Source organism: Juglans regia, chromosome 4 (genome assembly GCF_001411555.2).
Source record: "Juglans regia cultivar Chandler chromosome 4, Walnut 2.0, whole genome shotgun sequence".
In the NCBI taxonomy this organism is placed as follows: domain Eukaryota; kingdom Viridiplantae; phylum Streptophyta; class Magnoliopsida; order Fagales; family Juglandaceae; genus Juglans; species Juglans regia.
In genome coordinates this window covers 1683710-1755629 of record NC_049904.1, presented here as the reverse complement: position 1 = coordinate 1755629, position 71920 = coordinate 1683710, and the positions used below count along the sequence as shown (strand labels likewise).

Genomic DNA, 71920 nt, shown 5'->3' with positions numbered 1-71920 from the left:
TGAAGTGCAAGAGCAAGTGCAACGAGAGATGATGGTGCAAATGGAGCGTGTTATGTCGTTGCAACAGAATCCCCGTGGGCGAGGGAAAAAGAAGAAATAAATTTTATCAATATTTCTGACTAGTTTTAATATCTAATTTTGTACTTTTATAAGACATTGTTACTTCTTAATTGGGTATGTAATATGATACTATTGGTATTTTGTTTTTAAATTTTATGAAATTAGTATTTCTGATCTGTACGTTCGAATGTAAATAAAAATCGTTCGAACGTTGGTTCACACTGTACCAAACGTTCGAACGTAAATACAATTGAATCGTTCGAACGTTAAACCGACTAACGTTCGAACAAAGAACTTGCATTCGGACGCTCCTTCGTTTACATTCGAAATAACGTCCGAACATTAAACGCGCTACGTTTGAACATTTACGTTTACGTTCGAACAAATATTCGAACGTTTATTGTAATTAACGTTCGGACGCATTAACATGCGAACGTAAATATGATACGTTCGAACGATATACAACAAACGTCAACTTCTCTCATTCGAACGCCAATCGGGTCGGGTATAACGTCCGAACGTTTAATTGTACGTCCGAACGTGATTTTCTGTGACAGTTCATAACCGTCACAAAAAAGGAACGTTCGAACGTTGTACCGAACGGAACACTTCCAACCGTCACTAAAAATATTTTTTGTGACGGTTGAACAGTAAACCGTCACCAAATGTTTTCTGTGACGCACTTTACGTGACGGTTTCAAACCGTCACCAAATATGTTTAGTGACGGTTTGCCATTTTTTTGTGACAGTTTCTTCTGTCACAAAATACACATTCTGTTGTAGTGAAACTAGCTAGCCGGAAATTTATAAGCATTGAGATGGTCTTGCTTTTCTGCCAGGTGATGAGAAAGATTTGAAGTTCAAAGCCGATGGGCCTAGCTTGGAATTATTGTTCTTGGAGGCTTGACTTAACGTGCGATATTGATCGACTCGCCGACGCTGCATGCATAATACACGTGATCCTTAATTTTACCTAATTTTGTTTTGATCGAGCATTTTGTCTTTGCATGCATGCTTTTTTTCCTTTCTTTTTACTGTAATCCTCCTTTTTTAATGCAATATATTTTCATTCTTGACAAATTAAAGTCACGACTTGATCGAATATTGAGCCTTTTTTTTCCAGATAGATATGGTCGTTATGGAAATCTTTGAGCCAATGTCGTCACCAGCTTCCTCTTAATTAAACCGTGACGTCGAACTAATATCCGTCCTTATCTACTTCTGAGTTCCCAAGAAAAAATCGGTCTTTCTCCTTTAATTTTTTATAAAAAAAACCACTATACGTTTCTCAATTTCTCAAGTACCTGTACGTACTAAAGAAAAAGAAACTACCAAAGAAAAAGAAAGAAAATAGTGTACGTACAACAGAATATTTATCCAAAGAGGATCTTTTGAATACTTTTAAAATATCTTATAATGTCGGTAAAAAAATAGTGAATTGATTTATAAATAATAATAAAATAATTTGAATTAAGATGTTTTAAATGATTTAATGGCAAAGAGGGCGGCTCTGATCAAATATTAGGTCTTCTATGATAATCAAACAAATATAGTCCAATCGAATATCATCTTTGGTGATATGCTCTAAATAAATCATATTCGAGCAAATTATAAAATGAAATGGATCCATATTAAAAAAAAATTGTTTAATTATGACTAATTATTTTTTATTAAAATAAATTTATTTTGATCGTAAATAATCATTTTCGTAACAAATATTCTTTTTTTTTTTTTTTTTTTATATAGTGCCATAACTGCACCATATCTAGCTACTTTGAGTTTCAAATAAATCATTTCATACTATGATTTGATATGTTTCGATAAGATCAAATCTGATTTGGTTATGGAATTATTTGTTTGATTAAATGATTTGGAAGCCTGGAAGTGTTTCCAATTAATTAATAGAGATTTATGAAAGCGTATAGCGCATAGACGATTGGAGTAGGTGGAGAGCAAAGAGCGGATTTTTAGGACTCGATTGCATAAAATCTTATTGCAAACGAACTCACGTGCTAAAGCGTGTATCAATGTTGACATGTAAGATATCTGTTTAATAAAATAATTCGAATTAAAGTCAAAAATTATTTTTATACTGAAATAGAGAATCTTCTTCTTTTCTTAAAATTTTTCTTTTTTTACTTTTCTTTTCAATAAAAAAAAGTCTTATCATATGCGGTTTGGTGCGCCAAACCGCTTGTACCTAGCAAAGCTCGATTAAGAATGTCTGGAAATATCAATGAATGCTAGTAAAATATATAGTTTGTGAATAGCTAGCTAGTAGTGAAATAAAGTTATATTTTTCTTTGTATTTTGTTTAGAAGTTGTATTGTTTGTTGGGTTTTGTTTAAAAATTTGTAAAAATTGTAATGATTAGGTAATTATTAGTTAAATAAAAAAAATGAAGACTTGAATTTTTCTTAATTTATATTTTGTTTAGAAGTTGTATTGTTTGTTGGGTTTTGTTTGAAAATTTGAAAAAAATTGTAATGATTAAGTAATTATTAGCTGGATAAAAAAAATAAAGATTTAAAATTAAAAAACATTTTATATTTGAGTAATATTTAAATAAAAAATATTTAAAAATTTCTTAAAATACTTAAAAATAGTTATAACGTACTCTTTAAATACGCAGCACATTCAACAGAGATGGGGTGAAAAATAGCCACTTCACCTACCCTATAAGACGGGCAGGCAAGTGATCAGGGTGCTAATCCACAGTTCCATATATATGAAACTTGAATGATATGACAGTACTAGACATGATATATCCAGCGCATAGAAAAAAATATATTAATGTGAAATCATAAAATGTGCATAACGTAGTTTTGTGAAACTGAAGTTCAAATTAAAGCATATTATAATGTGCTAAAGTAGTAAAAGTTGATGGAAGTATGCCGTTAATGGCTGCATGCATAGGACTTTTATATATATAGATTTGACACCTTCTAGAACTTCTACCATTAAAATGTTTAAATTTAAATTTAGATGCAAATCACAAAAATCATTTTAATATATATTAATAATCATACTTCAAAAATAAAAAAAAATAATTTAGATATTTATATAAACTTATTCCTTTCTAGCTATAAATTTAGAGAAATTCTATATACAGTTCTTATTTAGAGACCATGCATGTGCAAACTCTTCATTAAATAAAAAAAAATACTATTTGATAAGGATATTATTATAATTTTAAAAAAATTTAAAGATAAAATTAATTAAACTTGTAATACAATTTTTATTTAAGAACTGTATGTAACATTGTTAATAAATATATAGATTGTGTATCAGACTTTCTCAAAATAAATCCGATTAGACAAACGATGTAGAATTTTGATCTTTTCCTAATGCCAGCTAGCTTAAATATAATTGGGAGTAGGTAATTAGAACTTATAAGGACGATTTAGAGGCTTCTAGACAGGTAGAAATTAAATGCTCATTAACCTAATCACCTCTCATTGGAAAAGTTCAACCTTGGATTTATTCATGCATGCTAATTTATTTTTAGACACACCACCGACCATAACTACTGATAATGCTTGGTAATTATATAGTTGAGTACACGACACAAACTGCATAATTACACTATATATATATATATATATGCATAAATCATAATTTCTACAAACATAGGTACGTATATAGTCGCTAGTTTTTGTGTTTTTCTTTTCTTCTTCTAATTTTAACAAAGATACAAATATAGAGAGATAGTTATTCTACTCATTATTCTCATACCATATATCTGTGTACGTAGTGTAGATCAACAGATGAAGATCTATAGAATTTTTTATACATATATATATATATATGTATGTATATACACATTGTGGCGTGTAGCATATGAATTAAGAGGAGAAAAAAAAATACAAGATTGGTTATAGAATATTGAAAAGAGAGATTTGGGTCAATGGCCATACATATATATATAACTTCATTAGACGTACGGTCAATCTAATTATCATTTAATATATTTTACGATCTTTACAAGTAATTTCAGCCAAATTAAAAAAGGAAAAATATATATTTATATTTTAATCTTTTATAATTATAATAAATGATGAATTTAGACAGTTTCGTCCGGGGCCAGCCCTACCAAAGCATGATCTGGGACCAGGGTGCACTTTGAATTCGGAATGACGAAAATGCCCTCTATTGCATGACGTGTCCAGTTCTTACTGGTGTACTTGGAGATATTTTAATTGGAATTAATTGTGTGGGGAGGACTATTGTGGAATCATAGGTGTGAACCAGAAGACTCGTGGTGGTGGGTCGGAAAGCTAGCTTTTCTCTTGCAATCTTTGCATGCATGCCACGTGACATCAAACAAGCGCGTAGGTGATTAGAAAATGAACGTACGGCTCAACGTTGATAAAAGAAAAGAATCTCGTCGACCTTTTTGTTTTGGAAAATCATGCAAACAAAACTCGGCAAAAGAAAGAAAAAGAAAAAAACGAAATACATGACTATGCCATGGCCTCTTGTTTCATTAAAAAAAAAAATATTGTAAAATTTGTTACAGTTTAAAGAAAATTAAAATATCAGTATTTTTCTTTTTATAAATTAATGGTGTTTTCTAAAAATAATATCTTGTTTGTAAATGAAGATATATATTTGAAACAAAATAAATAAATAAATAAATAAATAGAACATTTGAGTTTGGATATTATTAAGACATAAAATAAATTATAAAACTTACTTCTTTTTATCAGTTTAATTCTTTTGGACAAATGACGTTTTAACATGGTATCAGAGTAGAGTCTCGAATTTAAACGTTAACTTTATAATTTATCTTAATTGTGTTGTGTTGGACCTACATATTAATGGAGAGTTTAATCCATGTGAGATGAAATATTAAGATATAAAATAAATAATTAAATTACATATTTCTATCAGTTTGAATTTTTAGAACAAGTGATAATTTAACACATATATACATATAAACTGAATCATTCCTAAAACTATTTTGATTCATATGGTATTTTTATTAAAGTTTGTTAATAAAGTCATATTTAAAACTCATTAATTATAGATGTATGAATTATATTGAGTATGTAATTTTATATAATTCTTTCTTATTTAATTAGCACTGAACATCATATCATTCAAATTTTTGAAAAAATCGCTTATCGCTTGATGCCAAGAAATGTAACGATTCTCTACTAATTTTGAATTTGGTTAATTTTATGCTTCAAACGGAAATGATGGTGAAAAATAGAATAATTGTAAAGAGATTATATAAAAATAATTTTATAAATTAATGTATTTTATATAATTTGTTAAATTTATTTTATAATAAAAATAACTTTATAATTAAATAATCACGTAACGTTTAGATTTTTTTGTTAAAATATTTCTTAAAATAAATTGCGTAAAATGAAACCTTGCAGTGCAAGTTTGCGATGACTGGTCGCAGGGAATAAAGCCCCAGTCCTTGTGAGATTGCCACGTAAGCGTGACGACGCGGAAACGCAATGGGAACGATTGGGGTGTACACAAATGGGGATCATGTACACTCAAAAAAATGTGATTTGAATTTAAAGGTGAATTAAAATAAATTGAGATAAATTATAAATGATAATAAGATGAGTTATGAACGGTAATAAAATTTGTGAGTTAAAATTATTAAATAATAATGAAATAAATTAAAATTAACAGTAAATACAAACGAGGAGAGAGAGAGAGAGACATAGAGAGAGTTTACGCGTAGATAGATAGATGAGACTGGAGCGACCATAGAAAGACGAAAAGAAGCTGCAATCAGGAAAGACAGAATGAGGGAGCTTTCTTTGTTAAATCTGAACGAATAATTAAAAAAAAAAGGCTTTGTTTGACACCTAAGCAACAAGGAAATCTCTCTTCTTTCTTGACGATTCACACCTGCTGTTCAGGTGTTCACACCAACCTTATATATAAATCTCTCTCTCCTTTCTCTTTCCATCGATCTTTCTCTCTCCTCTAGAACATCTTTTTGCGCAAAATTAAATCTTGTACTAGCTTTTTCTGGATTTTTCGATTGTTATGGAAGGGCATAATCTCCATCATCCTCACCATCAACAGCAGCAGCATCACCATCATCAGATCAGTATTAACGTTGAAGCCGGTGATAGATTTCCTCAATGGAGTATTCAGGAGACGACGGAGTTCTTGAGGATCCGAGCAGAGCTGGATCGACCTTTCATGGAAACGAAGAGGAACAAGGTTCTCTGGGAAGTTATTGCAACAAAGATGAAAGAAAAGGGGTATAATCGCAGCGCTGAGCAGTGCAAGTGCAAATGGAAAAATCTCGTTACGCGTTATAAGGTACGATCTTAGTCAATACCCACCATAACCTACCCTTCTTATGTATATAATATTATTGCCTATGTATCGAATATTTTTGTTTTTGTTTTTTTCACCTTCCAGATTAGGGAAAGTCTTAGCAGTTTAGCTTCATGGCTTTTCTTTTTTTTTTTTTTGTTTTTTGACTTGGTGGGTTTTTAGGGGTGTGAGACAACGGAAGATGAAGCCATGCGGCAACAATTCCCGTTTTACAACGAACTTCAAGTGATTTTCGCTTCACGGATGCAGAGAATGCTTTGGGCTGAAACCGAAGGAGGATCGAGCTCGTCGAAAAAGAAGGCTGTCCAGCTGTCATCGGACGACGAGGAAGATAACGAGGACAGCGAGGAAGAGAAGGGTAGCACTCCGCGGAAGAAGATGAAAAAGGGGAAAAGTAATATTATAGGAAGTAGTGGCGGTGGGAGTGGAAATATTAAGCAGATATTGGATGAGTTTATGAAGCAACAGATGCAAATGGAGGCGCAATGGAGAGAAGCGTTCGATGCGAGAGAAAACGAAAGAAGGTTGAAGGAGATGGAGTGGAGGCAGACGATGGAAGCATTGGAAAACGAGAGGATAATGATGGAGCAGACGTGGAGAGAGAGGGAAGAGCAAAGGAGGATGAGAGAGGAGGCTAGGGCTGAGAAGAGGGACGCTCTTATTACAGCTCTGCTAAACAAGCTCAGGCGAGAGGATCGTATGTAGTCTTGCTTTCATTCGTTTTTCTTTGTATCATCCGAGAGGCGGAGCGAACAAGCAGCAGCTCTGAACTAGACAGCAGAGAGGTTTGTCTTGGAACTGTACTTCTCATGTTGGAGATGTTCTAGTTCTTACAGTTACATGGCTTATCGGCCTATTTTACAAATCTCCTTGATCTGTTTTTGCCCACCGTGGCTAATTTTGCTAGTGAAAAAAAAGAGGAAAAAAGCTGCTTCCAATCTCCTTCTGTTTCACTCTCCAAACTATGATTCAAAAGCACCTAGCTAGCTAAAAATATTATCTTTGACGTGATGACTACGAACATATACATGTATAGATTCCACCTAACGTTTGTGGTACGTTCTTGCTATCACCTTCACGATCTGTATTGTTGTAACTGGTTGATCGTTTAGCCATCAAAACCTAGAAAAAGTCATGAATTAAATTGTCCTCTATATACGTTGGCTAGCTGCTAGCTTACTAAGTCTAGTCATGAAGTTAAGAAGCTTTCATAACCCTTAATTTGATGGTGCAATTAAGAGATCATGCATTTTCGTTTCATAAGCATGCAGTACTATATAATATAAGTATTGGTGATCGATCGGTGATTAATTTGTTAGTGAAGAGTACTGCTTGACGGTTACATTCAAATATAGTCAGTTTAAAAGGCCGTCTTGATTCTTTATTATAAGTTCAGTACGTAGTACTACGTACTGATTATCGATATTATATATCACGCTAAAGTACACATCATGTAGTACTGCTAGCTGCTAAATATACTTAATTTCCACTGTGAGTTGTTCAAACCAGTCATGTTGGTTATGATCATGATCATCTGGATGTTGAAGCTGTCGCGTTGGATGAAATATTAACAATGAATGACAGGGTACGTACGTACGTTGAAGTACTGGCCAGCCGTGAGCTTATAAATTCGCAATATATCATGCATGAGTTGCGGATCATCAGATCGGGAGTTAAGCTTCGTTAAATATTATTGATCTAGGCCTTGTACGTATCATTTATTGGAGTTGTCATGAAAACCTTAATTGTATATATATGATTAAGTGAAGTAAATCTAGCCAGCCAGACATGATATATATCATGACATACAGCTAGCTCCTGTATGTATATACGTACGTATGTATGTGCGCGCCATATGTTTGTGAAAAATGATAATTTGTACCTACCGTTTTAAGATAAGAAAGTCTGGCATACTCTTTTTGAAAAAATAAATAAATTTAAGATCCACATAAAATTATTAAAAATTTTATTTTTTAATGATGAATTCTAATTTTTTTCAATAAGAGGGCGACATCTATATATAGCATTAGTAAACAAATCATGTTTGTATTTCAAAAAACATTCAGATATCATATATGTTCCGGTCTATATTCTTGAAGACTTTGAAGTTGAAGTAGTCAAGTGGTATATATGCATACGATCGAGGACTTACGTGTATTTAATTTTTTGTAAAAATTATTTGTTTTCTAATTTATATATGTAATTAATTTATGGCTCGTCATGATTATCAGCAAATTAATTTTAGCAGCTAATTAATAATTTTTTCTATCACTTATTATATATCGATCATGAACTGGCCGTATAATAGAGTTCTTTTCAACGTCGACCTAGCTAGCTAGCTTTTTTGCCAATCTTTTGAAGTTAAAAATATAAAAACTAGATAGTTAAGCTTTCAACTGTGCCGTTATAAGCAAGCTAGTAATTTATAATGTTAATTCAATCATGTCTCGTGAGAATGAAACTCTCTAGCCCGTTTGGATAGCGAGATGAAATGATTTTAGACGAGTTGAATAAAATATTATTTTTTAATATTATTATTATTTTGATATTTGAATAAAAGTTGAATTGATTATATTTTGTGTAGAAATTTAAGAAAATTGTAATATTGAGATGAGATTATTTGTGTGGAAATTTAGGAAACTTTGCATTAATACTTTATGGCCTAATTAGTTGAAGTTTCGCATTCATAAAATGAACACACTATATATTAATATATATGCTTAGTTATTTGAAATACCATATCTTAATCTGTGCATGCAGACGTTTTGCCCAGCTTCATTGCATTAATATATAGCTGGTGATCATGACTTCGTTTTGTAAATTATTTATTTTCGTTAATTTGAATGATATATAATACTAATATATATTATATATGGTTAATCTAAGAATTAATAGATCAAAGCTGCGATAAGTCTGCAAAGATTATATCATGTGCACCTACGTAAAACACAGAGTCAGCGTTCGTGCATCACGTGTCTTAGATTTTCTTCTTTTTTAATTAATTGCATCCCATGATCGACGTACATGGCACGAATAAGTTATTTTTTCAAAAAAAAAAAAAAGAAAAAAGAAATTGAAGCGTTTGAAGGCTAGCTAGCTTTAAAGATCAGACAACACCTGTTTAATTTATTCATTATTTAATTAATTTAATTTTGTGACAGTTCATCCGTATATATATATATATCAAGATTAATTAATTATACGTACGTGGAACATGAAAAAATATATATTTTCTTTGTCACACGATAATTTTGTTACAGTTATATCTCACAAAAGTAATTAATTTATAATTAATTAATCGATCGACGGATCCTACACGTACGGGAAAGGAAAAAAAAAAAAAAGGATCGATATATAAGAAAATAAGGATATATATATCTTGCTACGTACGTAGATGATTATGTGAGATCATGAATAGTAATTTACTTAGATTTTCTTGATACTTTGCCTCGAAGAAAGCTAGCTAGGCCCTGCAGATTGTCTCATGACCTTTCTTTTTCCTCTTTTTGTGATCTTTTGAGAGATGCACGAGCACATGATACATTCCATGCATCTTTTCTTTTGTGATTATTATTGGTAATAGATCAGCACGAGCTATACGCCTCTCTAACCGGCCAATCATTTCTTAGGAAACATTTGATGATCTCGGACGTCGTCGTTGAATCTAGAAGCTTTTGATCAATACTTCAGAAATTCGATTTATCATTATGAGGTCCAGCTAGCTATATATATAAGAGCTAGCTCTGCACGCAGACACATAAACGCGTTTCTGGCTAACGCTCCTTATAAAATGTTCACATGCATCCCCACCACGCGGCCGCCTGGCTGTAATTATGTTGCATATATATTCATGATCATCTGATATTAATCAATATGCATGTGGAGTACTATATATATATATACACACATATATATATATATATATACTTTCAACTTTAATTTGTTTTTACTCATAATATATATATATATATATATATATATATATATATATGCTTTTACTTTCGGGTCAAAGCTGTCTTCCTGATCCTCATCTGGTTTAAAAAATTACTTGCAGAAAAATTTTATTATTATTTTGGGTCCTATCTATATATATATAGAGTAGGGATACTGTTTGCATGTGTCCTAGAAAACCTGATTGGACCAGCCAGCTATATATATATAAATATATATATATATATATATATATTCTCGAGTACTAGCTAGCTAATTACAACCTTTTACTTTGTTTTTCTTAGGCCGGAGAAAAGAAAACTGTGGGGAACGATGTGTCAATTTCCGTGTCCAACAAAAGATGGTGGTGGCCAACTTGAGCAATAAATAATAAATAAATAAATAAAGTTAATAAATAAATAATATAAATCGTATAAATTGCTCGCAATAATGATGGCAGCCGTTCAGATATTTGTAACTCGTGATCGAAAGTGGATTCCATCATTTGGGGTAGTACTACTGTTCTTTCTCTACTGTTTCCAACCCGTCCTTGTGAATTACGCAAAACATGTCGGCATGTATGTATTAATTGTTGTTCCTCGTTAATGACATCCGTTTTTGTTTCGAAAACAAAGTAAGGCTGTCTATGATGTTGATTTGTCTATGAATTGAAATGACGGAATATATTTTATAGAATTTATTTAATATAAGTTTAGATGTATTTAGATATTAAAATGAGTTTATATACGTATATAAAAATTTGAAAAATGTTATAAATTCGGCGTGTAAAGAAGTGTTGAGTCGAAAAAGATTATGAGTCTCACATGTAAAGAAGATTTAAGTTGAGATGAGTTTAGTGGTTTGAGAGTTAAGTATTTGAATATTAGAGTCAATTTAAAATTAGACTGAACTGAATTAATCTCAATGTAGTCCAGCAACCAAACTGAATTAATCGAATGATTGTAAATATATCACATCTTACATAATGAAATGAAAGTATGATAAGAGTGTGATGTATAATATTACTTATTTTTTATATATTGTCTAGTAAAAAATTTCACTTTCATCTCACTATGTAAGATGTGACACATTTATCATCATTGGATGATCCTTTATTTGATGATTATTTATCATCAATTATCATCTAATAAATGATCATCCAATGGTGATAAAGGTGTCATATCTTACACAGTGAGATGAAAATAAAATGAGAGTATGGTGTTGTTAAGAATATAATACAAATAATTAAATCTACTTCTCATCCGTTTAAGTTTTTGGGACAAGTAATGATTTTACATAATATCAGAGTAAATATTTTGAGTTCGAACTCTAACTCTACACTCTATTATATTTAATTAAATATTTCACATATTGGACCACCTATTAAAGAGGAGTTTGGGCCACAGATGAGTAAAAGTATTAAGCATATATTACAAATGTCAATGCCTAGTCAAATTTTGGCTAAGTAGCTTAAAAATGATTTGCATTAGAGTAATTAAAACTCCACTTTTGAGCTACAGTAAATCCATCATTTTCTCCAAATTTGACTAGCCACTATTCATCTTCAAAATAATATTTTACTCTAATAATATTCTCAATAGTTATTATTGGATAATTAGTTTGAGGAAAAAAATAGTTGAGAAATAATAATTTTAAATAAAAATTAAATTATTAATTAATATATAAAGTGTATTTGTAAAATATATATAAAAGAAATTATATTACTATTTTAATTTTTGGATGAATAATCTAATGTGAATTAATCTCTCTAATAATTTTAATTTGAATAATTATAGTTTTACCACACTTCTATTATTTGTTTACTACTTTTTTTAATTTTTAATTTTTCTTAATAGTTAAAAAAAGTGACTATTAATAAAATTATATATTTTTTTAATTTTTTTTTATTGATTCTCCACTAAAATTAATAAAGTAATGGTAAAAAGATTATAAGTTTATTATTACCCTATTGATTTTAACAAAAAGCTAAAATTTAGTTAAATTTTAGATCAGAATGACTAGATGCTCTAATAAAGACAGTCCCGATGGCGGTGAGGCGGGCGAATAAAGTCGGCTGTCTAATCTCCATTACTATTCGGTTTGGTGGACCCCATGGCCCATTGGAATGGGAAGGGGTCCTTAAATTTTAATGCACAACGGATCCGCTGACTTTTGAGATATAATAGGGCTGAGATGTCAGCTCTTGAGTCTTGCTCATTCTCTAGATTATTCTTTTAACAGGACCACGCCAAACATCTATTCAATTTAAAATTCTCTTCAACTTTCTTGCATTTTGATCCAATGGAGACTTGCTCATTGGTCAAAGAGTGAAATAATCACATCACATGGATTACGTTTTTATATAATTTAAGTTCCAATTCTCTATTTAGCAAGGAAAACGATTCTTTAATTATTTGTATGAATTTTACTACAAATCAACAACTGTTCATATCATACAGTTCACATATGATGTGGAAATTAGGTTTATGTTTTTTTTTTTTTGCATAGGGTGTGTGAATGTTTTTTATAAGGTGTGAAAGTATTTTTTATAGGGTGTGTGGTGTGGGGTGATGAATAGTGACTGATGAGAAATAATTTTTATATTTGTATAAATGAGATCATCTCATCTTACTATTCAAATGAGTTCTATAATATAACATTTTTTTACGATTATTTATACAACTATATTTTAATTTAGTGATATTTTTACAAAATAATTTATAAAAATAATATTATTTTATTGAAATGCACTTAATTTAAAATATAGAATTGCACGTCTATCATTACTCATTTAAGAATAATGACTATTAAACATCTCTTGATCAATAAACCACATTTTAGAATTCCAATAATTAATATTGAAAATTCATAATAATTCCGAAAACACACCTGTTTTTTTTCCCCCCCTTCCAATTTGTAGAAAGAGAGTATCTCTTTTACTGATTATTTTTTTTCCCACTCCAAGAGGGTTTAATCGTGGTTCATTTTTTTATTCAATATGACTTATATAAATTGAACTTAATTTGAGGCACATTGAAAAATGAAGGTGAAGATGCTTGAGTTCTTAATTTGTGGAGCTGTCTATGGTTTTTTGAGTAGTTGTTAGGTGATTGATTGGTAGAAAGTTCAAGTACTACAATATAAGTGCCTGTTTGCCATCATCTTACTTCATCCTTCTCCTCTCTACTTTTGATTCATAGAGAAATTGAATTGGTCATGGCTCCACCATTGAAGATCGGACCCACAGAGTTTTGAGTCGTACGTACGTGCTTTCTTTGCAATGGAAAAACATTAATTTATTGCTTTCTAATAATTCAAAAAGGTTGCACTAATTAATTAATCTACTTTTAAGTTAATGGTCCCATTATCATTCAAATCCAATATTATTAATCATGCCATGTTGTTGTTATTAACATCGGAGACTAGACAACCACTTTCTTATTATTATAATTGAGAAATATTTATTATGGATAATTATAGACCTTTGGGGTGAATTCCAACTCAATCAAGTCGGAATTTCTTGAATTTGACTCCGACTCTTATTTATTGACAGAGTCGGTGTGAGTAAGACATACACACCCACATATATATATATATATATATATATATATATACACATTTTAGACACGCATATATCTCACCTAAAACCAACCATATTTTGAACAATAAACAAATCCGAATGAATCCAACTCCATTGCCTAAAACTAATAAATAACACACAAATCAGAGAGGACATAGATGACATGCCGACAACGATCAATTGGATGAGGAGGATCAGACGGCTAGGGGCAGTGGTGGCCGATGATTGAAAGAGAGAGGGTTTAGGGCGATGGAAAAAAGAAATGAAGGAGGGAGGGAGAGAGAGAGAGAGAGGGGGGATCTCAAGTGACTGAAGAGGTTAGGGAGTGACTGAGGAGGTTAGAGTTAGAAATAGGGGTTCAAAATAAAGCCGTTTGGGAAGGGAAAAACGACGCCGTTTTAATTAATAGGCTGCCATACTAAACTTACAACCTATATGGCCAAACGGCACCGTTTCTGTTGAAATGGGTTGGAGTGCTTTTTGGGCTTCGGCTGATTGTGTAGTTTGGAATTTTTTTTTTTTTTAAACCTTGTTTCCTAAACCCTAAAATTAATTTTTCTTTAAACTCTAATTTTTTTTGTTTTTAACAAACACATTTTTTCTAGTTCTTTTAAACACTAATTTAATTGTTTGTATCGAATCATAAAAATGAACAATTACTAATTTAATAGTATTAAGTTATATGTAATTTATAAGTTATAACTATTAACAATTATTCTATATATACAATTACACACCATTATTTTTCTGGTTACATACTACTATATTAGAATCTAGATAATAAATTAATAGTCTTACAATATATACATTAAGTGATACATGACTCACTAGGGCTGTAAACGAATCGAGTCGAGTAGAATTCGAACAAGGGTACTCAAGCTCGATTAACATGTTTGATCGCTCGAACTCGATTATATATATATATATAGAGAGAGAGATAGAGAGAGAGAGAGAGAAACTATATTCCAAATCTTAAAAATATCATTACAAGCCTTAAAAACATAATAAAAAGTGAAGAGATTGAAAGAGTATACTCGAAAGCTTTATCAAAGTGAATATAATAAAAATAAAAAATCTTCACAACCTCCTAACACTCCACACTCCACATTATCTTTAATTTTTATTATTTTTTTCTTTTATTAAATATTTATTATATGAATAATGAATAAAAAATTTGAAATAATTTAAAAAGAATAAACTCAAAAAAAAATTAAAAAAAATATTAAAAAATTAAAAAATTTAAAAAAGTGTGGAGTGTGGAGTGTGGTGGAGGTTGTGTAGCAATGCTCCAGTATATCTGTAAATAGTAGTGAAATAGTTTGAGTTAAAATATTTTATTGAGTTTTGTGAAAAGAGAAAGAAAAAGTTAAATAAAAATACTCTAAAGTTAAAAAACTGTTTGAATATAATAATTTTAATATTATTAATGTTTTGAAATTTGAAAAAGTTGTATTTTTTTTTTTAAATTTAGAAAAGTTGTAATGATTAGCCGATAATATTTAGATGAAAAAGTTTAAAGTTTAAAATTTGAAATTGAAAAGTATTTTGTATTTGATTGATATTTGTGAAGTAAATATAATTTGAAAACACTTAAAAAGTGTGGATAGACAACCCTTATATTTAGAGAATTAGAATGACCATCTGGTCTACGCGCGAGGATCTACTTGTATTCTTGGGTTGAGGAGAGTGAAATCTGAATGTGCTTCTAGCATGTGCCTATGGAAGAGGATCTGTCGAGTAACTTGAACCACAAGGAAGATGGTGATAGATATTAACACGAGAGAGAGAGAGAGAGAGCAAAATGATCTAGCGGTAACAAATGGGAGGCATTGTAGCACGACCTTTCTTTCTTTTTATCTAAAATATACATGATGTGGTAGTCCGTTGTGAATGGATTGTAAAGCAGCGGGCGATCATTATTCATACTATATTTATATATATATATATATTGGATATGAATTTTTTCAGAGTTTCTCTAAAGTATATATAAAAATTGGATCTGAATTTTTCAGATCAGTTTCTCTCAAGCTCCTTCTCCAGCTTCTATCTTTTATTTAATATTTCTAGCTAGTTATACCCTCGCATATCCATTTGCTTAGGCCTCTCTTGGGACTCGTTGTTTGGATCCGGAATTTTACTATTTACGTTACACTTATCTATTTTAAGCTCAAGTTGTAACATAAATGGTGTTTGGGATAGACGTTGATAAAACTTAAGGTCTCGTTTGGATATAGAAACAGTTTTATCTTATCTAATTTTATCATTACAATATTATCAAATTTTCATATAAAATATAATAAACAAATTAACTTTTTCATATCTTAAAATAATAATAATATTAAAAAATAATATTATAATAATATTTTATTCAACACATCTAAAATCATCTTATCTCATCTCATCTTACTATCTAAACATTATTTAATCTTAGGGAATAGCTTCTTTGCCCACCTAGTTTGACCGTCCTAGTTGACCGCTGGTCAATTTTTATTTATTTATTTAGTGATTAAGGAAGTGATTTTAAAAGTATTGATGTATTTTTTTTATTTTTTAAAAATATTTAATATATATTAAAAAAATATGAAAAGAAAAATTAAAAAAAAAAAAGAGAAAAATACACATTTTGCCTATCGGCCAAGTTGAGCAGACTACTCAACTCTTAATCTTAACTATCTTTTTAAAAATAAACTAGATTTCAAAATACACTTCGAGATACTGCCTAGTCAAAAATTATAAAATTGGACTAATTTGCAGTGAAAAAAGGGTTCACATTGCATAGAGTTCTTCTATTATACACTCTCCAATATTAATTGATGATATTTTAAAAAAAATATCTAAACCTTTTTTAAAAATAAAATTTTATCATGCACATAATATATATGTGTGTGGTTTACATAAATTTGTAAGAATAGTGGTACATAACATCCTATCTATAATTTATCTATTATTTCTTTATAAAATATAAATTTTTCAAATTTTAAATACATCAAATCAAAATCAAAATGTAAAATCAAATTAAAAAAAAATATTATTTTATTTAATAGTAATTTAAGAATAATAAATTAGTTAGTAGTCTGTCATTTCTCAATTTATAATATAGTTTTTGTACGTCACAAATGGTGTCAATCAGTTGGTGGCTCGATCTTTCAAAGTTGTACCCGACTGTGTCCTTCGTCAATCACTTTGACCGCGACTGAAAGGAATGCCAAAAATCCAACTAACGGGAACTGGCTCCGTTGTATGAGTCACGGGGTCATGAGGTACTTATAACCCTACTTGTCTGTCAAGGTACTCTCAATTTCTCCATTGTTTTTCTTTCAAGTTTGAGTAAACGTCAATATTCAAGCTTGATTCTTTACTAGTTTTTGCATTGCATGATATATGCAACAAAGTCTCAAAATCACAATTAGAATTTTTCTAGTGTCGTGTTGTTTAGTGTGATTTTCTTGGAGCTCATTCATTTCTTTTTCTAACTAATGTTATCTTGACCTTACTTTATTAAAAACTAATAAGAATTTTACCCAGTTGGTAAAATTAGGGGTGTAAACCGGTCAGTCCGGTCCGGTCCGGTGGTCCATCATAAGACCGGACAAGACCGGACCGGACCGGACCGCCGGTCGGTCCATTCGGTCCGGCATTTTTTTTTTAAATCAATTAATAAAAAATTTTTATTTAAAATACTAAATTAAATTAAGTGACTTATTAATATGGATTAGGTAACAAACTCAATAAAAAAATATTTTATATGGTCAATGATAATAAATTAAATGAAAATTATATTATTAATTTATATAATTACTATATAATTAACTAATTGATATTATATATTAGTTAATTCATAGAATATTAACAAGTGTTAATAACATATTTAAAATTTTATATTGTTAATAGTGATAGGTTAGATTAAGATATATATAAAATATTGTTAATTTATAGAATATTAACAATTATTAATAACATATTTAAAATTTTATATTGTTAATTGTTAATTATTATATAAATAATATATATATTTTTTTATTCGGTCGGTCCGGTCCGAGAAATCTTCACCCCAAGACTGGACCGAAGACCGAAACATTCTTAGTTATTGGACCGAAACCGACCATGCATTTGGTCGGTCCGGTCTGGCCCGGACCGACCGGTTTACACCCCTAGGTAAAATGATAAAAATATTAGTATAATATTATATAAGAATAATAATATATTTTTTAAAAATCTAAAAAACATATATATTTTTATTTTATATTTATTTCTTCAATCTAATAAATATGTATTTTTATTTGTGTATAGAGTACTTGCACTGGGGCGAGTAACATCTCAGGGCAAGCATCTTAAAGAGTAATGATGCTCATGCTAAGGTGAGCACTATGGGAGAAGTGTGAAACTCGCCCTTTAGAAAGAAAATATCACGCCCAAGGGCACCTGAAGTGAGGAAAGAGTACTTGCATCGGGTGAGCGATGAGTGCTCGTGACCCGAGAGAGAAGAAATTCAGGCTCAAGGCAAGCATAAGTGCTGGCATACGTGCCTACGTCTCTAAACAATCAACATGGCGGGCATTCCGCCCGACCCATCATGGGCAAGGAATGAAGCTCGTTCCAAGCAAAGGTTATCTTGATCATTGTTTTGTTTGGATTGGCATGGTTTGGTGATCACAAGCAAGGGTTATTTCCTTACTCTGCTTGGTTATCTCGAGCAATGATTTGATCGGACTGACATGCTGGTTATCTTGAGTAAGAGTTATTTTCTTGCGTTTCTGGGTTATCCCAAAAAATATAATGATCGGACTCGCATTGTTCAATGATCTTGGCAAGGGTTGTTTTCTTGCTTTACTTGGTTATTCCTAGCACTATGTTAGTTGGACTGTCCTTACTTGGTGATCCCAAGCACGACTTATTTTCTTGAGCTTCTTGGTTCTATCGAGTATTGAGTCGGCAGAACTAGCCTTACTCGGTGATCTTGAGCATTGTCACGAAGATATGATTTGATATGATTATTGTATTTTAGTAACATTTTCCTTTCTAGTTCGATACTTTCCTTTCTAGCTAGATATACACGTAATCGTGCAAATACTTATCTTGTATAGATACTTACCTTGTAAATTTTCTTCTATATAATGAAAGCAATCCCTATGGAAAGGGTATTCAGACCAACTTTGACATGGTACCAGAGCCCCTACTCTAATATTCATCTATGGTCTTAATCACTCGTGTGTGCAACGGGAAGATTTGTTTTCTTCTCCGTTTTTTGCAAGTTTTCCTTGCTTTTTGGTTGTTCTCAGAGTTGTCTGTGGTGTTTCACCATGTGGGTTTGTTGTTTGGTGTCTGTCGACATCTTCTGTGGCCGTCGGAGTTGTATGTGGGTGGCTGTGTGGCTGTCGGTGTCTTCTGTGGGTGTTCTCAGTTCGGCACATTCATTGTTCTATGTTGCGGGCTCGTCTATCGGTGGCTTTTCGTGGTGGTTGTGCCTCTGAGTCTCTTGGCAGTTTCTGGTGATGATTGTGTGGTGGTCAACCACTTCTAGGGTGGCTGACGACGATGCTGGATTTGAAGTTCCCTCTGTGTGCTATCGGGGCACGTTGGTCTGCTGAATACTTTCTGGTTAGGTATCATACATTGGGCTTATTATTATGGGCTGTTTAGTTTGATGTTGATTGGGCCGTCTATTAATTTTTTGGGATGTTTATTATTGTGGGCTTATTATTGCTTAGGCCATCTATTTGTTTCTGTCGTGCCTACTTTGGTTTTTCTGTTGTTATTTGGGCTATTTGCTACTATTTCACTACGTGCCCTTCATTATGTCTATTGAGAATATTATTATTCGTTTTACTGGGAAGAATTTTCGTACTTGGAAATTTCAGTTTAAAATGTTTTTGAAAGGCAAAGAACTATCACATCATATTGATAGTTCTACTAAAGTTCCCACTGATGAAAATGAATTTGCCCAATGGGAGGTCAATGATGCTAAGGTGATCTTTTGGCTATTGGGAATGATTGAGCCCAATCTTGTCACCAATCTTTGGTGTTTCACTACAGCTAACGCTATGTGAGCCTATATGCATCGTATTTATCACCAAGACCATAGCACTCGAAAATTTCAATTGGAATTGAAAATTAGTAATTACAGTCAAGGTAATTTAACTATTGAGCAATTTTATTATGATTTTATTAATCTTTGGAGCAAGTATTTTGCTATTTTTCATGCTAAGATTCCCACCGCGGCACTCGTGGCTTTTCAAGCGGTTCATGTTGAGAGTCAACGCGATCAGTTTTTGATGAAGCTTCGACCAGAATTTGAGCATGTTCGAGCCGGTTTATTGAACCGTAATCCGATTCCTTCCATAGATATTTGCTTAGGAGATTTATTGCTTGAAGAATATCGGTTATCCACTCAGATGGGTATGATTTCTAAAAAGGTCTTTTCTGAAGGTGTGAATGTAGCCTATGCTGCATAAGGGAGAGGGAGGAACAAGTTGTAATGTTTCAATTGCAAGGAGTTTGGTCATATTGCTCGCGACTGTCCAGAGAAAGTTTGTAACTACTACAAGAAAGAGGGTCATCTCATCAAAGACTGTTGGGTGTGGCCTTAGAATCGCCAATCCCAAGCCTTTCAAGCTACTGTTCAATCCTCGTCTTCTTTTGCGCCCCCCACTGTAAGCTCTGACTGATCTGCTCTCACACCTGCCATGGTTCAACAGATGATTGTGTCTGCTTTTACGTCTTTAGGCCTGCAAGGTATGGATCTTAGTTTCACTTCTTATTGGATTGTTGATTCAGGTGCCTCTAATCATATGACTGGTAGTACAACGGGTCTCTATGGTGTTCGTAAGTATGGAGACACTCAAACTATTCACATTGCTAGTGGCAGTACACTTCCTATTACTGCTGTTGGTACTTTGGGCTCTTCATTTCGAAATATTTTTGTTTCTCCTGGATTATCTACCAATTTGATTTATGTTAGCCAATTGGTGGATAATAATTGTTATGTTCATTTCTCTCGTGGTGGTTGTCTTGTGCAGAATTAGGTGTCGGGGACGGTGATCGCGAAGGGGCTTAAAGTGAGACTTCTATTTCCTTTACAGTTTTCTATTGAGTCATCTTTTGAAACATGGTTTTTTGGGCAATAAAGATTCATTTTCTTCTTCTCCTGTATCTTTTGATTGTGCTACTTGTCTTCTTGGTAAAAGTAAAACTTTACCTTTTCTAGCGCATGGTAGTCGTTCGTACTTTGTTGATTGATTCTTTTGTACCTTCTAAGTTCTAGGTAGAAACTTTATCTACTGTTGTTTATTTGATCAATCGATTGCCTACTGCCACTCTAAATTATGATTCTTCATATTTATTTGGCATATCTCTTGTGTATCAATCGTTTCATACTTTTGAGTGTGTTTGTTTTGTTCATTTGCCACTTGTTGATCGTCACAAGTTTGTTGCCCAGTTTGTCACATGTGCTTTTATGAGATATAGCCCTACTCATAAATGATTTGTTTGTTATGATGTTCATGCAAACAAATTCCAGATCTCCCGGAATGTGATTTTCTTTTGAAAATCAATATTTCTTTCAGTCTCAGGTTATTTCTGATTCTCCTATTACTCTTCTACCCACTTTTGATGATGTGCCTTCTTCTATTGAGTGATTTAAACCAGGTGTAGTGTATCATAGACGTCCTCCTTCAACGCCTCTTCCAGATACTGATCCGTCATCTGATTTTGTGGATCCTATACCTCGTTGCTCCACCCGGGTTACACATCTACTAGATAGGTATGGTTTTTCTCATACCTTGCTTACTGCCACTCTCGACACTGTTTTTGTTCCTCACTCTTATACTCAGGCAGCCACCCAAGCATGTTGGCAGCAGGCCATGCAAGAAGAAATCCAAGCTCTTCAAAACAATCACACTTGGGATCTTGTAACTTGTCCCTCTGATGTCAAACCTATTGATTGTAAATGGGTGTACTCAATGAAGTTTCGGTCTGATGGCTCACTGGATAGATATAAGGCCCGTCTCGTGGTTCTTGGGAACTGACAGGAATATGATATTGATTATGAAGAGACATTTGTACCTGTCGCCAAAATGACTACTGTACGGACTATCCTAGCACTTGTTGCATCGCATGGGTGGTCTCTCTAGCAGATGGACATGAAGAATACTTTTCTACATGGAGATTTGAAGGAAGAAATCTATGTCTCCACCTCCCGGCATGTTTGCTACACCCTCCTCAGAGGTTTGTCAGTTATGTCGATCCTTGTATGGACTAAAACAGGCTTCACGAGCATGGTTTGATAAATTTCGCTATGCTCTGCTTGCTTTTCACTTTACTTAAAGTCGGTTTGATTCCTCTCTGTTTCTTCGCAAGACTTCTGCAGAAATTGTATTGCTTTTAGTATATGTTGACGACATTGTGATTATTGGCTCTGACACTGAGTTAATTAAGCAATTACAATAGCATCTCAATACCTCTTTTCACATGAAAGATCTCAGTCCCTTGCAGTACTTTCTTGGTCTTGAGGTGCAGATTACTTCGATTGATACATTGTTACACCAGCACAAATACATGTAAGAAGTGATTTCATTGGCTGGTCTCCAATCGAGTAATCATGTTCTTACTCCCTTGGAGGTAAATCTTAAGTTTCGTTAGGAGGAAGGCGAGCTCCTATCAGATCCATCCTTTTATCGGTAACTCATTGGGAGTTTGAACTATTTGACGATTACTGGTCCTGACATTTCTTTTGCTGTGCAGTAGGTCAGTCAATTTATGTAGGCCCCTTGACACCTTCACTTAGTTGCCTCGATGCATTATCCGATATTTGAAGGGCATCACTACATGCAGGTTGTTCTTTCGTAAGGAATATTCCTTACAGTTGGTGGGGTATAATGACTCTGATTAGGTCGGAAGTGCAGATACTTGTCGCTCTGTTACTGGACGGTGCATGTTTTTAGGCAGTGCACTCATTTCTTGGAAGAGTAAGAAGCAAGACAGAGTTTCCAAGTCCTCCACTGACTCTGAGTATCGAGCTATGTCTTTCGCTTACTCTGAGATCACATGGTTTTGTGGGTTAATGGGTGAACTTAGTTTTCCTCAGCTTCATTCCACTCATCTTCATGCTGATAATATCAGTACTATTCAGATCGCTGCTAATCCTGTTTTCCATGAGTATACGAAACATATCGAAGTCAATTGTTATTCCATACATGAATCCTTTGACAGACATGTGATTACAGTTCCTCACATTTCTACCGAACATCAAACTGCAGACATATTCACTAAAGCTCTTTCTTGGCACCGACATCAGTTCTTGGTTAAAAAATTGATGCTTCTTGATCTACCAGCATCAATTTGAGGGGGGATGTCACAGAGATATGATTTTATATGATTATTGTATTTTAGTAATATTTTCCTTTCTAGTTCGATACTTTCCTTTCTAGCCAGATATACACGCAATCGTGTAAATACTTACCTTGTAAATTTCCTTCTATATAATGAAAGCAATCCTTATGGAAAGGGTATTCAGACCAACTTTGACAAGCATGCACTGTTCAGTTATCCCGAGTAGCGTTTTAACGTGACTGGCATTGCTCGGTGATCCTGAACAAGGGTTATTTCCTTGTGATGCTCGGCTATCTCGAGCAGTACTTTGGTCGAGCTGGCATGCTCGGTGATATTGAGTAAGACATATTTTTTTGCTTTGCTCATTTATCTTGAGTAGTGTGTAAAGGCTGGTCTTGCTTACCAAGCAAGGGTTATTTTCTTGCACTACTCGATTATCCTGAGCAGTGTTTTGATTGGACTGGCATGCTCGGTGATCTCAAGCAAGTCATATTTTCTTGTCCTGCTCGATTATCCCAAGCAGTGTGTTGGTCAGACTGCCTTGCTTGGTGATGGCTATTTTCTTGCGTTGCTCGGTTATCTCGAGCAGTGTGTTGGTCGGACTGGCTTTGTTTGGTGATCCCGAGAAAGGGTTATTTTCTTCTGCTACTCGATTATCTCGAGCAGTGTTTTGCCCGTATTGACCTTGCTCATTGATCTCGAGCAATGGTTATTTTCTTATACTGCTCATGATAACTAAGCAGAGCAAGAGAATAACTGTTAAGCTTGTTTGGCATAGTAAGCACACACGACTTAAAGCAACTTAAAATCTTTCAATCTTGCTTCATAAGAGAAATCAACAACAAAGTTTTGGAGAAGGAGACTACCGTAGTCTCTTGAGGAGGAAACCCTTTATGTGGATTTAATGACACCAATGAAAGGCGAAAGTAGAAGATTTAAGAGAAAAATGAATCTAACTCTTCGTTGTGGAGACGATGAGACATGAATTACTGGCCTAGTTTGAATAGTGAGATGAGATGAATGAAATGATCTGTGAATAGTAGTGAAATGGTTTGAGTTGAGATGTATTATGGAGTTTTGGACAATGAGAGAGAAAAAATTGAATACAAATATTATAACGTTAAAATATTATTAGAATATAAAATTTTAATATTATTTTTGTTTTGGGATTTAAAAAAGTTGAATTATTTTTATGTTTTATTTAAAAATTTAGAAAAGTTGTAATAATTAAGTGATAATTAGATGAAAAAACTAAAATTTGAAATTAAAAAATATTTATATTTATAGTATTTGAATATTTAAATAAGATGAAATGAGATGAGATCGAAGCTCTTGCTATTCAAACTAAGCCTAAATGATAACAAGAGCATAAATCAATACATGGATCGAGTTAGATGGGTTCTCTGCACCAAAAAAGACTTCTTCTCAAATGATGGTACGATTCTCTAGAAACCTACACCCTTACAACTGATATTGATTAGACAGACTCTTTGCATCGTAAGCAACTTGCATGATTCCTTAGAAATTATTGTGCCATTACATACTGAACTTTCAAACTCAAGATTAATTACAGTACTTAGTTACATCCTAACTTTTCTACCTTGAGACGAAAAAACCAAGCATCACGCTAATTATTTGGATATTGAGATAAGATAGAATGAGATGAGATTGAAGCGAGCATTAACAAGAATCTAGGTTGAGAGAAAAATTTAAAAACCCATATAATCTTGAAGTGTACGAAGAACAAATCATGCACCTGCCATAAAACCAGAAACTATGTGGATTGGTGAAACCCCTCCCCCCAGCTTTCCTTCCTTCTCCCAACAGTCAACAACATTGGGAGGAAGACGATCAGGATCTAATGTGCGGCAGATGTCGAAATAGAGGTATTTACCTAGAGAAAAAGGAAACTCACTAGTGAAAGGGGAGAGAGAAAAGACCAATTAGAGGCCTTGGGGCTAGAATGCGGTAGGTGCTTCAAGGCTTCAAGCCCAATGCTTGATTGCCGAGATTCAGTACCACCACCGTAACAACACCACAACTTGAGGTGTTACACTCCCCTAAACTACGGTGGAGTGGCGTGCGGTGTTGCGACAGCTATATTTTCTCTCCCTAGTTCTCTCCTTTTCATTTCCAGCCCTTTCCCGATTTGTATCTCCATTTTCCTCTATTTTTGTTTCTTTTCTTCTATCGCTGTTTCTTTTGTCTTTAAAGCTCTCTTCAAGCCGCACACCTTGGTTTATGTGCTTGGCCATATCTCGCAGCATCGAAAATGTTGAGGATATCTCTCCTCAATCCACGTCTTCCCATATGTGCCATAGTTGACCCGTAATTGTAGGAGATTGTTCTCATTTGAATATTGCATATTCTTTCCATTTCTATTGTAATCACCATTCATATGTATTCAATCTATACAATATGTAAATTATATAAATGAAACATATTCACCACTCTAGTGGTGTGGTGGTTTTTATCAAGCATTCTCATGGTATCACGAGCCTACTTGGGTTAACATCCCTCGATCCCGATGGCTTCAGATTCCTCTCCCACCCTTCTTCCCTTCAACACCATGATTCACATGGTAATTGTTGATGTCGTGTTTTGCCCACCTTTAAACCAGAATCCAACAACTTAGGTCTTCACAATGAGCCTTGCAAAGAGAGGAATGTATGCAACTTTAAGAGGGCGGTCTGGGGGCTGGGGGAGCCTTCGATGCCAAAGTCAATAAATATTTTTGGAGTGTAGTAAATAAATAAGAAAGCTTAAAAGCCAGAGAAAATATCCTCGTACCTGGGATTAGCTATTTATACTAGAAACTTGATGAGTAGATCAAGGCTGTCGCTATGGGATCTGGAGTCCTTATACTGTTCATTTTGTCAGAATCTTTAAATGTGACGTGGTCCTGCAACGATTCCATTAATATGGTGTGCCGCCTGGGTGGCAGAGCCATTAAATGCGGTGTGGTTCTCCAGCTTTCTCCCTTCGGTCTGCTTTTTCCTTGGTCCATTTATGCTTTCTTTGTCAGCAGATCAACAATCCTTCGCACGTTGCACTTGCTATGTGGGCGGGCACTTGATGACTGGATATTATCCGAGGAACCTCAAACCAATGAGTCCCGACAAGTCCTATCTTCTGCTGCACCGTCCCTCCCACAGGTCCTGAATAGGGGATCCTCTTAGTGGGCCGGATCTGTGTCCTTTCGTTTTGGGTCGGGCTTGACTGGGCCTCCTGGGCCTTTCCACCTCTCGCGAGGTCTAGCTCGCCTTGGAGAACACCTTCAACCACTGCTCCAAAGCCCGTGAACTTCCTCTCAAGGATGATTTCCAGTTGATGAAGCCCGATTCCAGTGCTGTTGCAGCATTCACCAGAGCCTTCAAGGCTCTTTATGACTAACTCCATGCGATTGGTCAGCCCGTTGATGGTACCGATAAGTGCACTGGTTCCTCCGCGGCCTAGGGTATGATTTCTCGAGCTTCTCCACCGCTCAAATGGTCCTAACCCCTATCCCCTCATTTGCGGACTTGATCTCCAAAGCAGAGAGTTTTGAGATTTTTCAAAATTCTCTAGACTCTTCTGCTTTCCTTGCTGCAGTGCTTACTGCCACCAAAAGCTTCTCGAACCATTGTGGCTCCTCTCGTAACCAACGAGGTCACAACTGTGGCCATGGCAGCAGTTCTTCCAGTGGCAGACAAGGACATTCCAACTCTAGTCAAGGGTGTCATCCTCCACGATGCCAAATCTGCAGGATGGACGACCCCTACGCCGATTGGTGCCACCAACATTACGCTCGGAGTGAGCCATTTGCTCAACTCATCGAGGCTTTCACGAGTTCATGCTCTCTTTCTGAAGATGTGCCTCTAATTGGTTTGTAGATACTGGGGCTTCGGCCCGTATGACTGCGGACCCCTTTCAATTGGATCAATCAACTAATTACATGGGTAAGGATTGTGTAATTGTCGGGAATGGTACGTCTCTACGCATTACATCTCTTCAATGTCCTGGTTGTTCCCCATCTCACCAAAAATTTGTTGTCAATTAGTAAATTAACATATGATTTTCCTTCATCTGTTATATTTACTAATAATTTGTTTAATATTCAGAATTGTAAAACAGGAAGGGTGATAGCAACCGGCAAACATGATGGAGGCTTATACGTGCCAGAGTGAGGCAATTCTACTTTTATTTTTGTCCTTAAAAATAAGTCTCTTCATGCTTCATATTATTTATGGCATGCACGACTTGGATATGTAAATCATTATGCTATTTCTCTCTTAAATAAAATAGGACAGTTTTATCTTACCTCTTTGTTGCTTTCTCCTGCATTGTGCAGTACATGTCAAATTACAAAAAGTCATCATTTGCCTTATTCTCGTAATGAACATAGGTCGTCTAACTTGCTAGATCTTATTCATTGCAATATATGGGGCCCTTCCCCCGTCAAATCAAATTTGGATTTTGCCTACTATGTTCTTTTATTGATGACTATTCACGCTTTACGTGGCTCTATCCTTTGAAATTGAAATCTGGTTTTTATAATTTTTTTCTTCAATTTAAAAAATTTGTGGAAAATCAATATTTTGCTCGTATCAAAATTTTTCAAAGTGACGGAGGTTCTGAATTTACTAGTAATTTCTTTAAAGTTCATCTTCGTAATTTTGGCATTCACCACAAGCTCTCCTGTCCATACACACCCGCCCAAAATGGTTGCACAGGAAGAAAACACTGCCATGTGACTGAGATATGATTGACCATTCTTTTTCATTCCCACATTCTCCTAATTTTTGGATTGATGCCTTCAGCACTGCAGCTTACATCATCAATCGCTTGCCCACGCCACTTCTTGGAGGTAAATCACATTTTGAGATTTTGTATGGTAACTCTCCAAATTATGAAAACTTTCATCCTTTTGGTTGTCGTGTCTATCTTTGTTTACGTAATTATATGCCTAACAAACTTTTCCTTCGCAGTATTCCTTGTATTTTTTTGGGTTACAATTCCTTTTACCAATGGTTTCGTTACCTTGATCCCACCACCTCTAAGCTTTACATCACTAGACACGCTCAATTTGATGAAACTCTTTTTCCTTCCCTTGATACCTCCTAAGCTCAGCCAATATCCTCACTTCAATTTTCTGATTTTTTGGAATCTAGTCTTCCCCATACATGCCTACCTCCCTCTTCCTTTGAAAACCGTTCCCCGCACATTACTCAATTTGGGTCTAGCTCGTGTGTTATTTGTACTAATCCAGTGAATGAGTCATTGCAGGCCCCCAATTCCCTTGCAGGTCCCTCTTTGCAGCACACGGCTCCTAATCTGCCTCCTTCTGAGACCAGTGCAGATTCCCATTCTACTGATTCCACTCCTGCTGTAGTATTTCTGTTGGGCTCTGATCCTATGCTCACGAGAGCTAAAACTGGTATTTTCAAGACACATCATCCGGTGAATCTTAGTTTCTTGGGCTCCTCTGGTCTTCTTCTTGCTCTTCTTGCATCGACTGAGCCTAAAGGTTTCAAATCTGCTGCTAAGAATCTTGCTTGGCTAGCAGCCATGGATAAAGAAGTTCAAGCACTGGAAAATAATCATACCTGGACTTTGATCCGTTGACCTGCCAACACCAACATTATGGGCACCAAATGGGTTTTTCGGACCAAATACGTGCCCGATGGATCCATTGAGCATCTCAAAGCCCGCTTTCTTGCCAAGGGCTATACACAGGTACCTGGTCTTGACTACACTGATATTTTCAGTCCTGTAATCAAGGCTACCACTATCCGTGTTGTGTTCTCTCTTAACGTGACACACAAATGGCCTCTTCGCCAACTTGACGTCAAGAATGTGTTTCTCAATGGCCATCTCACTGAAGATGTTTATATGGAACATCCTCCTGGGTATATTGATCCTCGCGAATAAAGCACTCTATGGGCTCAAGCAAGCCCCCTATCCCTGGTTTCAGCGCTTCAACTATTTTCTAATCCATCTTGGTTCTTCTTGCAGCCGTGCTGATACATCTCTTTTTATCTTTCATAAGAAGTCTGGTATTGCTTATTTTCTTCTTTATGTTGACAACATCATTATTATAGGCAATAACTCATCTCTTCTTGACAGCTTTATTTGTAAACTCAATTTTGAGTTTGCTACTAAGGAATTGGGCCATCTTAGTTACTTCCTTGGTCTTGAAGCTTCACCCACTACTGATGGTCTCTTCATCAGCCAGCTGAAATATGCACGAGATATTCTTACTCGAGCTTAGTTACTTGACAGTAAGCCTGTTCACACTCCCATGGTTGTTTCTCAACAGCTGTCCGCTGATGGTCCTCTGTTTTCAGATCCCACTCTCTACAGATTTCTCGTTGGTGCACTTCAGTACTTGACCATCAAGCGTCCAGATATTGCTCATGTTGTCAACTCTGTTAGTCGATTTTTGCATGCTCCCACTGAAGATCACTTTCTTGCTGTTAAGCGTATCCTCCGCTATGTTAAAGGGACACTTCATTGGCTTAACATTTCATCCATCTGCCTCTTCTGGTGCTCTTGTTTCCTACTTTGATGTCGATTGGGCTTGATTCCTTGATACTCGTTGTTCTACTTTTGGTTATTCTATTTATCTTAGTGATAATTTGGTTTCTTAGAGTGCCAAGAAGCAGCCAACTGTCTCATATTCCACCTGTGAATCTGAGTATCGTGCTCTTGCTTTCACTATCACCGAAATCATTTTGCTCCCCTTCTTTGTGACCTCCAGGTTCCCATTCCACAACGACCTCTTCTTTTATGCAATAACAAAAGTGCAATATTTTTTTTAGCTCCAATCCAGTTTCTCACAAGCGAGCTAAGCATGTTGAATTGGACTACCATTTCCTTCGCAAACTTGTCGCTAGCAAACTCCACACATAGCATGTCCCTTCTCATTTAAAAAAAGGTTGTTGACATTTTTACCAAAAGTGTCCCTAAACCTCTATTTGAGTTTTTTTTATCCAAGCTCCATGTTTGATCCAATCTGACGCTCAGCTTGCATGGGGTGTTGAGGATATCTCTCCTCAATCAACACCTTCTCATGTGTGCCACGGTTGACCCGTAATTATAGGAGATTGTTCTCAATTGAATATTGCATATTCTTTTATTTTTATTGTAATTACCATTGATATGTATTCAATCTATGCAATTTGTAAATTATATAAATGAAACATATTCACCACTCTAAAAGTGTGGTGGTTTATTTCAAACATTCTCGGAAAAAATTCATCAGGAGGCATCTTGTGATAGGCATTTACCAGAGATAAGTAAAGTCCAAAAGAATAAAAAAGCAATTTGGCCCATCAAACACAAATAACTATTCAGCAGCTCATAACTGTTTTTTTTTTTTAATAGAAGTAGATGTTTAATAGAAGTCTCCGAGAGAAAAGCTAAAGATTGACATTCACTTTAATATACGCATTTACTAGGATTTTACTTGATAGTTTTGGACCTCTTGTTTGGTTGTCGAGAAGAGCTTGGAAAACATAAGAAACTATATATTTTTCTAAGCAAGCATTTCATATAATAGAAAAGGACAATGCTGGGTGCACATTTGTATACCAGTGTAAATAAATTTTTTCTTTTTCTTTTAACTATTTTTTAAATATTCTTAATCATTAAGGAAAAAAAAATACAAATTTATTAATAGTAACTTTTTTAACCATTAAAATAAAATAAAAAAGTAAAATATATAAGTGGACATATTTGGAGTCCTAGCATTTTCCAATAGAAAAGGAGAAGACAGCCTGAGGCCATTTCTTTATATGGGGTGCTTCTTCCAATTAAAAGAAATCGTTTGTTTTCATAATTATTCTCGTCTCATTTAATTATTATAATTTTTTTTAAATTTTTATATAAAATAAAATAAATAAGTCAATTTTTTCAAATCTCAAAATAAAAATAATATGAAAAAATATATTCTAAAAATATTTTATTCAACTTTTAATTTTTATCTCAACTTATCTACAAAAACAAACGAGTCTCGGCTGAAAGTTAACAAAGCGAGATCTATAACACCAAGTTAACATAAAATCATGATAATCAATTATCAATTAAAGCAAAGTTTTGGGTGCTGTACCATGAACAAACTAATGAAAATCAGTTTCGTTTTACAGTGTCAAAAGAATATTTATGCCATAGCTATTAGCTATAAAACTTGCGCGAAAGACCATGGAAATTCAGATAACTGCAAAAACGAGTACTGTTTCTTCTCATCTGGATACAGATCTCTATATCCTTAAATATTGTTAATTCAAGCCCAATTGCTGGTCCGTTAGACCTCTGCTATTCTGGGAAGTGGGAACTTCCAACCCTGGGCCTGAGGCCCAGCCCCTGAGAAGAACACACCATAAAAGATATTCAAAAATTCAAAAATTCGATCAGACGATCGAAAGAGCAATTGTTTTTTTAATTTTCTGAAACCTAAAGTTGCGTGCCATCTGTCCCCACTGCGATATTCCATGTGTACTTATCCTATATTGAAGAGTGGAACTACTCTGCGTCCGACTCAACCGCTGATCGTATTGTTCAGTTTTTTTATTTTTTATTTTTTTAATATTTTTTAATATTTTTAAAAATTAAAAAAAAAAATAATATATTTAAAATTATTTTTTTAATTATTAAATAAAAAATAAGTCAAATAGAATGATAAAAGTGAGAAGCCAAAATAATTTTATTCTATATTGAATACGATTCCACGTAATCATCTAGTTCTAGAGAGGTCATCGATTGTGTTCAGGACCTGTAATTGTCCTATATGTGCCAACTCGCCTCTGATTTTGTTTGTTTCAGAACTCCCTAACCCCCATCGCAGCTCTGTTTTCCATTTTTTCTCTTCTACACCGTCGCCATGACAAAGCAAGGTCCGTTCTCTCTTTAGTCATTGCAATTTGATTCTTCTGCTCTCTAAATTCTATTTATATTGCTTCGCTCTTTCGTCAGAACTCTCTTATTTTGTACAATACTTCCGTTGGATATCGGTATTTTAATATTGGAGATTCGTTTGGTTTGGAGAGAGTTTATTTTCTTTTTTCATTGAGGTCATCGATTGTGTTCAGGACCTGTAATTGCCTCACGATTGATCGTATAAACTTTAATTGAATCTTGGATTTCGTTCTTAGACGGACTTCCTAGTGCCTCTTCTTTGGCCTTCGCTATTTGATCGTTTCCTTAATGGTACTTCGAATTGTTCTTCTCCCTGCTGCTGCTATTCTCTTAATCATTATTATCTAGCTTACGGTTGTCTCCTTGGAGCAATTAATGCTGATGGTTATTTCGTTGTGTATTCTAATGAAGATTCAACTTCGATATCTTGCAGATGATCTTGAACAAAAAGCAAACACTTCTTATTTTAATTTGCCGCCATTGGATATTTCCATTGCGTTTCCACAAGCAACTCCAGCGTCCATTTTTCCTCCTTGTGGTATGAATGATAACTTTTTCCCCGGTTGTGCTACATACTTATATTGGCTTGTGATTTTATTTTTTTTTGTTTCCTATCACATGAATTAATTAGTAAAATGATTTTCGCAAGTAAAAACATATGTGAAAAATTAATATTGTACAAAAATCTATTTTATTTCACATGGAGAGAAATTTGGTAGATATTACCTCATTGTGCTTCCAGTATAACATGAAACTTTACTTTTTATGTACCGTTAATTTCAGTAGATTGAGGGTACGAATCTGGTCCCTCTATTGAGATGATACACCCCATGGGAGATCTTATCAATTGATTGTAGCAGACTGTTTGGCATGTCATGCTCAAAATAAAACAGCCAGGCCACCGTTGCTATCTGCTTACCCTTACTAGTCTGCAAGACAAGAGGTTTTAAACAATGCCGTCTTTGTATTGAGTGAAAAGTGGAGGAGCACAAAGAAGAATAAACCTCTCTGCCTACCTGACATTGGGCTCTTGTGTATCAAATAGGTGGATTAGAAGAGTCTGTATATTCTCACTGTGGATCAGTACCTTGTGCAGAGATTAAATATGTCCAACAAATATCAATAGAGTAAAAAGTTGAAGTTTTGATATAGCTGCATATTTCAAATAAATTCTGTTAATGAGTAAATCCAAATGGTCAAATGTGACATTTTTAATTAATGGAAACTATTTCACTAATATTTCTTCCAAAAAATTTAAAATACCCAACACATTATCACTGCTAACAATCCATGCATTTGGAACTCGTTGGGCTAGACACAAGACTACTTTTATCTCTACCTGGGAGAGGATAAGTTATATGTATTTTTTCTCCTTACCATCAGTTCTTGGCATCAAAATTTGGGGAAGCTTGGATCTATATTTATTAGCAGCTCATGTTGTAATCATATGAATAGTCGCATGAGGTGCTTTGAACTAGGTTCTTTTGGTAATGAATCATGCTGCACATGCCTCATGGTTCACCATCAGTCTCTTGTCTGTTCCTTCTCTCAAATTATTCTGGTTATCATTTTCCCATTATAAGTTTCAGGGCACTTTTACCTCACCTGGTAACATTTATTTTGCACTTTTTGTCTTGATCTTTAACAATTACAGCTTCAGACTATTATCAACTTAATGATCTACTGACTCCTGAGGAGCAGGCTGTCAGAATGAAAGTAAGGGCGTGCATGGAACAAGAAATAGCTCCAATAATGACAGAGGTATCTTTCTCATGTCGCTTGTATTATTTATTTTTATTATTTTTGCTATTATTTCCATGTTAAATTAAGATTGTATCTTGGTTCTACTAATAATTATAGCTGTCTTTGTGATTACAACATGAAATTGTGTAATGGTATTTGGCATTGAGACATCGATGCCTTTATCATTCAATGCGATAGAGATTGTAATACAAAGTAATAGTTCTACATTTTTTTCCTTTTTTCTCAGTATTGGGAGAAGGCCAAATTTCCATTTCATGTTATTCCAAAACTTGGTGCCCTGCGTATTGTTGGTGGCACAATCAAGGTGATTTGTGCATCTTTTTCTACCCACTCCTCTACCTCTCTTCCTTGAGGTGTAAATTGTGGTGGATGGGATGTTTAGCTAGTTCTGTTTCTCAGGGTTATGGGTGTCCTGGTCTCTCCATTACGGGAAGTGCTCTTGCTACAGCAGAAGTTGCGAGAGTTGATGCAAGCTGTTCTACTTTCATATTGGTGCATTCATCTCTGGCAATGCTCACTATTGGTGAGATCTTCATGATACCTTTTTTTTGTATTTAGCTGACAATTGCAGCTGTTTGTTTTTTAAATAAATAAACACAAGATGCTTTTAATACATCATAATATCGTATTTTACTTGTCTGGACCACCAAGTATAGCATTTTGTGGATCAGAGGAACAGAAGCAAAAGTATCTACCATCTTTGGCACAGCTAAAGGCAGTAGGTTGTTGGGTAAGTAGCCTTTTCTGGCATCGTGTAATAGTACAGGGTTTCAAAAAGATGTTTGATATGTGCCTCTGTCAATGCTAATTTACTTAAATATGCTGTTTCCACATCTTAAGGCTTTGACTGAGCCTGACAATGGAAGTGATGCAAGTGCTTTGGAAACAACAGCAACAAAGGTTCTTGCTCTCAACTTCTTTCTATCTCTCTTTCTCTAGCACATAATACCAATTTACATTTATAAAAACATGCTTACATGATGTACATGAGCTTGATATTCTAAAATCCCATACAATATATAATTGTTTTTGCTTTTGCATTTGAAAGATCAGGTGGAAGGAGGTTGGATACTTAAGGGACAAAAGCGCTGGATTGGAAACAGTACCTTTGCAGATTTGTTGGTTATTTTCGCCAGGAATACCGCAACAAATCAGATAAATGGGTATGTGATATGCTGTATGATATGCAGGATGCTTCACCCTATATTTGCATGCTGGACATCTGTTTGCACTCTGTGATTCTTTTTCATGCACAACGACATTCAGATACTACTTTATGCGATGTCACTTATAGTATGTTGGAAAATATGCACATCTACACTAACCTGGTAGTGACATTATGATTGTCATGTTGGACATTTATATCCATGTTAAAAACTACACTTGTTTGTATTATTAATAATGCAGTACATTATCCATTCTCTCGAGTTTTTTTCCTTGATTACTAGATGCACTACTAATTAACATTCAGAAAGTATTTTGATGCGACATATTTTGCACCAAGTGATACCCAAATATTCCATTCCAAAAAGATTAGAGTTTGCAAATAGATTTTAGTGAAACATGATAACCATAACAATCTTTCTTATATTTCAGTACAGCCCAAAAAGAAAAGAGTCTCATCAATTTTGGGATGGGGAAGTATTTTTTAGGGTCATATGGACCAAGCAGATCAATTGTTTTCAGCTGTGAAAAATTGAGACCAATCACCTAAAAATGGGACATTGAGACCCTACATGAAAGTAAAGAAATTGTGTCATAGTTTCCAGCATATGCAAGACTCTTCGTGTGTATAGATCCTCAGGTTTTTCCGTATGCAAGACTTTCAAAGTATTGCTGAAAAAAGTTTTATTCATTGGATGCAATCCTTGACACTTGCAAGGATTGCAAATTTAGGGTCATCAGTTGCCCACCATTTGATAAATGAGGTGATTTTTGTACTTGCTTTTGTTTGGAAATGCCTAATTGTTGGTTTTCCAAATCAGCATCCTCTCATGCATGTGTTATATTACCGCTTTCTTTTTCAGATTTATAGTAAAGAAGGATACTCCTGGATTAACAGCTACAAAAATAGAAAATAAAATTGGCCTGAGGATTGTTCAAAATGGAGATATTCTCTTGAAGAACGTTTTTATTGCTGACGAGGACAGGTTACCTGGCGTTGATTCCTTTCAGGATACAAACAAGGTACAGTTGTGAGGAGTTGGGTGATGATGATCCTGTCGCTTACCATTATTTGTGTGCTTTCTGCTTTGTTTGGGATTTTCGATCAATTATCATCCATAAGCATGCAGAATGGAGTATTTGGTTGCGACAATACATCAATTTTCATCATATAAAGTTTTATGACATGGGTGGAAACACATAACTATAATGGTGTAACCGAACTTCAAATAGACTCATTGTGGACTAGTTGGATTACACCAGAAAGCTTACTGTAAGTACCTTAGGTTGCAGACTTTGTAATTGTAACTTTTGGTGACCAGGACTATGCCTCTCTCTCTCTCTCTCTCTCTGTAACACTTTTTGTTGTTCTGAAAGGTACAAGGTGTAATAAGGTATTCACTTTGAATCGATTGCTCTACATTTGAACCATACAAACTGTTTTCACAATAACAAAGATTTGAAGCAGTCATTTTGCGTTGATATGTAATGCTAGCCAAAAATGTTCACCATTGGGTTTCAATGGTGCTAGCTTCCATGAGTTTCTTGTTTCTTTCTCAAGCACCTACCTTCTTCTAGGTGTTTTCTCTCGTATACTTTCTGTGTAGTACAGTTATGCCTATTAATTGATTCAATAAAATCTTATTCTTACCTATAAAATAAAATAAAATTAAATTAAAAAAAAAACTCACCATTGTGTGAAACATGCCTCTCTTGGGTGGTGTTCTGCCCTCATTGAAGTACCAAAAGGTTAATTCCTTGATCTTGAATTTTTGGCATCGACTTCTACCAAATCTATCAGTAGTGGTTCACTCAATCATACATGCACGCAACTGCACACACTTCCAGCAATCTATGGGAATCCAAAATTGTTCACTGCATCTATGAACTTATCTGTTCACGATTATCTGCAGTGCTTTTCTGCACGAATCTGGAGTATGTGCGTTGCCGGTTTCCAATTTCTCTGTCAGAGTAGTTCCTGGATTTCTAGAAATTCATGTATATTCTTTGATTTTCATGTTGCTTATCTGAAACTTCCGACTCAAAACAGATTCTCGCTGTTTCACGTGTTATGGTTGCATGGCAACCTATTGGCATATCAATGGGCATCTATGATATGTGTCACAGGTATGAGACTAAATGCTGCTCTTCTTCACTGTGATATTTTATTTTAAGCTTTTGGTATCGCCTACTCTAAATTCCAACCCATCTTAAGGTATCTGAAGGAGAGGAAACAATTTGGAGCACCCCTTGCAGCTTTCCAAATCAACCAACAGAAACTCGTTCATATGTTGGGTAATGTTCAAGCCATGATTCTTATTGGTTGGCGCCTCTGCAAGTTGTATGAAAGTGGGAAAATGACTCCAGGTCAAGCTAGCTTGGGAAAGGTACGATTAGAAATCTTTAAACTTGTGATGCATATTTTTTTAAGTATGTGTCGCTGACAATTTCTACAATTCTTCAGTCATGGATCACACTGAAGGCCAGAGAAACAGCTGCTATTGGACGGGAGTTACTCGGTGGTAACGGCATTTTGGCTGATTTTTTAGTTGCAAAGGTATTCTTGCTTTTCCCTTGATTGAAAAATTTAAAGCAACATGTATGAAGGATTGGATTTGGAGTCTGGACTAGGTCTGCAAAATTAGAATGTGAAAATTTATCTATTATTTATGTCTAGATATTATTGATCTATTATTTATTTTTCTCGGGGTGCATCATTGTAGGCATTCTGCGATCTGGAACCAATATACACATATGAAGGCACCTATGACATCAACAGCTTGATCACAGGTAGGGAAATCACTGGTTTTGCCAGCTTTAAGCCAGCTGCATCGAGCAAACGAAGCCGTCTGTGAAATGTGTAGATTTTCCTCCTTGCCCTGTTGTTTGGAGACTTGTGTTCCTTTTATATGGTGTTAGCCTGGCTGATTAAGAGACTGTAGTCAATAAGAAACAGGCCCCTTCCAAAATTGAATAACTTACACAAATGATGTATAATATATATATGACGATGGAATGAAATAAAATGCCGGAATTTTCTTTCAGGCTTTTTTTTTTCCTAACATTATCTACTGACCTGGAGTTCTAACAGTAGACGTCCGAAGTTGCTATAGCAGTCGCAATGATACGTACGGCCAGCTACGTGGGTTCCCAGAATGGAGTGAAATTTGCCCATCTAAAGTTATCTAATTATCCTTCAGGTAATGGTCCCCTCTCTAAAGTCGTATTGTTCCCGAAATAGCACCACTTCTTTGGTGTCTTCCATGCTGCTATCTTCATCACGTGCTTTTCCAAAGGTGCTACTTCTTTGGTGTTTTTTTTTTCTACAAGTTTTATAATTTATACAAAGATATCTCACAAAATTAAATTTATAAATTAATATTGATAGGTTAAATCTATTTTATAATAAAATTTTTTACAATTTAATGTATTACATTAAGTCGTGTTAGTTTGAAAATTTATTTTTATATAATTTATTTGTAGTTAAAGTATTTTTTTTGTATGGAGAATACATGATATATGTGCTTTCTTTCTTTTCTATTTTTTTTTTTGCAGTAATATTTTTTTAATAATCAAGACAAATAAAATAAAAATAGAAATTATTATATACTTCTAGATTGTGGATGAAGTACTACTCATCCTATATATCTTACAAAATCACTCATTTTTAATGACTTGCACATCCTTATAGGATGAATATATCATTTGTTCGTACTCTTCCAAAAAATAGAAAAGGAAAAAAAAAAAAAAAAAAAAGAATGGCTATACATCAGTCTGTAGAGCACACCTCACATGATTTTTTTTTTTTAAACTCAGTACATTGAGTGTGCTACTGCTACATGTTAATGTAAGTAATTTAAAAAAAAAAAAACACTTAAATGACACTCAAAAAATGTCATTTAAGATCACATATTTGATAGCTGATGATTACTATGAGCTGGATAACTTTAATGACACAAAATAACTCATAAATTAATTGTTGCTTGGATAACAAACACGTACAGATACCGCAAACCCCAAGTACATTAATTGATGCTTCTACGACCTAAGCTTCTTCTCGTCGAACACAATTGCCAGACAAATTAATTTTGCCCCTGAAAAAATAAAAAAAATAAATAAAAAATAAAAAAAATTATACTCCCTACCTGAGCATCTGCTTATGAGAGAAACTATGAGAGACAGAATTCAGGTTAATTCTCATCAAACAAAGCTATCAATCATTCATTCCCACCTGATTCTCGCACTTCAGCTTCTCTCTGCAAGCCCCAACTCCTAATTTGGAGCTGAAGCTGAGGAACTACAGCCAAGAACTTGACGCTTTGAGATGGACTGAGTATCTCCACCACTTTCAACGTCGTGTTCGTCCTCAGTGCATTAGCATTGGCCACCACCGACTCCAATGCTGACCTCCACGCCGCGAACACGATGTCCTCCTCCCTTATTTCCCCATCCACCGACAGCTCCCCATGTCTCAGAATCTCTACCAACAGTGGTGCCGCCATGCTCTCTTAAAAGACAGCTCATGGTTGAGTGATTGTTCCTCCACCTTTGTCTCCTCCATTAACTTATTCCTTCTCTGGTGCTGGTCCTCGGACAAGTCATCGACCGAGTTGCTGACGAGGCAGAATACCAGACCGGATTTGAAACCGGTGATCCAGAGGAAGGTACACTCGAAGGAGGTGAATGTCATACACCAAAGTGTAGAGAGGAAGAGAATGATTTGGGAGAGTTATGGTTGTTGTCGTGCGAGGTCGTTTGGGAAAGCTGAAGGTGGATTAAAGGGTGCGAGCCTACCATGGGTCAAGCTGAGCAGTATAGGCCGTGAGGCCCATTGTCTCTTTTCTTAGTTGCTTTATATCTTATTTTACTTTTTAGTCAATCCAATGGGCCAGTCAGCCCATTCTAGTCCAGTCAAGTCTGTATTTCCATTTCCTTTAATTTGGTATTCTGTTTGCTTTGTTGTGTCGTGTAGTGAGTGTCTAGAAAGGGAATATAATTCTGTTAGTTGTTGACGTGCAGAGTGGTCAGTCCCATAAGTAGGACGATGTACTCATTTTCCCTTTTTATGCAAAACCTGAATGAATTTGTCTATTTCCTTTCTTTCTCTTTTCTCCTGGAGGACCTCACCCTCGAAGTGAGCTATCATTCTAATTTCAGTCATCTGTCAACTTCTTTTTTTTTCGTGTATCACACTGATTTACAATTTTAGAATACAAGAAAGGATTACAAATACAAGCGTCAAACCAGATGATATTCACAAAACTGCCTTTCGGACTCATGAAGGGCATTATGAGTTTTTGGTAATGCCTTTTGGATTAACTAATGCCCCTTCAACCTTCCAAAGTCTAATGAATGATATATTCAGACCATACCTAAGAAAGTTTATCCTAGTGTTTTTTGATAATATTTTGGTCTATAGCAAGACCTTGGAAGAACATGTGCAGCACTTAAGAGTGACTTTGAAGCTTTTGAGAAAACATTGTTTGCTAGCTAAGCTTTCTAAATGCAGATTTGTTACTGAGGAAGTGTAAGGACTGATCTAGAAAAACTGGCAGCAATGAAGAGTTGGCCTTTTCCCACTACTCTTAAGTCACTTAGGGGGGTTTTGAGATTAACTGGGTATTATAGAAGATTCATTAAGGGGTATGAAAGTATTGCAGCTCCTTTAACCCAGTTACTTAAGAAAAACCAGTTTTTTTGGACTGAGGAAGCTAGGAAGGCCTTTGAGGAGTTGAAAGGGGCAATGACTCAACCCGCGGTTTTAGCCTTGCCAAATTTTACACTGTCATTTGTGGTGGAGTGTGATGCGTCAAGAACTGCTATAGGGGTTGTCCTTATGCAAAGAAAGAGGCCTATAACTTTTTACAATCAGGCTCTAAAAGGAAGGATTTTATCTATATCCACATACGAAAATGAGCTCTATGCCTTAGTGATGGCAGCTAAAAAATGGAGGCTTTACTTACTAGATCACCCTTTTCTAGTGAGAATAGATCATCAAAGTCTGAAGCATCTGTTGGATCAGAAGATTGGGACTCCAATGCAGCATAAATGGATTACCAAGTTGCTAGGCTATGATCTGGTTGTAGAGTACAAGAAGGGACAAGACAACAAGGTGGCGGATGCCTAGTCTAGAAGGGCTGAGATGGAGGAATTTGATGATGAGGCAGCTATAACAGTTATTTCTTTGCCTACTTTTGAGTGGTGGGAAGACGTTAAAAATGCATGTAATCAAGACCCAAATATGCAAGATTTATTAAATAAATTCTAGCAGGGAAATTTGCCTGCTGCCTATACTATGAGGGATGGAGTTTTGCTCTATAAGCAGAGGGTCATAGTTGCTGATGTTGGGGAGTTGAAGAACATATTATTATAGTTACTACATGATAGCCCAGTTGGGGGCCATTCGGATTATGATAAAACCCTTCATAGATTGAGAAGGGATTTTCGATGGACAGGGATGAAGGTAGATGTAAAAATGTTTATTAGAGACTGTGACACTTGTCAAAAGTCAGGTTACTCAGTTACACGCCAGGAACAACTAGAGTTGATGAAGTGGAAGAAACCCTAAAATTTAGGGAGGAAATGCTGGAAATCTTCAAGCACAACCTCAAGAAAGCTCAAGATCGCATGAAAAAATATGCAGACCTTAAAAGAAAAGACCAGTGCTTTGAGGAAGGGGAATGGGTTTATCTGTGTCTACAATCCTACTGACAGTTATCAGTGACCTATTAAAAATATTTGAAGGTTTTATAGGCCATATCAGGTCATACAAAGGGTCGGTTCAGTGGCCTATAAGCTTAAACTTCCACAAACAGCAACCATTTATCCAGTTTTTCACATATTGCAACTCAAGAAGAAATTAGGTCAGAGAAATATACCCCTTACAAAGTTGCCACCCACGGATGCAGTAGGAGTGCTGAAGTCCGAACCGGAAAAAAATCATTAGCAGATGTTTTCGCAAGTCACGGCACACTTTACCCATCACTGAACACCTGGTGCAGTGGCAAGGGTAGGGTGAAGACGATGCAATGTGGGAATCCTATGAATGGTTGAAAGGGTCTTATCCTCACCTTGTGGGCAAGATGATTTGAAAAGGGGAGCTTTGTTATACACCAAAGTGTAGAGATGAAGAGACGAAGTGTAGAGATGAAGAGAATGATTTGGGGGAGTTAGGGCTGTTGTCATATGAGGTCGTTTGAGAAAGCTGAAGGTGGATTAAAGGGTGCGGGCCTACATGGGTCAAGTTGAGCTAAGGCCGTGAAACCCAATGTCTCTTTTCTTAGTTACTTTATCTTATTTTACTTCTTAGTCAGTCCAATAGGCCAGTCAGCCCATTCCAATCCAGTCAAGTCTGTATTTCCATTTCCTTTAATTCGGTATTCCGTTTGCTTTGTTGTGTCGTGTAGTGAGTGTTTAGAAAATGAATATAATTCTGTTAGTTGTTGACGTGTAGAGTGGTCAGTCCCATAAGTAGGACGATGTACACATTTTCCTTTTTATATAAAAAACCTGAATGAAATTTTCTATTTCCTTTCTTTCTCTTTTCTCCCAGAGGACCTCACCCTCAAAGTGAGCTATCATTCTAGTTTCAGTCATCTGTCAACTTTTCTTTTTTCGTGTATCACATTGATTTACAATTTTAGAATACAAGAAAGGGTTACAAACACAATGGTGTTGCAGTGAACCATGTGGGAGAGAACACGAGGAAGACGTCCCTCTGAGCAACCATCGATTTTTCTTCGTAATATTCTTGGTAGTGTGCAAGGATGCGGCTAACCAAATCTTTGAGGTCTTGGTCTTTGATTTCGTGGCAATGTTGGCGGACAAGCAAGCCTTCCAGAAAGGCCTCAAATGAGGTTGTTCCTATCCCTGACCCACTTTGCATAGTAGAGGCAGAGCTAAATGGTAGAGAGTTGAAAAGAGCTAGGTTGTGAGTTAGGTGGTCGTATGGAAACGAAATTAATTTCATTCATTGTCAAAAACCAAAGAAACGCCTCAGATCGCTTTCATTCCTTGGCCACTTCGCACTGTTGGTGGAGGAGACGTTTGGTCTTCCAACATGTTGCAGATCATCAATGAAGTCGAAGGGTCAATATATTTGTAGTATATTCAACAGGCGTTCCACTGCTTTTAATTTTACCATACAAACGAAATTAACGGGAGTTAACGGAATACAGGAAAAATTAACAGAAAAATAAAAAAAAAATTGTTAAAATAAGAATTTCTGTTAGATAGCCACTTTATATATATGAGAGATATAAATGAGTTTTAATTGAGTTGAGCTAATGACTCAACTCGGGCATAATCGAGTGGGCCTTAATGAGTCTTAGCTGAGTAGAGTTGAGTTTAGTTAGATATGTATCATTTACTAATCAAGCTGGTGTATGCTTTCATGGCGAGCCTTTTTATTCACGAGTTAAGTTCGATTTGAGTTTAACTAGGCGAGTATCGAGCGGGCTATTGAACAAATTGGTTCATTTACAGCCCTACTCACAGGAGGTTGAGAACATCATGTGAGAGAGCTAAGAGAACTATCTCTTCCATCGTCACTACATGTTCTTTGTCTTCCGATCACCACAGATCCGATAGCTTCTCATACTTTTCTTTTTTCCTTAGATCTGACTGCTTCCCGTCAAAGGTCGTGGTCTTGCTTTCTAGTCTCTGATCCCGACAAGGGAAAACAACATAGCCCACATCGATATGAAGGTACTGCTAAGACCCCTGGGTTATGCATTTGTTGAGTTTGAAGATGCTCAAGATGCCATTCTTGGTTGTGATGGCTATGATTTTGGTGGGAAACGGCTACAGGTGGAACTTGCACATGGTAGCCGTGGGCATTCATCATCAAGAGATTGTTATAGTGGTCATAGCAGGCCGGAGTGGACGTGGTGGAGTATCCAGGCACTTTGAATTTCATGTGCTTGTCACTGGATTGTCCCTTCCTGCTTCATGGTAAGACCTTAAGGATCACATGCGACAAGCTGGGGATGCTTGTTTCTCCCAAGCCTTCCTTGAGAATGGTGGTACAAGAGGGGTTGTGGAGTACACAAACTATGAAGACATAAAGTATGCATTAAAAAAACTTGATGACTCTTGAGTTCCGAAATGCATTTTCTAGGGCATATGTCTGTGTTATGGAATATGATTCAAAGAGGGAAGTGGTTCATGATAAAAAGCGTAGGCCTGGTTTGGATAGTGAGTTAAGATGAGACGAGTTGAGATAATTTGTGAATAGTAGTGAGATATTTGAGTTGAGATGAGATGAGTTAGAAATTGTTTAAGTTTTTATAGGTTTTGGGAAAAGAGAGAGAAAAAAAATTGAATAAAAATATTATAAAGTTAAAATATTGTTAGAATATAAATTTTTTTAATGTTATTTTTATTTTTAGATTTAAAAAAGTTGAATTATTCTTTTGTGTTTTGTTTAGAAGTTTGGGATTAGACAATGATTATTTAAAAAAAAAAGTTGAAGATTTGAAATTGAAAAATATTTGTATTTGTAGTGTTTGGATATTGAGATGAGATGAAAGCATCTCTCAGGAAGTGTAGGCATTTGATTAGAGCAGGGAAGTCGTTTGATTAAATGTTTGAGAGAGGATTTAGGTGTGATCCCGATGATGTTACCTATTCTACTATTTTTTCAGCTGAAGAGGATGGTAGTGAAGAGAAAGAGGATTTTAGGGGTCCAACTCAATCAATTGTGTGGGATAGAACAATGCTTTCAAGGAAGAGGACTTCTGTGAGTCATCTAAAGTGATCTCCAGTCGAGAAGCTTACAAAAAATCTAGATGCTATTTTACATGAACAATGGTCTTCATATTTCTTTGGATCTTCTGAAGATCACCAATGGTTTCTGTTGAGATAGGACATGGAAGTGGTCTCATTAGGCATCCAAGCTTAATAGCTCAGAAGAGGAGTCTAAAGCTAGCTCGATTTTGGTTGATGACAAACAATTTTCGTCTAACGAGGCTTATTCATATTCTGTTGTCCCTCGATTACACAATGATGGCAAGGTTGGTTTTCCAAGTTTTGGATTTGAAAGAATGCAGAACCGTTTAGGGCAAGGGATGCAACTATAGCAACTTAAAAGGGACAAGTCTCAGAATGAAAACCTACAAATCTTAACAATTCATAACTCTCCACTAAGCTGTATAGATTTGAACGATGTTTTAAACTATGAGGAGTTTATGAAAAACTTGCGAAATGAAGAGTAACAACATTTGCTGAAATACCTATCTCTAGTTGATACTGTTACAATTCTGGAGAGCCTCAAAAGCATGTATGATAGCTCACAATTCAAGGAGAACTTTATTAATTGTCAACAACTTCTTGTGGAAGGGGTCTTTGACATATCCTTCTCTAGGGCAAAGTCTGAAGACTGCAAGACTTTGAAAAGGCTTGCATTATTTAATTCAATGAAATGAAGCTATTATGCACTTAAAAAATATAAAAGCAGTATTGGTGGATCTGTTGTTTCAGGACCTAATGCCATTGCCTCGAAGTAATTTAGTAATTGTGAAGAGATTGTGGGATAGCCAAAGTCAAGATCTTCCAAAGGTGTTTGATGAAACGCTAGATAAGAGTGTGATTTGTTGCTAGACTTCGTTGTTAGCTGGCTATGCTCGTTCAGGCTAGACTAAGGAGGATTTGTTTCGTTGTTTGCTAGATAGCTATGTTGTGGCTTGTTTTGCTGTTAGTTTGTGTGCACATGTATAGAACAATTGTCCTAGGGAGACACTGAGTATTTTCCACAGGATGGTGGATATGGATTCCGTAGAACAAGATGATGTCTTGTAGCTTTTGTTGGATAGGTTCAAGTGTGTCCTTGCCTTTTTACCTCCTGATATTTTGTCGAGGTTGTATCTTAGGTTTTGTAAATAGCATTTGTGGCTGCTCTTTCATTACATGCTTCCTTTTTCAGCAAATCATGGTGGACGGTTTGATCAGTCTCTATGGGAGGCATATGTGGCGGCAAATAATATTTTCTTGCAAGGGTGATTGAGGTTCTAAACCCAGAGGATTACGTTTGGATTCATGACTATCATTTGATGTTTCTGCCTACCTTCTTAAGGAAAAATCATGTCAATTGGGATTCACATGGGCCAAATTGAATCTAATTTGGGACTTACAAAGAAGGATAAGGAGAATATGGAAAAGCATTTCGTGAAGCCCCAAACAAAGAAGAAGCTACTGATTTTACCTTTGGAAGCATCTATCATTGCTATTCTCGATGTTGCTGGGCATTTTCTATTTGGGATGCCATCGATGAGTATGTTGTTGGAAACCATAGTGGGCTTGGGTAGTTGTTGGATTCGGCCCATGGCTTTGAGTGTTTAATGCCTGGGTTAGAGGGGGTTGGGCCATGGCCCACTAGTTAGTTAATGGTTTGGTTAGTATAAGTAGGGGAACGAGACTCTTGTAATGGCATGCAAAATCTTAATCAAAAGTTTCTCTCTCTCTTCCGTCTTCTCTCTCTCTTTCTTCTGGAGGTGCTCCACTGAGCGGATCTCGGAATATTTTTGTCAAACACCTGGGGTGCGTTACAGATAGTATTGTGATACTGAGATGAAGTCGAGTTTCATATTTCAATTGACCAGCTCGTCAAAGGGTCCTCTTCAAGTTTGGATCTTTTTAACATTCCATGGGATCACTGTAGAAAGAAAAAATGCTCCCCCTTCCAGTGTTATACTAAGATGAAATTGGGTTTCTTGTTTCGATTGCTCAGCTCGTCAAAGGGTTCTCTTCAAGTTTGGATCTTTTTAACATTTCATGGCATCACAGTTAAAAAACCCCACCCCCATTCGAGCGTAGCTACTTTGATATTTTTTTAGTCAAACATAAATTTTATTTTTATAACCGAAGTTCTATTACATATGAAAGCTATATTACATAATAATGCAATTTGTGGGTTACCATGTAGAACAAAGTGGGAAGTCAACCAACTTTCTAAATATCAGTCATACTAATATTTTTTATTGTAGAAATCATTCCACAAGGTCTTTCCGTAAATGTTTATATGACTATAGCTTCTGTGTTTATATGGCATAACAGGTCTCTGTTTGATCTTGTATGAGATATAGTTACTCATACTGTGTTTATATGACTATACCAGGTTGCTGACTTGAGTGTTTCTTGCAATTAATAGAAAGCCATTGTTTACATTTCTTGCAGTTGCTAGATAAGGTGTCATGTTTACATTTCGTTTTAAGTGAATAATCAATTTTATTGTTAAATTATAAACACATCAAAATAGCTGGGCTTGATTAAGTTTTTATAAAAATAAGAGGTAATTACCAAAATTTAGAATTTTACAAACTCAATTTTGATTAGGAAAGGAAGAAACCCAAATCTCAATTTTGTGCTTCTCTCTTTTCTTTGGAAGTTTGAAGAGAAAAAACTGTAGCTTTTTGGATCGAAGTATATGGAAATCTTTGTGCTTCCAAAGAATGGGTAGCGGTTTCTTTGAAAAACGTCAATGATTTGTGTACGATTTTCTAGATGTCTTGTTGGATTATCTCCGAATATTAAACCTTTATAAGTTCTTTCTAGATGTCTTGTTGTATTCTCGTATTTATTTTCTCATTGTTTTTGTCTTTTGACCTTTGACGGGAAAGTGGTATTGCAATGATCTACTTCCTTGGATGGCAATATGTCATGAAAAAAGCAAGCAGCCGGCGGAAATGGAGACAGAAGTGGAAAAACAGCTGACGGATGGGGACGATGAAGTGGAAAGGAACGGAGAAAACACTATAAAAGACGATGGCTGGATTTGGAGGGATTGAAAAAGTTGGAAAGTAAGACAACTTTGAGAAATGAGATTCGTAAAAAAAGAAAAAAAACTGACGCGGCACCATGTTTGTGGAATCCCTTTGTCCGTAGCGGGACTCAAACAAAAGATTTTACAGGCTTCTGGTCATGATCTGATAGTCAATGAGCCATGATCTAATTGAGAAAAAGTGGATGCAGCTAGACAACTGAGGAGATGGGTGCAGAAGCCAAATTGGTCATTGGTTGCGAGCGAGTGACAAGAGTTGCTTCCTATAAACAAACCAAAAGGAAAAATATTCAGCATTAGTTGATCCTATAACACGGAGTTTAAAACAGTATAAATCTAGAAAGTAAGAATAAATTATGCACAATTTTCCCAAAAAAAAAAAAAAATGGACAAAGTAGGCTTCATTACAGAAGACCACACAATCGAGGCCTAGAACAGAACTGCCTTCCATTAGCTTTCACCATTGTCATATGACTCATATTAACTCAAGCCCATAATACAGAAATCACATACTGCTGCGCATTTCGCCCAGCTACAGATAACAGAACAGACAATATGCTTGAAATTCTCAGTGAATACCCTTTAGGATGGATTTTCTTTTTCTCCCTTAATGCACGGAACTAAGTATATATGAGAGAAATGATACCTTGGTGAAGTATGATCGAAGGATGTCTGCGTCAGACCAGACCTCCAATTAACAAAGCTGATGCGACTGGGAGAAACTGAAGTTTTTGGGTTTGTCCACAAAACGTGTATATAGTCAGAGAACTTCAAAATGCAACTGAATGGATTTCTTACATTTGAAAATTAGAATAATCAGGCAAACTAGGCAGGACTTGGGTCTTTTCGTTCTTTTTGTATTTGAGAAGTTAGATAGCATATACTTTTTTTGTATCGTTTTACCATACAATATTGAGTAAGATAAAGGCGGCAGTCTAGGTTCTGTTCTATTGATGGTAGGTAGCAGCAAGTAAGAGAAGTGGGATATGTAAGATATATATTAATCCACTCAATATTGACAGTATATTGACCACTTATAAGATCCATCCACAGCAACCTGACAAACATAAATTCATAAAAGTAGGTTAGGAGAGAAACAGAGAGAGATAGAGAGTTCAGGTTCTCATTAAACTATAAGCTATCACTCATTCATTCCCAATTTATTCTTGTGCTTCAGCTTCTCTCTGCAAGCCCCAACTCCTAATCCTGAGCTGAAGCTCAGAAACTGCGGCTAAGAACCTCACGCTTTGAGCTGGACTAAGTATCTCCACCACTTTCACCGCCGTGTTCGTCCTCAGAGCATCAGCATTGGTCACCACTGACTCCAATGCCGACCTCCATGCCGCGAACACATTGTCCTCCTCCTTTATTTCCCCATCGATTGACCGCCCCCCACTCCTCAGAATCTCCAGAAACGGTGGTGCCGCCACTCTCTCCTGAATCTTTGCCAGCTCATGGTTGAGCGCCTGTTCCTCCACCTTCGTCTCCTCCTTCAACCTATTCATTCTCTGGTGCTGGTTCTCGGACAAGTCATCCACCGAGTTGCTGATGAGGTGGAATGCCAAACCGGGTTTGAAACCGGCGATCCAGAGGAAGGTGCGCTCGAAGGAGGTGAACCATGTGGGAGAGAACACGAGGAAGACGTCCCTCTGAGCGACCATCGATTTTTCTTCGTAGTATTCTTGGTAGTGTGCGAGGATGCGGCAAACCAAATCTTTGAGGTCTTCGTCTCTGATTTCGTGGCAATGTTGCCGAGCCGAGAGAAGCTCATCGAGGTAATGTTCTTGGCGGACAAGCCAGCCTTCCAGAAAGGCTTCGAATGAGGCTGTTCCTGACCCACTTCGCATAGTAGAGGTAGAGCTAGATGGCAGAGAGAAAAGAGCTAGGCTGTGAGTTGGGTGGTTGTATGGAAAAGGGAGGACAGAGGATCATGAGAATGTAACGTGAAGTAATGGACTGAATTTTTTTTTCTTCTGTAATTTTTTCCTTCGTGGGGAAGTATTTGATCTGCAGAAGATACTTCTGGGGCAAGAATGGTGTTTGATTTCTATTTTCGGAGACGTGGTCGCCGGAAGCGGACAGAGATTTGTAATTTGTAATGATAATAAACGCCACGAACAAGAGTATCCCTTCAGAAATCGAGACGCGTGTTGTCGGGACGGCAAACAGAGTTTTTAACGCTCTCTCTCTCTCGGCGGCTTCTACGACTACAAGATCAAGAGTGTCCTTTCACAGGACGCGTGATGTCGGGACGGCGAACTGAGTTTTTAACGTCCGCGCTCTCTCTCTCTCCTCTCTCTCTTTTACCAAGGACAGATTTGAGAGATGAGATGAGAATTTTATATTTTATTTTAAAATTTAAAATATTATATTTTATTATTATTATTATTTTAGAATTTAAAAAATGTATATTAAAATTTGAAAAAATTAAATTGTTTATTATATTTTATATAAAAATTTGAAAAAAATATAACGATGAGATGAGATAATATGAGAATTTTATATTTTATTTTGGTTACCAAACTTGCCCTAAGAGATTAGGAAACTAACCTTCTTTGTTTTAAAAAAATATTTCATTTTATTTAATTATTATAATTTTTTTAATTTTTAATATAAAATAAAATAAATAATTTAATTTTTTCAAATTTTAAAATAAAAATAATATTAAAAAATATATTCTAATAATAATTTATTCAATTTATTAATTTTAATCTCAACTCATCTCAACTCACTTACAAAAACATACGAGCCAGATTTTTTTAACATTTTCTGCAATATATTTCGTAACAATATATTAAATGAGGAATAATTTTATAAAATATTTTATAAAAATATTTTTATCTTATAATATTATTGTAAAATATGTTATGAAAATGTGTTGTATATATTAATACTCATTAAATAGTTTCGTTTAGACAATAAAGTATTTTAAATATCTCATGAATAATAATGAAAAAATAAAAATAATAAAATATTAAATAGTAATAAAGAGTAAATAAAATATAATAATAAAATAATAAATAATAATGACTTCAATATCTAAACCGTCTAAGGTTACATTTGGATAGTTAGATATTGTCATATATTCGATAAATAATAATAAAAATATAATAAAAAGCAATGAAATAATATTAAATAATAAAAAATAATAATGAAAAATAAGTAAAAGATAATAATAAAATATTCTGAAATTCCTTTAAGTAGCGCTTAAAAGTATCCCAACGAACTGTGAAGGAGCCATCGGTGCGCGCAGTACTTCGCGACAAGGAAAAGCTTTTCAAAATTTTTAATTTTTTAAACTTGAATAGTTTTTTAGTTAAAAAATGTTATTATTTAATGATTTGGCTAAATTTCATTAGCAAAATACACAAAAAGCCGAAAAGGACAGTCATAAAATTTTATTTATCAACTTATTTTCCTAAATCTCAATATAATATAAATTACGTCTCAAAAAGTTTTATTTTCGTAACACTTTCATTTGAACTAAAAACTATAAAGTTTTCAGAGCGGTGCGTTATTTAGGACACGTGCCAGGGGTAACTCACCCCGGAGCTTTCCTATTTTTCTTAAGAATAACGTTACCCATATGCATAGATCTGAAGCATGCATGCCTTCCATGTGTTCCCACATGCGTTTCCGGAATAGATTTCTCTCATGGGAGTTTGGGGCTAGTTTGTTTTTAAAGATAAAATTAAAGTTAAAAAGTTAAATAAAATATTATTAAAATATATTTTTTAATATTATTTTTATTTTAAAATTTAAAAAAAATTGAATTATTTATTTTATTTTGTATTAAAAATTAAAAAAATTATAATAATTAAATAAAATAAAATATTTTCTGAAAACAAATGAGACAATAAATGTAAACTTTTGTTTTGTTTGTTCTTTTTAACTTTTTTTTTTAGCCCTTTCTTATGTTATCTTTTTTTCTCTTTGTTTTCGAAAACATACATAAAAACTGATGCGATAAGGAATATGGTTTTCTCAAAGACACTTCTTTGAATTTGCCTGCTCTCTTTTCAGTTGCCAGAGGAAAATATTACCCTATAAGTTAGTTTACGTACAATTTTTAAATTAAAACTGTTTATGTAAGCACATATAATTATATTAAAAAAATTAAAATTATAATAATATCATTTTTAAAATAATTTTTTTTCCTTTTACTTTCGCTCATCAATGAAACTACACACGCAATTCTCCACTCAAAACTGTAAATAGATCTTTTCTTATCTCCCATATCTAGTTATTCACAGTTACACATGTTAATATATAATTACTTCTATTGGTTAATTAAATAGCCATCATTTAAAATAGAATTTTGTTACTCATCATTTTTTTTTTACTCTTCACAGACTAATTGATTCTATTCATCATCTAAACACTACACATTTAGTAAGAGAAACAAATTATGTGTGATGTATGGTCTGAGAATGATGAGTAGAATTTTTCTTTAAAATATATCATATAACAAGTGTAGAATTTTCCCAAATACCAACAAAATCTAGAATAAAGAAAAAGCAACTAAATATTCGACATTAGTTGATCCTATATTACGTAGTTTAAAACGATATCAAGCTAGTAAATAAGAATAACTTATGTACAATTTTCCCAAAACAAAATGGAAAAAGTAAGGCTTCATGACAGAAGACCACACAATCGAGGCCTAGAACAGAACTGCCTTCCATTAGCTTTCACCATTGCCATAACTCCAGCGGTTACTCCAGCCCATAATACAGAAGTCATATATTGCTGTGCATTTCGCCCAGCTACAGATAACAGAACAAACAATATATATATGCTTGAAATTCTCAGTGAATACCCTTTAGGATGGATTTTTATTTTGTCCCTTAAAGCACAAGAAAAAGTATATGAGAAATGATACCTTGGTGAAGTGTGAAGGATGTCAGCGTCAAACCTCCAATTAACAAAGCTGATGCCACTGGGAGATACTGCAGTTTTTGGGTTTTTATCACAAAACATTTAGTCAGAGACAACTCCGAAAAATGCAAATCAATGGGCTATCTCAAGAAATGACATGGATTTCTTACAATTGAAAATTAGTATAATCAGGCAAACTAGGCAGGACTTCGTCAGATTTAACCAACTTTTTGTTCTTTTTTTGTGTTTGAGCAGTTAGATTGCAAATACACTTTTGTATAATTTTACCATACAGCATTGACTAAGATAAAGGGTAGTTAGCTTCTGTACCATTGATGGTAGATAGCAGCAAGTAATAGAAGTGAGATACGTAAGTTATTGATCCACTCATATTACTTACAGAGACTGCCTCGAATCCATTTAATTGGAACGGCGAAGGATTATTTCTACTGACAGTATAGTGACCACTTATAAGATCCAAAGCATCCTGAGCAGACATAGTTTCATGAAAGTAGGTTAGTAATACTGGTTCCTTTCATTTAAATGAGTTGTTTTTCATAAGTGAAAATCAAAGATAAGGAACTTGCCTGCCGAACCCCATCATGAAAATTATTCAAATAATATCTTGAAATGGCACTCATTCCATCTTTGATTAGTCCGGCTACAGTCTGCTTCCCATATCTGCAGCATTTTGCATCCAAGATCTATTACGCTCAATATGCACAAACAATCTAACACCGATATTAGAAATCTTAATCTCAAATTGATTTACCTAACCAGATCTCCTTTCAGGGCATGAGTCCCAGCATAACCAAGGCTTATCTCATCGCCTTGCTCGGCCCATACTAGTGTCAGAGAAAAGTTGTTAATAATGAAACTGAGAACATAGTTTACAGGCAAATTCTGACTCAGCAAGAAGGATATAAGGAGAAATATAAATAATTCCATACATCTTCTGAATTTTCCATATTCTTCAGCAAACATAGAAATGCACTCTGTAGAAGCAAGTAATCCAATCCTCTGCAACTGTACACTCATTGATTTTTGAGCTAGAAAAGTCTGTTAAGAAAACAAGGAGGAAGCTCAGAACCATAAAAACCATAAACAACATGGTCCTTAACCACTGCAGATATGATATCTATCAGGTAACAAACATACCAATCATAAATGACCAAGTGATAATAATCAACTACACTAAATACCATTCTCCAAACCTGGGTGACATTTGTTCGATCAAGACAATCAATGCAGTTAACTCTAATAACTCCTTTCTGCTCCTCCAGTATGTTTCCTTCTGTGTCTAAGAGGAAGTATCTGCTCAGCTGGAACAGAAGTAATTAAAAAAACAGAATTATGGAAAGCCAGCATTCCTAGATTGCGGCATAGTAATACAAGTTTGTAAGTAAAGCTCCATATATTTTTTATTACCCTTGTTTTTCAAAATCCTCTGAGATTTGCTCATAAAGCACATTCAGATTATCAAAGTTTGAGTTGCCACAATAGTGATGAAAGTCAAACGACACGTATCTGCAGCAAATTATGAAAAAAAAGGAGTTTATAACAATTAAGATGTTCTCTGAAGCACCGCGATGCCTTGAGAAAATATGCTATGATAAAGCACAACAAGAATCAAAGTCCATAGAAAATACTTCTAAAATTTGATAAGTTGGTTTAGTAAAAATGAACAAATACCATAAAAGTCTAAAATGTCACCTCACAACCTGCAGCTTTTGCATTTCAGCGGCATATGCTGCACTTAACTGACCTTCATCACCATGCTACAAAAACAAGATTTAATTCAATTTTTTAATGACAAGGAATCATAGACCATGCAAACATAACATGTCTTTCACCTAGTTAAACTTCGGATCCTTGTAATGCGTCCCCATCACACAAATCAGGTAATTCGTTTGCTTTTTCACTGATGGGACGTGGTCCCTAGAAATTTTTTGCACCCAAGAAACCTTAGACCTGGAGGGAGCATAGCACCAAGACCAAGGCCCTTACCACTTGAACCAACCCCTAGGGATTGGAAAGAAAGAAAACTTGTACAGAAAATAAAAGCTTAAAACTTGTGTAGTTCTAGTGACCAAGCCAAGGTGGGGCCTGTAGGGCCATGACCCACCCTTGGTCATTCAGTTTTTTAATAAAATTATCTCTTATATATAGCTAAATGTATATATGATTGGAAAAATACTTTTCAGACTCGAAATGGGATAGTTTATTACACACCCCGATCCCATTTGGCATCCCCGACTAAGAAGTCCTGGTTCCATCCTGTGTACTTCATACACAATCAAGGAAATCCAACAACGTGACTACCCAAATATGCACGAAGAACCACCTGACTAAAAGGAATCCACATTCAAAATTCTGATCAATCTGTTCAGTGATATAGTCCATATAAATAAATATCAAAGGAAACAATTAGGTAATATATTTAGCTAGCCAAACTCTGCAGATTTACAAACAGCTTTCAAGAAGAAATTATATTATAGGCCAGACTCATGATTTAGAGGGGAAGATAAGAGAGACAAAGACCCTTACTTTATTAGTTAGGTCAACTGCAACCGTTTCTCCATATCTTTGCAAAAGATCGCGGAAATGGCGCTCCACAACGTTTGACTGGATGCAGAAAGCCAAATATACACATATAAATTGCCACTCATCATAATACAACTCAACACTGAAAGTGCTCCATCCTGAAGTAAGACTTGTACCGTTTGCTCATGGTCTATAATTCTAAGTCGTGGTTTGTAGCTGAGATCAACAATCTGCTCCCAAAGAAGTGGAATTGAACCTCGCACCTGAAATAGAGAGTATCAACCAAGCTTTGCTTCTCTAGTTAATTCCCTTTTTGAGACTAATTTACAAAATGAAACAAGAAGCAACTCCAAGTTAAGAAATCTGGTCTATACAAATTGACCTGTAGGATAAAATGCTTTGAAACACAATTAATTCTGAACCCCTATCAGATACAGTACAGGTACCTGCAATAGTGAGAACCTGAAACCATCAACCTCTAGCAATTGTTCAGTCTCAATAAAATTTGCAGTATCTCCTTCAAGGTTAGCTCCTCTTCTCCACATCCTTGTCCCTATGTCATCATCACACAATCTCATAACTCATATCTTTTTGAGGATATCCAATCAATAATTGTACAAACCAATTATCTCCAAAATGCTGTACCTAGACGACGAGTACACCTCCTTGAAATTAATGTGACTGTGGCAAGAGCACTGTTTAGCTTTAGCTGTATTGCCTGGAAGCTTAATCTACAGTTAATTGAAAACACTGTATATTTGGTTTTTACTGGAATATAATGATAAATTTACTTCTGTGTCTTATTGTCTCGTATACGCATGACATTCGCTCCTGCACACACATAAATAAAGAGAAGAGAAAAAGGAAGGGATGGCGAATGATATTAACCAAAACGCATTAGGAGTATGAAACTTCAGGATATTTCCTTGTATTAGAGGAATGATAAAACCATCAAGCTGCAACAAGAAAGATAAATGCAGATTAGGGGAAAGAAGTTTTAAATGCTTCTAGCAAAAGAAGTGCCAAGTTTGTCTTTCCTTTAAGCTCTTGAAAATACTTTTTCTTCTTGAAGTGAAAATGAGCAGTTCTTGACTTCGGAAACAGGAAAACAATTCCCATTAAAATGCTAACCAAGGGATGACTTAGACTTAACAGAAACCATATCTAACCTTAGACTCAATAAGGTCCTCCAAAAGATTTCTGTTCCAAACAAATTGAGGGTCAGCCTGAAATACAAATAGACAATCAGAAACAAATTCAGGAATATGGATCATTCTTGAAATGGAAAAATACACCTAAGAACTATTGGAAGAGTAGAAAAGATAAAGAGAATACACTGATCAAAAACACTATCTGGAGTCTGCTATATATTGGAAACTTAAAAAAGTTTTTGAGACTCTCATCACCTAGTATAAATCTTTTGAAATTCGCATTACTACGCAATCAAACTTTTTAAGTTAAAAAAATTATCTTCTTAGCTCACATGAGAATGCAAGGAGGCGCAGCTCTGTCACCAACTAATGGAGGAACTAGTATCAATGGGGTCAGCAAAGAAAAGACGAACTTTGATTTTAATCCATTGATTCACACACGAATACCAGAAGAAAACCCTCCCCCAAGTCTGGCATTCAAGGCATCAACTTGACCAGAGTTGAGAAGTGGCCCTCTGAAATTTTATTTTAATACCATGCAAATCAGAAAACCCAGAGGAAACCCTAAAAGACCCATACCTAAAATGCTAAACTTAAAAAAAAAATAATAACAAGGAAAAAATTAAGATTGGAGTAAAAAATTAGCCCTTTTTTAAGAACAAAACCAACTCCTTTTGAGATGCATTGGATCACGTGTTAAAGCTTCAAATTTTTTAAGCACAGAACAGCAACTAAGTTATACCATTTGTTAAATGCAACGATATTGGATCATTTCAGATCAAAGTTTATCCCTGAAGATAGACCTGTCATGCTAACTAACCTGCTTCCAAAGTGGTTTATTTATCCATCCTTCTGCTAACTTGTATCTTCTTTGTAAGCTGGTAGACATGATCAAATGTATCTTGAATATGCAGCATGTAGTCCAATATATATCTGACTCTGAGTACAAAAATGATAAAGAACACGACATCTATGCAAACAGTGGAAATCTACTTAAAGGACAGCGAGTCACAAGGTAAATCAACTTACTTCAAAGTTATATCCATCTCATATGAATAGTATAACCCCGGAGTCGATTCCACTGTTTTCAAAAGAGTTCTGAAGTAAGCCTCATCTCTTTTCTGCATAAAAGAAATTATAATTACAGGAGATGCCCACTAATGCTTTATAAAGACCAGAATATATATATATATATATATTTAAAAAAAAGAAAAAAAGAAAAAAAAGGTAAAACCATACTTCTTGAGAGGTCGAAAATTTCAGAGCTTCAATATTGCAGGGTAGGAACCTCATGGAAATAACTCTAAAAACTGGAGAACCAAGAAAAGTTCCGACTTCCTTCCGAGAAGTTATTACAAGTACATATGTTCCTGAACCAAAGCACAGAGAACTAAGCAGAAATCTCACTTAACAACTAACAAGAACCATATTGCCGAGACGGCTAGTTAATTGCGCGAGTTAGCTCAAGAATCATACGATTCCAGTTTCAGCCTTATGAGATTTGAAATTCATTAAGAAGTCTCCAAAGCATATTCAAATAACAGAATTACATTGACAAGAAGTCCATGTATCAGCTATGCATTACATAAGCACGACATTTTTCAAATGAACTAAAACGAAGCTTCGATAGCATTAAGCACTCGTTTGCGCGCGCGCCCGCGCCATACACACACAGAGAGAGTACATTATTAGAAGAAGAAAGGAAATGCGAATGGGCATCGAAAACATCTTGATGTGCCACGGAATTACCTGAAAGCAATCTAATAGTTCCTGCCACACCATAAATTGTAGATACTTTGGAAGGACTGTCAGAGAAAGTATCACCTGTGAGAATCAAGAACGTCAATTTTTAATTAAATTGCACAGATAATATTCATGCATCAACAAGCATACCCTAAAGAAAAATTCGAAACACGAGACTGGGAAATCCTTTACCATCAAGTGGCCGGCAGTTACCGTCACGACGGTCTATCGAGAAACCCCGATCGGGTGATTCAACGGGTTTAATCACAAACATTTCCTGAAATTCCTGCAATTCCAGCTGGTCGTGGAGCTTGAATCTACCACCTGAAGAAGCTCCACCCTCCATTTTTCTCACAATTTTGGATGCAAGAATTCCGCTTGAATGATTTGAAATCTTTGAAAAACAAAAAAGAAAGAAAGAAAAAGGAAATGGTAAACGTGGATGCAATGCAGTGGCGGAAGGGGAAGATGAGACGAGGGAAGGTCAAAACGACTCGTCAGGTACAACGAATAACCAGCTCTTTCAGGCTTTTTCAGTGCATGTAGAATGACGTAAATAGCCAAGAGATTTGTGGATAATTATCTGATTAGGGTGGGAATTTTTATTAATTAAGCTGGCAATTATGATCCGATTATTTGTCCTTCGTGTCACTTTGTGCGCATTGCTTAGGCAGGGGCGGAGCCGTCCTTCTTTTCGCTTTTAAGGTTTGGTTTCTTATGCGCTTTTAAGGTTTGATTTGGTTAGGTAGTTTAGATAAGTTGAAATAAGATTTTTTATTAAAATTTAAATAAAATATTATTAAAATTTAATTTTATTTTAAAATTTAAAAAATTTAAATTATTTATTATATTTTATATAATTGCACATATTGCACACTTTATAATTATATATAATACAAAATTGCTACTTGCACAGGGAGGGATACCCTCCATATACCTAGGGGTTCATGTGAGATTATTAAAACGGTGCGCTTTCTTCAAATACTGTTTGCCGTTAAAATGTAGAAACTTCCTTCATTCGTGTGGTTGAGTCACTCTTCTATTACATAATCTCCACCGCACGTTCGCCCACTCGCTCATAACTCCCGACCAGAGGAGGCTCCTTCACTCCACACCTAATTGGATCCCTGGTCTTCGAACTTTCTAGAATTAACCGCACCGCAGCTCCGTTTTTGTTCCGGATCTCTGCCAAGGCCAATGGATCCCCCCACTTACCACAACGCCCTTGCTGAGGGTCCCTCTTGCATATTCGTTGGCCCTATCGAGACCGCCATCCAAGAAACCCTAGAAGCTCTTTATCATCAAGTAGGTTACGGTGGTTCTCTTGATTTCTTAGTAACTTAATTTTTTTTTTATTACTGACTCTGGTTGTGTTTGGTTGCCGAGAAATTGTTAAGAATATGTATTTCAATCTTTTGATATAATTAGCGATTTATTTGGTTCATGATTCCTCATACCTACTAGTATTATTTGCAATTTAATTCCTGGGAATTTCATGATTTTTGTGATTCTTGGTTTCGCTGTGAAGCTCAAATGCCGAATTTTCCTACAATTGATGTAGGCACGGGACACGTATTACATGGGATGCCAAAGATCAAGAAAATTAGAAAAAAAAATACATAAAATAAAGTATTTCACGACGGCACTCACTTGACGCCCGTTGTTCAGATGGCCAAGGAAGACAGCACGAAGACAATAAAGAACGATGAAGACGGACATCCTCGCTTTTCTTTTTTTAGAGCACAAAAACTGGTTTTTGAAATCTGAAATCCAGTTTGTCACTTGAGTTTGAAATCGAGTCTTCTTCTTCTTTTTCTTTTCTTTTCTTTTCTTTTCTTTTTCTTTTCTTTAATAATAATAATATAAAAATATCAGGAATTGAAAATATGTATGACATGTTGCGGCGCGAACGGAACAGTACCGTTCCCAAAACCTTGAAAAAGAGAAATCGAATGTGCCGTAAAACTGAAAATTGCTGTTTAAATTAATTTTTGTTATTTAAATTAAATCAGTTAATATATATGGATTGAAAATAAGAACAGCATTGCTACGTAAACATATATGTGCACGGAAATAATTCAATTAGGGATGGTGGACCCCTCATGTTAGGCAAAATAATTGAAAAGAAAAAGTAATTATTGCGCAAGGCATATGAGTTAATTACAAGATTATGACCTATTCAATTTGTTGTATGCTTTGCTAGTACGAATCTTGCCAACAATATGAGTAATACATATGCATTTAGAGCATTAACAGTAGACTCAATAAAACTTGACCAAAATCTAACTAAAAAAATCATTTTTTATAAATTTAGTTAATTACTTTTCAACAATATCAAATAACAGACTCTCTAAATCTATAACTATTCTATTAAAATATTAATTTTGATATTTTTATTTATTTTAATTATAATTATAATTTAATATTTATTCGTTATTAAAAAAGTACACATTAATTTCTACCGTTGGTATTAGATTTTTAAAAAAAATATTGGCATCAACTAATAATAATATTGCAGAACTAGAACTTGAAGAACTCCAGCTAGATGATATCACGTCATTGAAATGATGACTGATGGAGACTAACCGCCTTCTGTGGTTGAGTTTGAGATTTGAGCGCTTCGTACTTTTGAGACCAAGATGAATTTTTTAAAATTGTGAGCTCGCGCAAAACGAATAATACGCGACAGAGAGAATTTTTTATGCCTAAATAATATTTGACCAGCAACTTAGACTTAACAAATTAGGCTAATGAAAATGATCAAAGTTAAAAATATTGTAACTTTGTTGAGTCCACTATAGTGAATTTTTATACAATCTAGTTAAACTTTAGTCAAAATATAATTTTAATGAGTCCACTACTGGTGCTCTTACATCACAAATATTGCACAAGTACATAATCATCACCTAGACCCATAATCTTTGAGCTTAGACCTCTTAAGCTTAGAAAAGAGCAATTGGGTCCCTTCCTCTATATTTTTCAAAAGTACACACAATCTTGTGTTGACTTTCTTGGTAGAAACATTGATATTTTTAGTTAGGAAAATAAATACGAAGGAATTGCATGTTGCCAAAAGTAATAGCAATGAGCAGTAATGTTAGAGCTAGCCGGAAATGTTGCATCCTTGGCATTTCCAAGTAGAACCGTGGAGGCAACATTTTGGGTTTGGCTATGACAAAGCATTACTTTGCTTGGACATTTCACATTTGTATCCCTCAAAAGGAAAAAGGAAACAAGAAGAAAACCATTGACCCAGCCTTTGTACCTCTTAAAAAAGAAAAATCATATCGTTCTATAATAAGACATTGGGAATAAATATCGATCCTATCCTCATATACCGTGCAACACCCAGAAAAAGTTTGACTAGAGAAGTCCTGCGGAGAGATCAGACATTCATAGCTGTAGAGAAGGAAGCAAGATATTGAGAGGAATGGATAGAGAGAGTTCAACGAGATTATGGTAAATAAAATGGAACCGATGCATTTTTCCGGATGCCGAATGTGAGTAGTATTTTTGCATGATCCAAAAAAAAAAAAATTATTCTCATCAGTCAAACTTAAATCCCGACCTAGAATTATGCATAGTAAATCCCGATCCAAAATGATGCTCAGCAGTAATAATGTTGTGTTTGAAAGTGATCCAAAATGGTGATTTGTATAAGTTCTTGTGGTCTGTCATACTCTCTTCTACAATAGACATGGAGAATGGAGAAGGAAGGAAGATGCAAGTAGCTTATGGTTGTATCCTCTCTTTTGGCAGAAGATTATACCATTTTTACAAGTAAAAGTTTGGGCGTTACTAGATATTTCAAAACCAAACTTGTATAAAAACCATAAACTAAATATAAACTATTAACAATGTAAGAAAAAAACGTAAGAGGATCATTGTCTAAAGCTACGCAATCCCACCTTATCTAGATTGAAGCTGTCGATTAGTTGCCTTGGAAGTCGAGAAAAACATGAAAAGCAAGCATTCTACGTGCCCAGCCGCACCAAAATTTGCAAGCTCACATCACCTACGTCTGTGTTGCTCTGAGTGAAGTCAATGGCAATGAGAGAAAGAGAACTCCATGATGTCAGCCCATAGATTAGCAAATACCCAGAGTAGTTGAAAATTAGATGTAAATCAATTGACAATGGTCATGATAGAGTGTAATACCTGGCCAAGGTTGGAGGAAAACCCAGCCCAGGTGTGAAGCACACCTTTTAGTTCTCTTGTAAGGGTTTCGACCAATGTTTTGAATATCGTTTTGGTCGAGATATTGAAACGACATATTTCGGTATCGGTACCGTTTTGGAATAGTTTATATATGAATAAATTATATATAAATATATATATATATATATAAATTATAAATAATTTGGTTTAAATTGGAGGATAAAAAAATGAGCTTGAAGTTTGAAGAAGTGAAAAAAAGTAAATGCCAAAATATCGGCCGATACGGACTAAAATATAGGTCGGTACAGGCTGAAATATCGGTCGGTGCGGCCAGTACGGGCCGAAACAGTCAAAATTTTGATCGGTAAGAAACTACATCCTTCTTTGTACCGGCTACGCCATAAAAATTGTATATTTCGGCCGTACCGGACAGTACGGTACAAAATTCAAAACTTTGATTTCGATTATTCATTTCATTTCCTATTCTCCTCCCCATTTCCATTATACCCATACCCTATTACCGTTATTTTCATTCTCTGCTTTATTCTCTGAACCTCACCTTCTTTGTGCACCATTTCTCCCATCCGCTCCATCTTTCTCTTCCTTGTGATTGGGTTTTGTGTTGTGCGCCTCCTCCTCCTGCTTCTCGGGTTCTTGTTGTCGAATATTGTTTGCCAAGCCACACCGCCACCATATTCTCCTCGTCGTCGTCGGTAAGTTTTATGTTGCCTATGTTCGTGCCTCCTCACACCAATCAATTTTGTTGTCTTTGTTGTAGCCAACACTTCATCCCCTCGGTGTTTCGCTTCCACTTCATTTGATTTTACTGTAGGGGTGCTACATGCACCTTACGGTGCAAGGTAGCCCCCTCCTCGTCCCCCGCCTATTTCAATAATGGACTACAGTCCACTAAGCCAAAAAATTATTCTTGAGTCGAAAAGTGATTAAAAATACATTTTTGGACCCAAATTGTAAATTTAAATTTGTAAATATGACTATAATTTAAAAACTATGTAGTTTTTAAATTTTCTAGTGCATATTTTGTATAAGTTGTAGTGTAGTAGGGTTGCCCTTTTCTTTTATAAATTGAATTCACAATACAAGTTTCACACTTAAGCAATGTGAGACTCTAGTATTGTCTTGACAATTTATAAAAGGGTCACTCTACTACACTACAACTTACACAAAATATTAAGTAAAAGTTTTACTTAATAACATATTACTATATTTAGATATAGTACAAATAATAAATATTTATAAATATGTATAGTATAAATATAAATAAAATATACTTATAAATAAAAATATATAAGCGCAGGGCAGGGGTAAGGCAGCAGGGTGCGGGGCCCCGCTTCCCACCCTTAGATTTTAGTCTCTCTTTGTTACCATTTTGATGTCGTTGCTTTGTATCACATGGCATCTCCAACGTCCTTAGACAACGTCACTTTGCTCCTTAATTAGACGGGTCATCGCACGAAATTAGGTATATTATCTCGAGTGTTAGTCTTGGATTTTTATGTTGTTACTTTTGTGACACGTTTGAATTGTGTTCACTGGAAATTAGATGGCCTTTGTTTGTATGGTAGAACCAATAGGTTGTGTGATTTCTTGGTGGGTTGTTGTTTGGAGGGTCTCTTGAGTGTGTGAGGTGGATAGAGGAATGTATGGACTAGTGCATGCGGGCTATTGTCTGACATATTGGGAATGAGTGTGTAAACAATAGAGTGTGTGTGTAAACAAAGGAATGACATGTTGGCTCCGAGCACTTCACTTCATCCAAGGTGCTCGCTGAGGTACAGAGCACTTCATTTTCTCTTGGGTACTCGATGAGGTTGCGAGCACTTTGCTGATGCTCACCGAGGTGGCAAGAGCTTTTGCTTCTCAATGTGCTCTTTGAGAATGTGTGCACTTCACTTCTTGGAGGTGCTTGTCGAGGTGGTGAGCACCTTGTCTCATCAAGGTGCTTGCCTAGGATTGCAACCACTTGTTGGGTGCTCGCTGAGGTTTTGAGCAATTCACTTCGTCACGGGTGCTCTCCTAGGTAGTGAGCTCCTTTGATTCTCGAGGTACGAGCACTTTGATGCCCAAGGTTTTAGGTTCCTCCACTTCTCTAGGTTGCAAGCTACTCTGATTCTCGAGGTGCCAAGCACTCTGCTCCCAAGGTCACAAGCACCACAAGCACACTTTTATTCTCAAGGTCGCGAACCCTTGCTTCCCGAGGTTGTGAGCACTATACTTCCTAAGGTTGTGAGCTCCTTGGCTTCTCGAGGTCTCAACCACTATTATTCCTGAGGTCGCGAGCTCCTCTGCTTCCCTAGGTTCGAGCCCCTCTACTTCTCGAGGTTTCAAGCTTTTGTGCTTTTCAAGTTTGCGAGCTCCTTTGGTTCTCTAGAGCGCTAGCACTTGCTTCCCCAAGGTTGTGATTTTGTGATTCCAAAGGTCTCTAGCACTGTTCTTCCTGCAATTCGAGCCCCTATACTTTCATGAGGTTTTGAGTTCCTGTGCTTCCTAAGATTTCAGATTGAACCTCTAGATCATTCTAGATTGTTGAATCAGAGACCTTAAATAATCTAAGGGTTCAATCCAAATCTCTAACCTAATTTAGGGTTTCGGATTAAAACCCCAATCTAAATTAGGTTAGGGGTTTTAATTTTGAAATTCCAAACTTGATTGTGTGATTTCTATATGATTTTACCATTAGTGGGAGGGATGGGCAGATCAACTTATGCTAAGGGTTAAGGACATTTTCAATAGATTGTATGATGAGTTCATCGTATTCAAGGGCTTAATATAGAAGTTCCACCATCCACCACATCGCCTCTGCCCGAAGTCAATTGGTAGAAAAAGTGTAAGTAAGTTATGAGGCTTGGCTATACCCACGAGCTTTCGAAGAATTTGGATGGCCAATCGGACTTAGAAATTTACTTTTCGAAGGAATTACACCCATATATGGAGGAATTTGATATCTTAACTTGGTAGAAGGTAAATGTCGTCAAGTATCCCTTCCCTGGAGGCATACCCCGTAGTAGTTTAGCCATCCCTATTCTACTGTAGCCTCAGAGTCCCCATTTAGCATTGAGGAGTGCATGTTGGATCCATTTCAAAATTCATTATCTCCTAATACTGTGGAGGCTTTGATTTGCACTCAAAATTGGATCAAATGGAATCCAATTTAGGTTGCAGAGATTGTAGATTTTAGGGTGAGTTATGAGAAGGATGTTAATCACCCTAGAAGTAGCAATTGCTCTTAATTCATTCTTTTTCTTTTACTTATAATAGATTATGTTATGTTTATTTGACAAACTTAAGTTCAACTTTAATTATTGTAGGGACAACTTCGAAAAAATAAGCTCCATCTCAATCTATATCGACCATAGTTTGACATTGATACACCATTGGTTTGTTAATTAATTTTTTATAGTTTGTACTTATGTTATTATTTGTTCCTAATGATGTTCTTTTCTTTTTAGACATAATATTATTAATATTCTCTTTTTTTTTTGGTTTTATGATGTCACTTGGAGTTGGCAATTGCTTGCTATGTTGTTACCTTCATTTTTTATTTTTTAAATTGTATTTCAATTGTTGTAACATTGTTATTCATTCAATCTATTTGACAAGCTGTAATATTTTTAGACCATTTGTAATAATTTTATATTAATGTGTAATAGTTTGTACTACTTTGTAATAGATTAGAATAATTAGTTAGCAAATATATTAGGTTTATTTATATTTAAAGATAATATTTAATTTTATATATTTTAGATTTTAAAATTTTGTAGTAATATATGTAATTTTGAAGTGAAAACATATTTTGGACCAAAATTGGCCCCAAAACACTCTAAAAATATATTCGGGTCAGGCTGTCAGCTCCTTTAATATGAGGAATTCTATTTATCAATCACTATTTACTCACACACCCTGCACTTACAATTTTTTTTCTATAAAGTGTGGGGGTGTTTTTCAAAAGGTGTGGAGTAATGAATAGTTATGAATGAGAAGAATTGTTTCCCATAATATTATTATATCAAGATATATTAATTTATAAAATAATCTTTTAGTATGAAGGAAAAAATTAATTTTCTAATTCCCAACCAAGCATATATGATATATCTCTATCAAAAGATGGGCCAAGAAGTTGGGGCCATGAGCTTTCAACCATGGGCCCCAAACACCACTTCAACCTAAAGAGTCTCAAATTTACGGCTCCAACCGGAACCCCTTCCAATCAGTGTTCGTTGGCGCATTCGTTCGAGAAGCTAGAAGGTTTTCTTCCATTGCTTCGCCAACGTTTTGCAGGTGAAAATCGACCAATTGCTTCCATACGTTTCTTAGGGTTTCCAATATCCGCTCTGGCCTAGGGTTTTAAATCCATGTTTTTTAGCTCTTCAATTTATGCAATCGAAGTTGTTACTGGACTTCTACTTTTGGGGTTTGGTATTTGCAAATGTAGTGAATTTGGGATAGCCATCAAGCTTTATTAATAAGTGGCTGGTTTTCTTGGGATTCGTTTGCTTTCTACAAGAAAGAAAGAGCTAGGTTTTTGTCATATCTTGTACGCTGACTGGGTTTGTATTTGTTTCTGCTTATTTTTCTCAATAGGTTACTGGAAGATAAGATCATGGCGGGTGGGAATTTCATGCACAGGGTTATGTCTTACCTTGTGAACGAGCTTATCGTTAATAGCCTTGCCAACAGGTACCTTGGCCACTGGTCATATAATCTTCATTGCGCGCTCGTATTTTGCTGTTCTGCTTAATATATATGATGATGATGCTATAATTCACTTACAAAAAAATATTATATAATTGAAACTTCTTTCTCTGACCACCCTAGAGAGGAACTTTTCCTAATTAGTTCGTTCCTTTGAAGCGAAAGGCTTGGTTTGATATGGTGTCTGCAGCTTATAAAATTCATGAGCCACTTCCAAAACGCTAAAATTTCCCCAACCTTTATTCTGACCATTCTTCTCTATTTTCATTTTGATGATTTAATACGGCATCTTTCTAAGACTATCATAAGGTGTCGTTTAAAATATGTTTTCGTTTTTTGTTGTTTTCTGATAAATGTCAAACTATTTAGAGACGGGCTGATGTTTATGGTCGTTTGGATGAAAAGCGATATATATGCTATTTGTGATGACTTATGATTTTTTTTTATCATCAGAGCGTCTCTAATAGATCATTTGAGACTGATCTAAACAATCCCAAACTTCCGATTTTAGTTTCAAATGCTGTGTAATCTTACGATTTTATCAGGGAGTATATGGATATTCAACTATGATAATTGTTGTCATCAATTCTTCATTTCAGAAATCCTCATAATATTTTTGGAAGACTCAATATTGAGATACATATTTTTCTAAACATGTGAAATCAATGGTGTAGTAGGTTGTCAATGACACAGATGCATTTAGATGCAGGGGCAAACATTTTATCTAATAAAAATTATATTTTTAGGGTGTATGTCTTGACATTTCGGCCAGCTAAGAAAGTGTAACTTGACAAATGTAGGCGTCCAATGCTTAAGTTGACGGAAACATACTGTGCATCTTAGAAAAAAAAAGATCGATTTATTAGAGAAACATACCGAGCATCTTAAAAAAAGTTTACTCTTGCTGTTCACGCTTACGCTCACACTCACAAACAACCCCCCTTCCCCCAAAAGAACAAAAGGTACAGCCCAGTTTGCTCCTGTCTACATGAACATGCAAGGTAAGGGTTCAATGCATTACACGAGTATATCTTAATCCATGGTATATGGAGGTCCTTCCCCTCTCCTTCCACTGTTCCACATGGGTTTGTCACCTCTACATCTGCCACCAAGATTACCCGCATCATAGGTTTGCACCGATTGTGAAGATGACTGCAACAATAAAAACTTTTTATTTTTATTTTTCATATTTGCTTTTTTCCTTTTTAATGAGTATTGATTGGCATTTGTGCCTAAAATAACTGGTGATCCCATATCACCAATATAATGTTTTGTTGTGGTTCCTCAGTCCTTCATTCCAGAGGTTTGCAGTGAGAACGTCAAAGAGGATTGAGGAGGTTTCGAGTAAGGGTATGTTTCCATCGCCCCAATTTTTGTAGCTTCTGCTTTTCTGGACATTTGGCGGTGATTTTTTGATGGTTTGTTCATGCAGCTGCACAGAAGCAGCAAGAACTTGCTGGCCGTATGAAGGATCTTTCTAAAGATTTCGAGGTTGGATTGTATGTTGTGTATATTGAATATGATTTCATCTGCATAAGAATTTATAGCTTATGACAATACATGTTGTATTTATTGCAGTCTTTCAAAAATCAGTGATTCGGTCCGATGGACACGGTATTGCCCCAGTTTGCATATGATCTGTATTCTTCTTCCTTCTGTGGGAATGACGAAAATGAGTTTTGTAATTTTAGGATGATATCCTAAAGAAAGTCACGGCCGAAGAACCTCTGAAAAAATAAATTTATGTTTATATTAGATAAGCAAGTAGTTGGGTATTTTTTGCTGACTTCAGTGTTGGTGTGGATTGAGAGGGGGAGGGAACTGGGATTTCCTTGACTGAAAACAGACGGGCACGTCTTTTCTCCTCCTCCTCCTCCTCCTCCTAGGGTGGTGCTACTTGCCTACATCCTGTACTTAGCCATGATATATAAATTTAACCGTTTTATTTTTAAATTACAGTGTAATTATAAGCTGTAATATCTTAAACGAGATAATATGCTTGGCATTCAATAATTTCAAAGAACTACATCCAAAATTCATTAAAAGAAGAGAATTTCATATGGTTTTCTGACATATGAATTCACTTAAAATGGCACAACAGCAGGATAAAGAGTAGTAATGTCATATAATATTGTCATGTTTTGATTCCTTGATTGCATTTTAATATAAGGGGCACAGAGTCTAGTATGCATAAAGGATCCAAAGCCCTGCATGGGGAGGACCTTGTCCGGAGGCATTGGTTGGTTTTTTGACAAGAACACTTTTCATGGTTCTTCCATGTGTACTTGTAAGCCAAAATATAATGTGTTCAGCTTAATTGGCGCCCCGTGGTTGCGACACGAGGCCCCAACAACAGAAGGTTGCACAAACTTGTCAAGGTAGTCGTCGCAAACGAGAACGGATCTGTCATCATTGTCGTTTGTGATGGAGGTAGAAGTCTTTCGTCGGTGCCATGCAATTAAAAATGCATTAATCTTTAAAAACAATATGTTAATTTGTATAAGAATATTTCTTTTAAAGAAGTTTTGATTTTGATACAGCGTTCTTTTAAATGACGGGGTCCCTAGAAGTTATGTTTTGAATGAAAATCTTTTAGATTATTCATATTTTTTTGTATATGTGGTATATAGGATCAATTGATATATGGTAATTTTTGTTTTTTGTGGTTTTTACTAAAACAAAGGTTATAAATGATTAGAAGACTAAACTTGTTTTGGGAGACAGAAATCTTTTCGGGGATGAAGACGGGTTTTATAAGTTTTGCATTGAAAATTAAAAAAAAAAATCTGAAAACCAATTATTTCCAGGTTTTTTCTTTTTAAAATCAAAATTTGTTTTTTCTAATATGTAATTTCTTGTTTGATATAATTTATGATTTACTTATACTAATTTGTATACAATCTAATCATAAAAAAATCGAGTTCAATTTCTATGACAAAAACTTGCGAGTAATGCTAGATAATGCAAGTTAAGTGTGCATACCAAGTGTGGATAGGGCCTTAAGTGAATGGGTCTCTCGTTAGGGTTTAAAGAGGGTTTGTTTCGGATTTCGGTTTTTAGCAATTCGAAATTTAATTTTTCTAATCTAATAAAATTGTCAAGATATAAAAGAATAAATGCATGTGGATGTAATAATATGTATTTGAGTGGTTAATATATGAAGTGATTTCATTAAGTGATTAATCACATAAACTAAAACCAGTTATTTAGAATTTTGGAGAAACCATTTAAGATTTCGGCATCTATCATGATTTTAAAGTTTCAATTGAATCGCAAGAAGTAGTCATTTGACAAAACAGTTAAGCCTGTCATATAAAAATAAGTTTCTTCAGGCGGGTCTCATTTTTTTTTTAAATGAGTGTTGGAAACTTTTAAGATGGGTTTTGTGGCGCCCTCGGCCCCCACATGCATTCAGGCAGGAGTTGTGATGCCGAGATGTTAACCGCTTGGGTCAAACACCCCTCGCATAGTGTGAAAACATGGTGTGTGCTCGCATGCTCAATAAATGCATACAATGAATTTGCAATGGAAAAATAAAAGGGGCAGTCAATCAATAGTACCAAAAATTCAAATTACAACTCCAACAACATAATCCATAAGCCACCAATCTACCAATCCTCGACATAAAATTTTATACAGTCATCCGACTAATTAAAAAGGAAATACCAAACAATGCTATATAAGGGGAAAGGTACTCAAGTCTTTAATCCTTAGACGGAACTGCAGGTGGGAACACCACAATGAGTTCTCGCAATTTCAACAAGTAAATCCACATATCAACAACTAGGAATATCAAATATGGAAGCATACAAACAAACGCGCACAACAATTATAAGAGATTATCCAAAAATACCATTTTTGTATTCTTTACCAAAAAGTGCTTCAATAATAGCCACTCACACCAAAAATCACATTTATATACAAATAACATTCATTTATTACGATGTGCAACATGATCTCCCCTAGGGATTATCCACATACTCTAGCTCCCTTCGTCACACCACGGGTAACGATCGCGTGTGTGACTTCGTAATGAGCATGCCCAGCTCCTCGCCTGAAGCGTATGTAACCAGACATCCTCTAGTTCCCGCCAGTAGAGGGACCACAGAGTCGTACCAAGAGTGTTACCGTCTTGACCGAGCTTGTTGTCTTCCAACGACAGCCCAAAGGGCGTCACTCAGTTTTACAAGCTCCCGAGTGACCAGAGAAGCTCCACCGAGATAATACCCCATCTCGACTTAGGGTCGTGAAACGCACGCACCCACAAAATCCTCATTTTTTTTTTTATGAAAAATGATGGATGCAACTGGCTTGGGGAACCCTCTGCGGCATTGCGTTCGACGTGACATTAATAGAAACACTCTGTTTTGATTTTTTGCCAAACACAAGTGCAAAGGCCTCCATCCCACCCCTATCCCCACGAGTCTTCGTCTTGTTGCTTCTGAATTCCCTTAAGTCTTCTCCATTGATGAATGCAACTCCCCCAAGGTTGCCAAAGACGACGACGTCTGAGGCTTCTCCAGTTCCTATCGTCTTCTCCATCGACATCCCCCACGGTTGCCAAAGACGACTAAGCTGAGCCCACGAACACCCATGAAGCCCTGAAACCCTAACACTAACACTAACCATAACCCCATCCCCTTCTTAACTGAAATCCCCTTCTTTGTTCTTAAGTGTTTTCAAGTGATATTTGTGGGTGCTGCAATTCTGAGTTGTTGGATCTTTAAGCTTCAATATTATTTTTTTATGTTTTTTACGATGCTTAGTGAAATCCTCTGTTTTGCTCCTCTATTTTGCGTAGTAGTCTTGGGCCTATTTTCCTTTGTACATGATTTTTCCAATTTATATGTTATGGTAGTATCTAATACAGATTTACTGGTCTTGAGGATGAATCTATTGATTTTCCCAGTCTTACTAACT

General features: G+C 35.3%; 4 protein-coding genes, 1 long non-coding RNA gene and 3 pseudogenes across 8 annotated transcripts; 5 read left to right on the top strand and 3 right to left on the bottom strand.

Annotated features, from left to right (window-relative positions):
• Positions 1–5912: 5912 nt before the first annotated feature.
• On the top strand, positions 5913–7481 carry LOC108995114 (trihelix transcription factor GT-3b-like). Its single transcript, XM_018970616.2, has 2 exons — positions 5913–6360; positions 6541–7481. Exons 1-2 carry the CDS (start codon positions 6079–6081, stop codon positions 7081–7083), a joined length of 825 nt encoding a protein of 274 aa, XP_018826161.1. The 5' UTR covers positions 5913–6078; the 3' UTR covers positions 7084–7481.
• Positions 7482–31905: 24424 nt separating this feature from the next.
• Positions 31906–38082, top strand: LOC108995162 (acyl-coenzyme A oxidase 4, peroxisomal). 2 transcript variants are annotated; one of them, XM_035689748.1, is made up of 14 exons: positions 31948–32088; positions 32284–32401; positions 32544–32648; positions 33765–33871; positions 34101–34178; positions 34274–34397; positions 34531–34604; positions 34715–34774; positions 34928–35037; positions 35902–36061; positions 37089–37165; positions 37254–37425; positions 37503–37595; positions 37762–38082. In XM_035689748.1, exons 4-14 carry the CDS (start codon positions 33821–33823, stop codon positions 37891–37893), a joined length of 1131 nt encoding a protein of 376 aa, XP_035545641.1. In that variant the 5' UTR covers positions 31948–32088; positions 32284–32401; positions 32544–32648; positions 33765–33820; the 3' UTR covers positions 37894–38082. The 2 variants fall into 2 exon arrangements, with proteins under 2 accessions (XP_018826206.1, XP_035545641.1); XM_018970661.2 differs by lacking the exon at positions 32284–32401 and having other exon boundaries at positions 31906–32088.
• Positions 38083–39255: 1173 nt separating this feature from the next.
• Positions 39256–42923, bottom strand: LOC118348287 (annotated as a pseudogene).
• A 400-nt stretch (positions 42924–43323) lies between these two features.
• LOC108995132 lies at positions 43324–44480 on the top strand (annotated as a pseudogene).
• Positions 44481–44621: 141 nt separating this feature from the next.
• On the top strand, positions 44622–45637 carry LOC118348286 (annotated as a pseudogene).
• Positions 45638–48814: 3177 nt separating this feature from the next.
• Positions 48815–49846, bottom strand: LOC108995163 (protein RESPONSE TO ABA AND SALT 1-like). The gene has a single exon (XM_018970663.2). It carries the CDS (start codon positions 49658–49660, stop codon positions 48974–48976), a length of 687 nt encoding a protein of 228 aa, XP_018826208.1. The 5' UTR covers positions 49661–49846; the 3' UTR covers positions 48815–48973.
• A 2401-nt stretch (positions 49847–52247) lies between these two features.
• LOC108995161 (phosphoinositide phosphatase SAC8) lies at positions 52248–58642 on the bottom strand. Of its 3 annotated transcripts, none has more exons than XM_018970656.2 (20): positions 58322–58642; positions 58136–58210; positions 57626–57756; positions 57416–57507; positions 57207–57264; positions 56405–56461; positions 56158–56191; positions 55881–55961; positions 55682–55788; positions 55412–55498; positions 55239–55316; positions 54405–54469; positions 54120–54218; positions 53894–54005; positions 53642–53750; positions 53464–53536; positions 53279–53372; positions 53092–53178; positions 52696–52762; positions 52248–52579 (listed from the first exon to the last, which is right to left on the bottom strand). In XM_018970656.2, exons 1-20 carry the CDS (start codon positions 58473–58475, stop codon positions 52449–52451), a joined length of 1791 nt encoding a protein of 596 aa, XP_018826201.1. In that variant the 5' UTR covers positions 58476–58642; the 3' UTR covers positions 52248–52448. The 3 variants fall into 3 exon arrangements, with proteins under 3 accessions (XP_018826201.1, XP_018826203.1, XP_035545714.1); XM_018970658.2 differs by having other exon boundaries at positions 53906–54005; XM_035689821.1 differs by lacking the exons at positions 52248–52579; positions 52696–52762; positions 53092–53178; ... (1 more) ...; positions 53464–53536; positions 53642–53750 and having other exon boundaries at positions 53906–54013.
• Positions 58643–66466: 7824 nt separating this feature from the next.
• On the top strand, positions 66467–68953 carry LOC108995098. Its single transcript, XR_004801324.1, has 5 exons — positions 66467–66586; positions 66890–66985; positions 68289–68350; positions 68433–68491; positions 68579–68953. It is a non-coding gene; the product is annotated as an uncharacterized LOC108995098 (long non-coding RNA).
• Positions 68954–71920: the final 2967 nt, after the last annotated feature.

What these genes read in the sequence shown, in the direction of transcription:
- LOC108995114 (XM_018970616.2), top strand. Translation starts at nt 6,079, where the DNA reads ATGGAAGGGCATAATCTCCATCATCCTCACCATCAACAGCAGCAGCAT. An exon ending in ATCTCGTTACGCGTTATAAG is followed by an intron (nt 6,361 to 6,540) that starts GTACGATCTTAG and finishes GTGGGTTTTTAG; the next exon opens with GGGTGTGAGACAACGGAAGA.
- LOC108995162 (XM_018970661.2), top strand. An exon ending in GTCCATTTTTCCTCCTTGTG is followed by an intron (nt 32,649 to 33,764) that starts GTATGAATGATA and finishes TAACAATTACAG; the next exon opens with CTTCAGACTATTATCAACTT. An exon ending in CTGATTTTTTAGTTGCAAAG is followed by an intron (nt 37,596 to 37,761) that starts GTATTCTTGCTT and finishes GCATCATTGTAG; the next exon opens with GCATTCTGCGATCTGGAACC.
- LOC108995163 (XM_018970663.2), bottom strand. Translation starts at nt 49,660, where the DNA reads ATGCGAAGTGGGTCAGGAACAGCCTCATTCGAAGCCTTTCTGGAAGGC.
- LOC108995161 (XM_018970656.2), bottom strand. Translation starts at nt 58,475, where the DNA reads ATGGAGGGTGGAGCTTCTTCAGGTGGTAGATTCAAGCTCCACGACCAG. An exon ending in TCAGGTTCTCACTATTGCAG is followed by an intron (nt 55,499 to 55,681) that starts GTACCTGTACTG and finishes TCTCTATTTCAG; the next exon opens with GTGCGAGGTTCAATTCCACT. An exon ending in TCACCCAGGTTTGGAGAATG is followed by an intron (nt 53,751 to 53,893) that starts GTATTTAGTGTA and finishes TTTTCTTAACAG; the next exon opens with ACTTTTCTAGCTCAAAAATC.